Source organism: Agrilus planipennis, unplaced genomic scaffold (genome assembly GCF_000699045.2).
Source record: "Agrilus planipennis isolate EAB-ADULT unplaced genomic scaffold, Apla_2.0 scaffold163, whole genome shotgun sequence".
NCBI classification, from domain to species: domain Eukaryota; kingdom Metazoa; phylum Arthropoda; class Insecta; order Coleoptera; family Buprestidae; genus Agrilus; species Agrilus planipennis.
In genome coordinates, this window is record NW_020438898.1 from 268,356 (window position 1) to 340,444 (window position 72,089).

Here is a 72,089-nt window from a genome sequence, read left to right on the forward strand (position 1 = left end):
ATAATCTCATCTAGGTCTACCCCTCATCCTCTTAGCTCCTGTTTCTGCTTCTCATATGTCACTAACTTTGAACTTTCTTTAAAATCCGATGCTGGTAACATGCTCAAATTCTGCCTGTCTGTATCCCTTTCTGTTCCTTTTCCTTTATTAGTGTCCGCTGCAATTCCTACCTGGCATCTCTTTTCTATGGTTACGCTGTAACGTCTGTAAGCAACCGCTCTAGTATAGCTAGTAAGTTGAAAGAAGAAAATAAATGTGTCAACGTCCCAACCAATTGAACCTATTTCACCTTTTTCTTTACACCTTTAGCAATCTTATTGAAATTTGTAACTTAACAATTAGTTTTCGCAATAACACTAATTTAATTAGCTTTATTGAAAATTAATTTGAAACTCGCTTTCGGTAACTTTGGGCAATTACATTCCTTTTTTCAGTTAGTTCATGGGTGTTCCCTTTTAGTGGGCGTGGGTATTTGCATTTTTTGTGCAACCTGCCGTATTCCGCATGCATGCCGCCTAGTACACGGTTCACTTATTTGTAATGATCCTCGCGTTTCGAGTCTCTGCCATTCCCGCCCCTATCCATTCTTCATCCGTTTCGCCCGTCCGTATCCTGCACATCTATATTTGCATATCTCGGTGCAGTCTCGGATTAAGCCGTTTTTCGTGTTCACTCGCCACGGCATTCAAATTAAAAGTCGACTTATCAAAGCCCGGACGCTGTTCGGTAGTCGCCGCTGTCGACGGCAGGGCGACGTCGTCGACGCCTTTGCCGCCGCCGGCCTTCTCGTAGTGCCTGGCATTATAGTAGTATGCAGTAGTAGTAGTAGGTATACCCACCACCGCCGTGGCTGCATTCCACCCCTTTGATTTTTCCACATAGTAATTAAACGTTGACGGGGCGGCGGCATCGGCGTCGACGTCTGCACCCCTCTCGCTAACTGCCCGGGGATATTAAAAGACCCTTTTCCGTCAACCATCCGAGTGCTGAGTGCATGTAAGCCAGGAATTCGTCGATGTATTATTAAAGTTTTTGCGCAAAAAGAACACATTTCGTATTGCAAAAGTTCCCTGGTTTGTTGGATATTAAGCACTAGTTCAACTCGCCCAAATTTGGACAAATAATTGTCACGCTGTCGGTGATGTATTTGGCACCTTTCAATCATGGCGATTCTCTATTCCTTGCCTAATTCCAAAAAGTCGTATCATCAGAGGAGATAGCCGCCCAAATTTCTATCACAGCACTGTGGTTGAGGTTGGAGAGCAGCAAACGTTTAATAAAGATTCTACTGCGTAATCCTAGTCTCCGAAAATCCCATATTACCTAATTAATTCCAAAAAGTTGTATCATCAGAGGAGATAGCCGCCCAAATTTCTATCACAGCACTGTGGTTCAGGTTGGAGAGCAGCAAACGTTTAATAGAGATTCTACTGCCTAATCCTAGTCCCAGAAAGTTCGAAGAGTGAATCTCATTTGAAATAGTTTTCAAGAACTTGTTCCCGTTGTCGAAGGAGGAAACGGGTCGTTCTTTGATCCCTGCCAGGATTATTGAAGTGGTCAGATGTTGGGAATGGAGGTTTCGTTACCGCAAATAAACGCCTCGTTCGTTTGGCAACCGTTCGACCGATAGATGTGGAGACCATACTCGAACTGGTCGACTATCGTCACGTCTTCTCAATCGACAACTTGAGCTCCAATCCCACGGGAATCGACATGTGAAACAGAATTATTTAACGTATGGCTTTATGAGCTTTCTAGCCGTTTAATGTCCTGGCCAATTCGAAATAACATTTACGTTATCTCTGAAGTGTATTTTGTACGAACAAAAGTCAACCGAATTCATTTTTAAAAATTTAATAATACTTAATAGAGAATACGGTTATGAGTAAACAAAGATAAACAGTTTATTATATGGTTTGTAACCTACCCATACGTACTTCTATTACGTTTGCTTTATCACATTAGCCTTTTCCAAGGACAAGAATCATCAAGATCGAATCACGGAGGTACCTAGTTAATGAATCTCAGGAAATTGAAGAATTTATAAATTTTATGGAATAATATGACCTAAGACTGGATGTGTGTCATATTAATGTATAAATATCGTCACATTCCACTGGTTGTGGGGTCGTTCAGCCCTTTACTTTTTGTTGTGCAACAACTCAAAGACTTTCGTTCTAAAGTTTCACTTCGGTCATGCATTCCATAGAAAGTTTTGAACGTGTGTGTATTTGTGTGTGTGTGTGTATATACACATACAGCATGCAACAATGTTCCAGCCGCAGAACCATGCAGTTAGTTCGCCGACTGCCCCAAAACCGAAAACTGCGGTCCCAATGTAAACTGGTGTATCAGTGTGGTTTTGTTGCGGTCTCGGGGTAGAAATACAATACACTCCCTGTATTCCGACCGGACTAATTTACTTGCGGTGAAACGATGCACTCCACCATATATATATATATATGTGTACATAATATATACGTATATACATTTTATACATACGGACAACAAAAGTCTCTCACTATACAAACATACCATTAAATGTAATTACGTACGCAGTACTTACACGTGCAATAAGTATAGACAGTGTCAAGTTAGATTTCGAAATACTGGAACCTGAACAACAGCTGTGTCCTTTAAAATCGTTTTATGTTACATTTGCTCAGTCTTCATCAATGTATACAATGTTTTTGTCGGAGTACAACGCTGCTTTAACTATAATGATATTGCAAATTGATTTGAGACGTTCAAAATTGGTATAGTCCGCAATGAAACTGTCGCATTTACTATCTCCTTTCAACTTACTTACGACAGGCGTTATAACGTAAATGGAGAAAAGAGATGTTAGGTAGGAATTGCAGCGGACGTTGCACAGTGTAATAGAAAGAGATGCAGACAAACAGAATTTGAGCATGTTGCAAGCATCGGACTTTAAAGAAGTTAAACATTCTCAGGAATTTACGAATTTATGCTTATTTAAGTTATAATTTCAAGCAGGTAGTTATAAAGTCAACACGTATATAAGGAACCTCTAATCGCTACATCGCTGCACCGCTTACTATTATTCTGTTATCTCTTTTTAATTTGTCTATACCAGAGCCGGGCAAACTTTAACTTCGTAGGGGCCGCTACCTGAGGTTAGTTTGAGTCCCTCCATACCCTTCAATGAGTACGAGAGAGTAAGCAGTAATGACCCATATTGCTTTCTCTTTTTCTTCCCCTTCCACTCCCATATCAAGCCCCTTCATTACGTAGACGAGTGAAGCCTCTCTCGCAACTTAAATAATAATATATATTGGGTTTGGCTGTGGAAGAGGGGACTCATCTACGAAATGGAAGAGATAAGAAAAGGAAAGAATCATCTCACTCGAACTCGCAGGATCAATGAGGAGCTCCTTGGCTGTACCTAAGGAGCACTCGGGAGACAAAAGAGCCGAGTTTGCCCGGCTCTGGTCTATACTACTCATGAAGCATTTCCTAACTTAACAAGGAGTTGTTCAAAACGCATCAAAAGACTACAGTTCCAAATGGAAACAAGAAAGAGGATACGTCAATTCTCACACTATGTAGATTTAAATATTACCCTCCATACAGTCCTGTGTACTTTCTGAAGTCGTATTGGAAAGTTAAGAAGATTTGCGCTGACGCCCTGCGAATTCTAACAACTTTTGCCAAACAGGAAATTAAAGAAACCAGCATTTCGAAGAAGTTCAGCAGGCCTTGTTGTATACATACATTCAAAGAAATGCAAAAATGTTTACTTCGACAACGTGTAAGTCTTTCGGCGAAACAGTGGAATACGAAACAGGCTCAAGAGACATTTCACTGAAACCAGTGGCGTAGTTAACGTTATGGGTTAGTAGATCTTTACAGTAACATATCGTGTCGATTAAGCAAAGGATTTAATCGGGGATTATTATCGGTTTATAAAGAAATATTATTTCGGAACAGCAGTAAATAAAAGGTAGTGTTCTTGCCAGTGTGCACTTGAAGTAACATAACAGTAATTGTATTTTTGTGCAAACAACGAAAGCGTAGACGGCGGATGACGACGGTGGCGGACGGTCACGTCTGAAAAGGAAAAGGAACGAACATCTTTTTAATATGCAAATAGGGAAGGAAAATGGGGACGGAACCGAGTAATTTTGTATTCGTATCCAGCGGTCCCCTACTGTTTTTCCTTCTCCTTTAATGCCGACCAAGCTATTGCAGTTGTTCGTGTTCAGCATAACCGACGAGTTCTCGACAGCGACGTCGGAATCAAGGCGGCAAGGCGCGGCGAGGAGGACGACGGTGGCGTCCTCGTAGTATATTCCAACCACGTGCTAATCCTATTATTAACAGGGCCACCACAAATTGTAGCACTAGAGCGAATGGTCGCCTCAGTGGGCACAGCTAAAGACATTCACTGATTTCCACGGACAAATAAATGATACAGGACATGGAATGAGAGACAATCAGAAATGGTCACATCCAGCAAAATAGCTCCTGCTTTAGGTTATCTCATAATGAGAAAAGAGTTCGATGTAGCATTTAAAAAGGCCAGGTATTAATGGGACACAGGCGGAAATTCTAAAACATGCAGGACAAGAGGTTAGAGTTAGAGATCGTATGTTTAAGCTGGTGAGTCATATTTACGAGATGGGGAAAGTCCTAGAGGATTATAAACGGAACATGGTAGTAACTATACCTAAAAAGAAAGGGGCGGATAGGTTCGAGACATTTAGAATAATTAGCTTAACTTCCCGTGCGTCAAAAATCTTAACTACAACTGTACAGAGGAGGATGGAAGAAAAGGGCGGAAGAACAATTAGGGGATCAATTTGCGTTTAGAAGAAATAGAGGTACGTGGGAGGCCATCCTAGCTTTATGGGTAACAATAGAGAAAAAGGAAAGAGTGAGTACATAGGATTCCTAGATTTAGAAAAGGCCTTTGACAATGCTAAAGGAAAAGAAAAGATTTGAAGCGTTCGAAATGTGGTGTTACAGGCGAATGATGAGGATACCGTGGATAGAGAATGTTAGAAATGAAGAGAGAGAAAAAATAGGAAAACAGAGGACTCTGTGGAAGTCAATATAAGAAAGGGCAGATGTAGGTTGGTAGGACACCTTCTCAGGCATGATGGTCTAGTGGGACACATATTAGAGGCAGAAACAGGAATTAGGAGGAGTAGACGTAGACCTGGATTAGATTACTGTTCACAACTAGTTAAGGATGTGGGTTGTTTTAGTTTTGAGGAAATGCAAAGATTAGCTCAGGATAGTAAAGATCGCCGGAGGACCACTCTTAGGATTGACAATCTTATGATGATGATGACGAATTACAACTTTCTTAATAGTCGGTTTCTCGTTAAAATAAGTTTAAAATACATTATACTGTACATTATTTGTTATAGATAAAATTATTGACATATTCTGATAAAAATATATTTGTAGGTAGATAATATTAATAGATTTTAAAAAAATCCCACGTATCTTGCTGTTGCGTTCTGATTCGAGAGAGAGCATATTATTTTGCTTTAGGAAGTGGTAAGAATTTCTTTCTGGTTCCGGTCCTGCAAAGGAAGTGGCAATAATAAAATAAATAAATCAAATTAAGCGAGCCATGGTAAGTGGTAGTAGGTAGCGGTGGCGGGCGCTTGGCTGGGCGACTGGGTCGTCGAGCGTTCCAATTTGATCTAATTAAGGCAACTCAGAGCTCCACTAGTAAGTACTACGATAGAGAGATGAACTTGTTTAAGCTGAAAGCAATAAGAATTTCTTAACTCAATTCCGTCGAACGGAGGAGAGTTCTCTTCGCTGCGCTGCGAGAAATCTTGGCACATTTCAGTGTTAATTATATTTAAGAACGAGCCCGTAATTTCATTCCCGGGGTAGCAATTAGCGCAAAAAGATAAAAAACAAAGGAAAGGCGAAAACCGGAACTGTGTCATCTTCGTGTCTATCCTCTTCTCATTTTCTTCTTCCTCTTAGTCTTCTTATTTTAACGTAAAGTAATCGGGAGATATTAGTCGATTTAAAGGGACTTCATTGCAAATTTAACATTAAGTGGGGAGAACGATCTCTTTTTCTCGTATAATAAATTCATGATCGTTTATTTTTCCAATTTTCTGGCGTACTTTACTTAGAATAAACTGATTTATTTATACAAAAGCTTCTCAGATTTAAAACTGATCGGGAATTATCTGAGAATTATGTACAATAAATCAACCAAGTTGTGTTCATATACTGTAGCAATCATAGTTAGTTTATTGGGATCCGTCAAATGGGCATACACCATCTGGTGGCAAAATTTATAACTCGAATGAGGGAAAAATTTACATAGGAACCGTGCACGCAAATTGTAAAATTGTTAATTAAAATAATAAAACACGTTAAAAAAGTAAAAATTTTTTTGATGATGGAGTCGACGAAGTATTCTTCTAAAGTTAAATCAAATAAAAAGTTAATATGTTCAGTGAAAAGCTGCAATAGCACTTCAGACATAGATCTTCACTCTTCACCTACATTAACTACTTTCCAATAAAAACTAACCGTTTTATATATGTAAAAAATATATTCGGAAAATTAGAGAAAAAAGTAAACTAATAGAAGCGTGGATGAAAGCAGTAGGTATCAAAGAAGTGAATTCCGGAATAAAAATTTGTTCACGTCATTTTAATGCACATGATTATATTTCAGCAAGTATTTACCATCAGCCATAACCTTAATATTTAAAACTAGAATCATACTAAAATTATAAAGTGAGAAATTATTTATTCCTGTGTAATTGATTTAACACAATTCTAATGATACGATATAAGTATTTTGAGGTTAAGAACCTACCTGCTGCAATACAACAAAGTTGCAATAATGTGTTTGCAACGTTCTCTTAAATCGGCTTTGCACGTGCAAGTCATTGATATGATATTGCTTAAATCACCCAGAATCACCTCACCAATTATATAACGTGAATCACTTTTTAAATCCGAAGTTTGTAAAAAGTAGGCAGTAAACTTGACGGAATTTGAAGGCTAGCTTCCGGATTTGTTATTTCCGAATTTTATAATGTGATTGGCATTAAAAACACGCTCACCTTCAACGAAATTTCCTTTCCGAGGCTTTGTGTCAGCCCAATCACATATTGTGTCAATACTTATCATTTTATCGTAATTTAAAAACTTGGAAATTGCACGGTACACTATAGGAACTACGATAAATTTTCCCTAATCGGCGCCATGTTTTTAGGCTCCTCCCATTTGACGGATCCCAATATGCCACAAAAAATATATCTATAATTAAAACTAGTTGAAGAATTTGTTGCGGAGATTGATTTTTCGTAAAAAAGTAAGTTGCAATGTTATTTACCACAAAACAATAAGAACAGAAAGATCGATTTTGGCATCTCATTTATAAGGTTGATCATTTTATCCTATCATGAACACATACCTTCATAGTAGACGATTAATAAAAAGTAATGCAAAGAAGATGGCATTTTCAGCGTCGCGACGCGGCGCGTTAGAATCGATGCCGACGTCGTTTTTTAATCAGCCAATTAAGCGACGTGTAGGAGTTAGTTAACGAACGAGATACCTAAATAGTGAGAGATGGAAGAAAATTCTTAATTAATGAAATGACTCACTTTGAGAGATAAATATCTACGCACAAATAAAATGGCTCCTTGACAGAACAGTGTAATTAGGAGATTGCTTAGTCTTTCTCACTTAACAATAACAAGCCATCTCGGACGGGCGGTTAATTCGACGAACTTTTAGTTTAATTAATTTCAAAAACGTTTTGCAACCTCGAAAATGCCAAGTCGCTGCTTGCGCTCCGGAACGCCTAATATAATTAAATTTCCCGGAGAAGATCGTTGTCCCAAAGGCAACGTTATACGTACAATGTTGCATTTTAAATCAGGGGAAAATGAAATAGGATCTATTAACTGTATCGATTTAGGCAGTAAGATAAAGAGAAGTCGATATTGTGCTGCATTTCCTTGATGCAATTAACAGGACACAAATGTGTTGCTGAATAATTAACATTCCATTTCAGTTTTTAATAAATAAAATCTCAAACTTACTTAAGCACAAATATATTCTAAGTGTGCTGCAGAAAGTGTACGCAACCAATCAACAAACCACTATCCTTAATTAGATTCATTTCAATTTCAAATGCCCATAACGGTTTCCATTCTGGAACAGAGTAGTGAACGAAGGGATAGGAGAAAGACGGAGGACGGGACTATGCCGTGCATTTCGCACTTCTTTCTCGAAAACAACAAACGGCATTTGCATGATGATGGATTGGGGGCAAAGTCTCCCTGGGGAAGCACAAACCTCGTGCTTGTTTGAATCAGCCGATGCGAATGACACAGGTCAACTGCAGCCGAAGAACTGTTCCTTGATAGAATAAAATAATTCGAAGTGGTCTGTGTTCTGTCGAAACTGCCAGACGCGGATCGCGATTTTGATCTTTTTGGATCTCATCAGCGCGTCGCAGACAGCTCCGACAGAACACAGACCAACTTTTACCTGCTGTCTTAACAGCGCGTTTGAGAAAATACCACAAATGGCGCGGTAAACGCCATCTGTAGTACGATGCNTAAAGATACATCCGTCAATTCCAAAATGTGGATTGATCAAGTTGATATTGATTCGTAATGGATTATTTTCACATTCTCCGGTGAGATGGATCTTCCCTTTGGATGATTAGGTGGTTGCTTACTATGTTCTTGTTGTCTTCTTCCTAACGTAACTTCAGCATAGTAACCAAAAGAGAAATTTGCCAGTACTGGGAAACTTCGTCATTTTGTGGAGGCAATCTTAAAGATACATCCGTCAATTCCAAAATGTGGATTGATCAAGTTGATATTGATTCGTAATGGATTATTTTCACATTCTCCGGTGAGATGGATCTTCCCTTTGGATGATTAGGTGGTTGCTTACTATGTTCTTGTTGTCTTCTTCCTAACGTAACTTCAGCATAGTAACCAAAAGAGAAATTTGCCAGTACTGGGAAACTTCGTCATTTTGTGGAGGCAATCTTAAAGATACATCCGTCAATTCCAAAATGTGGATTGATCAAGTTGATATTGATTCGTAATGGATTATTTTCACATTCTCCGGTGAGATGGATCTTCCCTTTGGATGATTAGGTGGTTGCTTACTATGTTCTTGTTGTCTTCTTCCTAACGTAACTTCAGCATAGTAACCAAAAGAGAAATTTGCCAGTACTGGGAAACTTCGTCATTTTGTGGAGGCAATCTTAAAGATACATCCGTCAATTCCAAAATGTGGATTGATCAAGTTGATATTGATTCGTAATGGATTATTTTCACATTCTCCGGTGAGATGGATCTTCCCTTTGGATGATTAGGTGGTTGCTTACTATGTTCTTGTTGTCTTCTTCCTAACGTAACTTCAGCATAGTAACCAAAAGAGAAATTTGCCAGTACTGGGAAACTTCGTCATTTTGTGGAGGCAATCTTAAAGATACATCCGTCAATTCCAAAATGTGGATTGATCAAGTTGATATTGATTCGTAATGGATTATTTTCACATTCTCCGGTGAGATGGATCTTCCCTTTGGATGATTAGGTGGTTGCTTACTATGTTCTTGTTGTCTTCTTCCTAACGTAACTTCAGCATAGTAACCAAAAGAGAAATTTGCCAGTACTGGGAAACTTCGTCATTTTGTGGAGGCAATCTTAAAGATACATCCGTCAATTCCAAAATGTGGATTGATCAAGTTGATATTGATTCGTAATGGATTATTTTCACATTCTCCGGTGAGATGGATCTTCCCTTTGGATGATTAGGTGGTTGCTTACTATGTTCTTGTTGTCTTCTTCCTAACGTAACTTCAGCATAGTAACCAAAAGAGAAATTTGCCAGTACTGGGAAACTTCGTCATTTTGTGGAGGCAATCTTAAAGATACATCCGTCAATTCCAAAATGTGGATTGATCAAGTTGATATTGATTCGTAATGGATTATTTTCACATTCTCCGGTGAGATGGATCTTCCCTTTGGATGATTAGGTGGTTGCTTACTATGTTCTTGTTGTCTTCTTCCTAACGTAACTTCAGCATAGTAACCAAAAGAGAAATTTGCCAGTACTGGGAAACTTCGTCATTTTGTGGAGGCAATCTTAAAGATACATCCGTCAATTCCAAAATGTGGATTGATCAAGTTGATATTGATTCGTAATGGATTATTTTCACATTCTCCGGTGAGATGGATCTTCCCTTTGGATGATTAGGTGGTTGCTTACTATGTTCTTGTTGTCTTCTTCCTACCGTAACTTCAGCATAGTAACCAAAAGAGAAATTTGCCAGTACTGGGAAACTTCGTCATTTTGTGGAGGCAATCTTAAAGATACATCCGTCAATTCCAAAATGTGGATTGATCAAGTTGATATTGATTCGTAATGGATTATTTTCACATTCTCCGGTGAGATGGATCTTCCCTTTGGATGATTAGGTGGTTGCTTACTATGTTCTTGTTGTCTTCTTCCTACCGTAACTTCAGCATAGTAACCAAAAGAGAAATTTGCCAGTACTGGGAAACTTCGTCGTTTTGTGGAGGCAATGTTCAAGACAAATCCGCCGATTCCGATATATGGATTGACCAAATCGATACATTATTTTTACATTCTTAAAAAAGAATTGAAAAAGCCCAGTCACATTTTTAAAAATAAAGCATACGAAGGACCGTACCATATAAAAAAGGCTTTTTGTTTTATTACAAAAGACACCTGTCAATTTATACGTTGACGAAATAAAATATAACTGGTTTGAAATTTGTTGATTGTGAAGAGTGACTTTATCTTGTGCAAAGACGTGGCAGCCTGTATCGCCATGTATAGTATTGCGAAATGCTTCGTTTTTATGTTCCACAGCGACAATATAAAGTTTTACTCCGGCTTTACGGCGACAGCCTTTTAGGTTGCGCGTTCCTTTCTACGCAATAAAATTCGCATTTATCGCCAACTTGGAGAAACACCAGAACACCCTGACTTATAAATCGGCAATTTACTCCTTAAATGTATAACATTGAATTTACAAAACTTGTAAACGAGCCTCACACAGAAAAGCACCTTATATCGGCATCATACAAAGTCACTCCTTTGCTGCATAAACTATTTCCAGTATCCAGCCCGTATAATACGCTCAAGTCCTGCTCAACAGCAATTATTGACTCCCGCACCCGCACCACATTGACATTCAATGAGTAAAAAAACTGTACAGGAAGAGAGATGTATCGAGGTGATTCATTTTCATCGAACCACAAACAAAACGACATGATCTATCTCCGTGATTGTTTGCTATAAAGTCGCGTTTGTCGGGCTGATTTTCTATTGTTTTTTTTTGCTGTTGTTGTTGTTCGTTCTTTGAGTCCCACGTTCGTGTGGCGTAGCTGTCTTGCTGGGTCGTTTCGATCACAGGTTGCTGGACCATGGATTCATGTTGACACTGTACCTTTACACATGCCGTAGCGTGTAAGTAGTGAGGTAGGGTCGGATTGCGGCCATGTATACCTGAGTAAATACGCATTAAGAGCCGGTGCCATTACAGAAGCTTCGCAAGCAATAGAGACAGCAATATCTTACCACGGGACCATGTCAATTCCACAACCAGATCGCCCGAGATTCTTTGGTCTAAGTCGGAATTGTAAACCACGAAAGAATTGTCGAATGGTTGAAAGATTTTCGGCAGCACAGATTCCAGAAAATAGGGTAAAGAACGAAGCCAAACGTTGTAAACTGCTCGAATTTCAGTCTTGGAAGAGACTGATGCACGTCGAAAACTCAGTTGCACCTATACGATGAGATGTAGATCTTTTAGAAGGAATTTGAATAGTAATAGCAGTACCTAATTTCTTCTGGATCGTTCAGATTGAGTTTTACGAGTTCCTCTATTTTTTGAAGAGACTGAGAAAGAAGTTTACAGAAATCGGATTCTTCCAATGCAATTGGTTGAGTTTTGAAAAGAACTAAATACTTGATTCTTGTATTTTATTTGGAACTGCCGGTCAGAAAAATGCATTCATATTAAAAATACAAATACTCCCGAGTTTGTACTTAGGAGAGAGAAGACCGGAATGCTTTTGTGAATCATGTCTGTAATTGGAATTTCAGTTTGGAGCGGTTAAATAGAAGGCCTGCAATTTTTCGTCGAATTTACGTATGCACAGGTTCACTTTCGGAGAACAGAAAGAGAAAAAGAAATCGCCCAGTTCTGGTCTACGTCGTGGCGGAGCGGTCGTTTCACATTGGTCGAGATGGTTTCGATGACACTGAAATTTCAAATCCACGTGGATCTGTACAGCGTCTCGTCCTTTTTCCTCGCGTCGACGACACATAAACGGATCTCTATCGGACAGAGCGTCACGACGCCCGCCGACAGCTTTAGCCGATCAATAATTTTTCAGCGGATGCGGGAGACAAAGATAGATAGTTAATCTTCCTTTAAGAAACTGGAATTCGTGAACGATTCTCTTTTCAAGAGTTCGCAGACGTGTGGATGTTCCTGGATGTGTGTGTGTGTATGTATGGTTGGAGGGTTTGAAGACCCTTATTTATTTTCCTGCGAACGTATTTCAACCCGCAAACATCTGCCCTGACACGAAGCGATAGCAACAGCAGCAGTAGACGAAATAACCCCATTATGTCCCGCATATACAATAATTATTCATTTATTCTTTTGACTCGCACACCGTGGCGTGGCGGTGACGAAGATTACGCTCCAACAACGCGGAGAGGAGAGGGTCGTTAAGAGTATGATTTTTATGAGGTGCGGAAATTTGAAGATCATGAACGGAGTCTTTCGTCGTGTGGCGTCGCTTTCGTCTCTTTGCGTCGTTGTTATTATTATTAGGCGTTATTACGACCAAACTTGGTCGAATCGAGTCGTTAAATGCTCGTGAAAATTTTCTCGTAAATAACCCGACCAGGAAATCTAAAACATAATTAAACCAATCGCTGAAAGCGGGAGTAAAGTGGTTTTATGGTAGGAAATCGGAAATGGATATTTAAAATGCACCTCATTTATTAGGTTAATGTAGCAGGTCGAAGAGTAATCGTGACTTGTTCGGTGGAAGGTCTTTAAAACAGTGAGGAATCTCATACCCTTGAATTTTTAAAAGAATCAAAGATATTAGATTTTTGATCCACGCAGCCCTTAATATATTGGAAGTGGGGAAAGCGATATTTTGAGAGTTTTCAATGCCACAAGACCTAGTGGTATGACTTAGAAGTTTAGACTACTGCTTAGCATTTAGAAGGACACCGGTTCGATTCTGGGTCCATCTACCCTGGTCAAAGTTCTTCTTTAGTTTCCTTGGACCACTACTCTTTCACTCTCATCCAACTAACTATTTGCGAAAAGAACATCTTCTGTACCCCTTTGTTCTTGTTTCTGTTTCTAATACGTCTCTAACTCTAGCCCTTCATGTCTCATTCGGGTGGATACCTGTTCGATTCCGAGTCCTTCTGCCCTGGTCTTGGGAATCCCCTCTACTCTGACGACCGGAGTTTTGGAGGGTTATGGTTATTTGGTCATAATCTCTGCCATGGCACCAGCCTTCCTTCTGCCTTTAGCCTATCAGGAGGGTGTAGTTTTATCGCTTTGGATGTTTTCGTCCCTTCAGTAACCTGACCCGTTTTACCGTCTCCCTTGGCCTTCGCCTTGGGTTTACCATCGGCACGGGTTCATGGGTTGATCTCCCCCTCAAAGAAGTCCGACTCCTGGATCTTTCTCTCTACCTCTTTAGCCAGATTCATGGTATTCCTTCCCGGTCTAAAACCTGCCCAGATGACCAATATCTCGTAGTTGTCATATAACTTCTGTGGCTTCTTTGAACCATTTAACCAAATGGGACAGTAACATTCCATAGATAATTCATTTCATCCGTCTCATCTTTCTTACCCCAACCAATACTCTTGCATTCTCATGGGCATATAATTGCACTGACTTATCAGGACCAGCCAAGGGTCTGGGCCTGTCTATAAGGTTCATCAATAAAATTGTGGTTAATAGTAAGTCGTAAAATAGAATCCGATACGTGGACGAATAAGAGTAATCGATGTGTGGAGTTAAAAGATTCTATTTATGTGAATTTGAACGAGTTGTATGCTCCTTCTCGGAGCGGTTAAATTTTTTTTTATGGACACGAACGGTAATGGTGCATTGGGCGTTTCGTAATATATTTTACGTGAATTAAATTGAGCAAATTCAACGTAGTCGACGGTCGGGAGGGCTGAATAAACGTTCCTAGGGCAATATCTGCCGAGTTATAAATCCGCTCGTAAAAATGAGATACATTTTAAGCCTCTGCCGCGGTTAACTTAATAACGTCGCTCTAACTCGAAAGATATTTAATCTGCAATGGCAATATTATTCCGCAAACTGCCGCGACTGTAATTAGCTAACAAAAAAAAAAAACACACACGTTGACTAAAATATACATAATATACTTATAAAATGACATAAAAATGTTATTACTTGTTTTACTAATTGCGATACACTGGTTTACATCCAAAGTAAGCAGCAATTAATTTTTACGTTTAAGAGTACAGTAAGTTCACTAGTATAAGCAAAATTACTCAAATCAATCTGTCTATTAACTTTGTTATTTAAACAAGCAGCTAACGAAAGATGTGCAACATCCCTAGCCAAAAATGTTCAGTCTCTCTCCAGTCTCTCAGAGTCTTTCAGCGTCTCTGAGAGCGTCTCTCACAGTCTTTCACAGTCTCAGTTATTGCCTAGGTGGTTTTATGGATCTCTCACAGTCTCTGTATGAGAGACTCGAACGATAAAATTGTTAATTCAGAGATTCGAATCTCTTACAGAGAGACTGAATGAATAAAACTGAAAAATTGAGAGACTCGAGTCTCTCGTAGAATGACTGGGATCTCTGAAACATGTTGAACTTGGAAAATTTTAACCATGTCTATCGAGACGCCACTTATTGAGAGATTCGAGTCTCTCGTTCAGACAGTTTTGACAGTCTCTCTCAGCGACACCAGTGAGACGGACACTCTAGTCTCGCTTTTAGAGACTCTGAGAGACTGAACATTTTTATCTCTGTATAAATAATAATAAAAGAAGTGTTTTTTGAAGACAAACTGCAACTTATAATTACCACCAATGAAAAACATGATAAATATTGAATATTGACAGTTATTAGTAACTTGTATGTCTTTGATAGAAGATGATAGGTATATTCAACTTAAACATCTTTAGAAACTATTTGCATATACTAATTTTTGTTTCAAATGAGAGAATGTTTATTTGAATGGTATATTGAAGTACATTTGTTTGTTTTTCTCTACAATATTTTTAGGAATATGGAAAGGTTTCATGAAGTTAAAACCTGATTATTCTTTAACCATAATATCTATTTGAAATTATATCAATACTTGTTAATTAATTGGTTCTCTTAGAACTGATAATAACTGTGACAAACGTTAATTTATTGTTTTCCTTTAATGCTTCATTTTTACTTTATCATGTGATTGCTGTGATATGTCGGTTGTAAAAGTGCACGTAGATAACAGTAAAAGTGTCTTTTTTTGTACGAGACTGCCAGTAAAGGTAAGCCCGGTACTTCAGCGTGATTGGAACGTGATTAGTTATTGATAAGTGATAAGAATGGGTTCTTATCTATTAGGTGTTCTTAACGATTTTCACTACTGAATTCTAAAATTGTCGCTTTCTCCGAGTACATTTCACATTGGTTTTATTTATTCTTCCTATTAAATACATATAAATACAACTGCCTACCACATATGGGTCGCCGCCCGTTCAAAGTAAAGTAAATTAACATCGTTCTTGTAATATTTGATTATGGATGATTCAAAGCTGGATAATCACCTAGCAAATGCGGATTACTACAGATGAAAGGCAAACAAGATGTTTTGAGTATTATTTTAGCACTTCATCGGAAGATGTTTGTTTATAACGGCATTTATAAATTAGATAAAGAAAACTTTATAAACATAACCGTCACCGAACCGCTAGACAAACACTTTGGCCAATGGCGGTACGTACGTCTATCATAATAACTTATTAGTAAAAATAAAGTTTAGGAAACTTCTTGTTTGAAACATGAAATAGCTAAAAATCATTTTTTTATAAGTCTACCATTGGAGATTTGATTGATAATTCGCTTTGATAAGAGATACTTTTAATACACTCCAATAATATCGATCTCAATCAAAATACTTGTTTGCGTTTATTAAAACACTAATAAAACGAAAACAGTAATGTAATTAATCGTCATTTTTTCGGAGAAAATTGTAATGCCTAACCGCACTGTTACAATGCCGCAGGATTAAGAGAATGTCTTGACGCTTAAACTGTCTCTACTGTTGATTTTGTGATGTTTACCCTAATTGCCGCAGAATTCTTACTCGTCTATAAGAATCTCCTTATTTCTGAACTACCTTTTTTCATAATATTTTAATGTTAATTCCAAATGTTGCAGCAGTATGAACTGTCATTTCTGATAATATTGCAATGTTTACCCCAAATGCCGCCGATCTATTACTCGTAAGAATGTTCTAACTATTCATTTCTGACAATGTTGTAGTGTTTACCTCAACTGCCGCAGAATTCTCATTCATCATTAAGAATATCGTGACTTCTATACTGCCTTTTCTCATAATAGTGTAGTGTTTACTGTAAATGATAGAAAATTCTGATATATCTATAAAAATGTCCTGATCTTTTCTTATAATATATCAATATTTATTCCAAAATCTTGCAATAGTCTCATTCATCTATCATAAAAATGCGTCAACTTCTGAACTGTCATTTCTGATAATATTGCAATGTTTACCCCATGTGCCGCAGAAATTTCACTTATACGTAAAAATATCCCACCTCCTAAGCTATCATGTCTGACAATATTATAGTGCTTATCTCAAATGCCGCAGAATTCCCACATATCTATAAGAACATTCCATATTATTCTCTCACTTACATCGTTGTTTTTGAGCTCTGTTTTTTGAAGGAATATTGAATTGCCTTCTTTAAAATAAATATCCGTTTACAAGAACATCGTCAGAGTTGAATAAGAACGTCGGGGTCCTGGTGCGGCAACATTTCTGAGAATGCCAGGGTATTTGCGGCTTATTATTATTATTGTTCTTGCTTCTGAGGGTTGGCGCCACAACTTTTCTGAGAACGTGTAAGCTTTTAATTTCGTAAGTACTGAAAACAACAAAAAATCGATCGAATTCAGTAACTGTGACCCTTGAATAATGTTAAACGGTTTTAGGAGCGGGTTTGTCTTGACAAGTTAAACGTTGCAAAAAAATAAAATAAACCTTGTACACGGTTTCGTACATACAAAGGTAGGTTAGTACATAAGTTAACATGTACACAGGACCGACTACCTAACGCATACGCGTGTGTATGAACTGTTCGGTTACCAATTATGTGCAAGTGTTATAGACGTACGTGTATGTAACGTACTCGTACACAAGTAGTGTGTTTTCTTGTCAAAGTGTATGTGTGTATGCGAGTGTGGACGTATGTATATGGATGTCAGAGTAATTGCTTTACGAGTCATTAAAAATAAACAAGCTACATCCCACAGCCGACAAGTGCGCCAGTATGTTAATTTCGTCGTTGGTTCTAAGGTGCCGAAACCTCTGTGTAGGTACATGGGCATAATAGACAAGTTTTCCAGGTACCCATTCAAGTGATGGATTTCAAAAATTGGATCTATTGTGACTAGGAAGTTTGACCTCCTGTTAGACGGCCCTAATAGCTCCGAGTGAACGGTTTTTGTTCTGCAAGAATGGAGCTTTATTTTGAACCCACCAGATTTTATCTCTCCTTCTTTGAATTTTTCTCTTCTGTTCCGTGGCTCAGTTCCCCATGCATGTATGTGTATATTCAGCAGGCCATGTCACGGCACCTCGGCTATAGAACGACGATTCCGATTCCACGTTGAGTTGACGAGCTCTGTCAGAGCGTCGCCTAGGCGGAGCTCGACGCTATTCGTCGCGACTCGATTTTCATTAGTTCGTAACAGTGAAAACGCTGAAAACGTTTAAAGAAGGAGTGATTTGAAAAAATACGAGTCGGCATTGGAAGTCGCCGACAAAACCCGCGGAATCATTGGCTAAGTGGCTTTCGCGTTTTGCGATCCACGTGGATTGCGACTAGTTTGTTATACTGGCAATCAGGACGCCATATTTATAAGGACGAAAGGGGATGAAGTAGAATTATGCGGGTGGAAAAAGGACGGATTCGATCCCGTTCTGCTAAAATGAGATGCTTTCTGTCAGGTAGCCATTTTGAGGGTTAGTTTTTATTTTTTTTTTTTTTTTTTTTCGTTGCGCATCTTTACCCTACATGCTGGCATCGTTTTAAGGGTGTGAGTACAAGCAGAATGTGAGTTGCTAAGGGACGCGAATTTAAATTCGTAGCGTATTACAAATAAAGACATAAAGCGCAAGAAAAAAGGAAAACAATGTCGAGCTTCGCGTTATTTCTCCTCTTTCATGTATTATTTAGAAATAAATACGGGCATTACTTTGGTACATACACACACGGATCTATTAACACGTACGTTGAAGTACTTACAACATTAAATGTTGCCTGTACAAAACAAATGAAAAATATTTATTTAGAGATTTTATTAGCGATTAAATTTATTTACATTATGATACCGGAAAAGGGCAAATATCTTAAAAGTATAATTTACGGTATCGCAAAAACGACGCAGATATTAATGCACTTAATCCAATTTTATAGAGAATTTTATTGAATTATATTCAATGCGGAAAAGAATAAAAATGATAACTGTAAATTATCACAAAAATGTTGGTTTTGCAAACTTCGTGAATGAATGTTTCGGTTTTCGTATTAATTACGCGTTCTGTTCAGAATTATCGCACTAGGGATTTGTCTATAAATGATATGCATATTGACGATGAATTACATTGTGAATAACATAATCAATTTTACACTTGTTCGAAAGCATAGAGACACAAAGCGTTTGATATTTTTCTTGGACGGTTGCTTATGTTATCAATTTAAGTGTAAGTGCTATCTATCTATCTATTCCGTAATCGAAAATTATTCTGAATTTTCCACTTGTTAGTAGATATTTTTTCCAATTTCTTGGAATAAATAAAATTTGCTGATAATTATCTATACACCCCTTTATCTCTATATCATTAATTAATTATGATTTTCATGGTAAACAATCAATGAAATTTTCTAATTACTGCGCTAATCAAAACATTTTTTTTTAGTTTAGTAATAATGTACGTGAACCCCACTTGCATCAGCAAGGGACTGTTATGGGCACCTACATTATAAATCTAGACGCCGTTGTTTTCTCATCTTAACCATTTAATGAAGCTTTTTATAAAGTAAGGGGGTTGTTGGTTGACTTATTATGTCTTGATGATGTGAGCCACGTGTTGCTTTTCGACATTTTTAATGGGGGAAACACTAGAGGGTAGATACCGTACAACTAATGGAAAGAACATACGGTGAAGGAGCATCATTGCTAAAACACTTACATTCCCGGTACAACTCATGGACCAAAACCTGACAATATTTGAAAGACATAGATAGATATGTATGTCTGTCATTTGGATGGACGTATGGGTTTGATAGTGAAAACAGCGTGGATAGAAAACGGTAGGAACTAGGACATCTTCTGAAATGTGAAGGGTTAGAGTTAGAGACGTATTAGAAGCAGACACTAGAACAAATAGACACAGGAGAAGTTCTGTTCGCAAATAGTTAGTTGGGGATGCGGGATGGTTTACTTTTCAAGGAATGGGGATATTGGATTACAACCTGGATTGGAAGAAGTGGATGTTCGTGTCTAAGCAGTCGTGTTGGAACACATTTTGTTGGTAATTCAAATAGGACTATATCACCAGTAGGGTAAGATTTGCCTAAATGGGGCAAACCATTATACATATAAATGGTTGAAATAGGACAGCCACATCAAGCCCATAATGGTGAAAAAAGGTTTAGATAGGGTATCACTATTAGGGTTAGATCAAGCTAAACAGGACATATGTCAAAGGACTCAAGTGGGGTATCTACATTACATTAGTCTTGACAGTACATGCTGCAAAAGGGTTCAGGTAAGATATCGGCATCAGGGTCAAAGCAGTCTACGTAGGGTGCTGTAAAAGGATTGTTCCCGGTTAGTTCCCGGATTGTAGATGTCGTAGTAAGTCACGGGCCGGCTGGGATATAATCCGATTGGTTCCCCAAAAGTTTTTTAGAATGAGTAGAACTCATTTTTCTTCAGATATGATGCGCCAATAAAGCAAGGCGTTATATGTCCTTTATGCGCCTTATAGGACAGTCCCATGGAAGCAGGGTAGCTAACATCGCTTCTTAGAAAGGACTCTAGCTGCCCCCTCTATCTTAATTCTGGTAGGGGTCTTCTGCAGCTCTGCAACTCTTACGAAGAAATCTCAGAAATACAGGGAAGTTGCAAAATTTGAATAATCAATATTTTGCAATCTATGTGGTTATCCTATAAACATGAGCTGCCCTTATGACTTGTAGGGGTAATTTATCTCTTGTGAAGACTGTTGTTGTTAATTAAATATCATCTCCTTGTTGCATTGTTTTAGCTTCCTTAATCCCTATAAATTCTGTTTTCTTTTTATTCCAGATACCTATTGGACTAGTTCTACGGTACGAACAAAAAGGGTGACTGACAGAGAAGGAGAAGTGCAAAAACATTTATCTGCTGGCCGTTTAAGTTCTTTTTCTCGCCAGACAGGAGCTGTGTTTCGAAGTAAATTAGATAAAAAACACTGTCGCCCGTCGTAGTCGCGTTGCTTAACGGCATGCGAAATCTACAAATTCAAGCAGACAAGTTGGTAAGTCTTTTTCTCTTTTTTTTTTCGTCATCGAGTCTGCCCCGTTCGCTGGCTGTTGTCTCTCATTCGTACCCTCCGGCCTCGGCCTCTATACGCCTCCGTGTCTTACTTCACTTACGCGCTCGTTCGCTCGCTCGCTTCTCTTCGCTCTCGTCGCGTCACATTTTTAGGGGGCTGAAGAAGTCTTTTTGTTTGCCTCTTCGAGGGTTCCTGTTAGTGGCCCTCCGACTGACTGCGATTCAAACGCAAGGAAAAAGTGAAGCGTTTGCGCGGGGGGAAAACAGCCTTCGCCACGTTCTACAACTACACTCGTTCCAAATCAGTCTCCTGCGGATCGCCGTGGTTACCGCGGTACTGTTCCGTGCGTCCTCGTCCTGCGGCAAAACGCGCTTTCATTGTTTACATTACGGTTTTTGACAAACTTTTTAACAACCAACCAGCAATCTAAAAGTGAACTAATCGCAACAACTGACAAGCATCGGGTGTTACAAGGATCATTTTATTATCCTTTTCGTATGTTTTTGTGTTCGTTACATTATCAGGACCTGTGTGTCGATCGGTTGGCGTGTTTTTTTTGTGAATTTCTTTCGGTCGCTGACGGACGCATTTCCGTAGGATTAAGTGCTACTACCAACGTGGCCGCTTTGTTCGGATGTAAGTGAGAGAGTGCCCCCGGGGATTTAAAAATCATGTTCTCGTAACATACCATGTACCCTAGTGCAGGTATGAACGCCGCGGCAGCAGCAGCAGCGGTGGCAGCAGCTCGTCACCCTGTAAGTCCGACGTTTTGTTTGCCTTTTTTATTACTGCACGACTTTAATAATGCATAATATACTGGGTATATCTGTGGTAAACACAAAACCACTGAAATTGAGTCTTAACGGCGGAAGTTCGTAGGTTTTAAGTACTGAACTGATACTCGAGGGACTAAAAATGGTAACGGTCTCTTCTATTCTGTAGCGCGCCATTTTATTTACCGACTTTCTACTTGTCCTCTGTTTTTAGAAATTAATTTTAGTTTAGTATTGAACTATTGGATAATCGTTAATCTTGTATTTAATAAGAAAAAAGGATAATACTTCTTCCTTTTCAAATGTTAGAATAAATATGCCAAGTTTTTATAGCAAAGATATCATTGTTGATTTAAAAAAAAAACGTAAAACAATCTGCGTTTCTTATTATCGTTTAAATTTGATGAGATTGTTAAAAAAATTTTGAAGCCCTTTTTTAGAGAGCTTTTATTATTGGAAGTCCCATTTCATAAAAAGTTGGGGAAAACATGTGATACTAGATTCCATCCTTTATTGACCTTATCTTTGAAAAGGTACCTACGTTAAGAACATGCGATAAGAGTATTAAAGATAAAAACTTGGTACCAGAAAAGGCTGTTCTAGCTTAAGGGTTTCAGCCAGCAGAATCGTTTCGATAATAATGGATATTCTAGATAGATTCTAGAAAGTCTTGTTATAAAAACATTCTTCTTTTGTGGTTTTTCCACTGCGATGTCCCAGGAAGTCGGATTACGAAAACAAATGGTTTTTTACTTTTTTTCTTTTTTGGGAACTGTCTCGTAGTACATATTACAACTACTTACTCTAAAGTTCATTTCTTATTTAGATAAAATCAACATTATTTTTTCTTGAAAGTTTTACCTTTCACTTCTCGATAGATTTGTTTCTTTCGATTGCACTCTATTTATGAAAGTAAATTTAATATACTAATTATCATTTGTGAGATGGTTATCTATCATTCTGTTCGATCAATTCGGGTCTAGCTTTCAAATTTTTCACTTTCAATAATAATCAGTTAATCTAACTAAGTTTCGGTTTTTATATGACTGCAACCAGCGTTCTATCATGTGCTGTCAATGAGGAACTGGAAGCCCTCTCTCAAGAGGAGGAGTAAAGAATATCTATCTCCAATGATCGTCGGCCTAACTACGGGCCTCATATACGTAAACTGCGATCGCTTTTTAGCTGTTGCAAATGTTTTTTTGCTGTAATTGCCGATTGATTGTGTGCAAAAATTCCGTTAGCAACTGTACATTTCTATGAGTGCTAGGCTATTACATGATCTTGATTCACAAAGACAGCATCAGCGGAGAGCGAAGCCACGAATCATCACCATCAGTTCGTTTATTTTACATCGACGTGGGTTGCAAACCGACTGTAAAACAGCATCGATTTCCCGGATACTATTACTTGGAAGATCGTCGTTTTGACGGTGACGACGACGTTGGCAACACGACGATAATATTCCCTTCTATATCATCTCGTTTTAATCGAACCGCTGTCAATTAGATGTAACTTTATTAATGAGGCTTCTTCGGTCCTTTTCTCTTCGTCTTCTTCGTCTCAGAAGAAGTGGACGATTCTCTGAGATCGCGCTACCGATTGCTCTTCTTCGTTCTTGGTTGTTAGACCTTTATTGGTCTCTGCCTTTATGTCATCTTTTTTCCCTATCTATAGCACTTACGATTACGACTCCTTTCTTTGCGAGATAGCAACAAAATGGTAATTAATTGAGGTCCCGGTGCTCATCTTATAAAACGGATAATTATATAGTGTCTTCCAGTTTAATTTAAGTGAACTGGTTATCGACGTGTTATCGTCCGTACAGTTAATATCCCTAGTAGATAGTTCTCACCAATGGTGCGAAGATCATTTTGTTTATTTAGAAATAATGTACATATGTATTTAGTTTTCAAATCTTTGGTGACACTTTAAAAATCCTTGACATCCTTTTTTATTTCTTGCGTGTGTCTTGTCAAATATTAATTTTGTGTTCAACAGTTCCGTGGGGCCTTTTCCGTTGTCGCATTTGAAATAATGTTTTGTCGTGTCACTATCATCACTCATTTGTTAGATTTGCTCACTTGGCTTGTCGTCCGTGTCAGGCGTCGTAATTAGGATGCTACATTTGTTCAGGAACATGACAACTGCTGAGACCTGCGGTTTGATACGATGGCATAATCGGTATTACGTATAAATGTATGCAGGCTGGCACCGAGAGGTCTTCTGCCAAGCTAGAGGCTAAAGCAACTTTGAACGATTCCCGACAATGGATGCTATGCCGATGGTTATTCGCCGATGTTCTTGCGGTGTAAATTTCTACCGCCGCAGCTGTTCTCATCGTTCGACATGCTCGGGTAATTTACGACAAACCTTCAAACGAACAGCGGAACATAATGCGTTTTTTTAATGATCGACAACTGAATCATCTAAACGAAATATAAACAGGGGACATCATTGTTTTTACGACAACTATGAACAGCGGCGAGCTTTTTATGAGAAGTAGGAAAATTACTGTTAGACATGCATCATACTGGTAGGTACTCAACAGAAGTCAAACATGTCTAGAATAAACCGTCAGGCATATATCATCGTTTTTACAAGTTTTGTTTTTATGGTGAAGTGTAAAACTCACCGTCGACTATGAGCAGCGGCGAGCTTTTTATGAGAAATACGAAAATGTGAGTAGCGGCGAGCTTTTTATGAGAAGTTGAAAAAGAAACTGAGCATTGTTGCCTTTACCACCTGGTAGACACTCAAAAGTAATCGAACATGTATAGAATGAACCGTTAGACATATATCATTGTTTTTACAAATTTGGTTTTAATGGTGAAGCGCAAAACTCACGGTCGACTATGAGCAGCGGCGAGCTTTTTATGAGAAGTGGAAAAAATACTGAGTATTGTTACTCTCACCACCTAATACATACTCAAAAGTAATCGAACATGCATAGAATGAACCGTCAGGCATATATCATTGCTTTTACAAGTTTTGCGTAAAACTTATCGTCAACTGTGAGTAGCGGCGAGCTTTTTATGAGAAGTGGAAATAAATACTGAGCATTAGTACTGCCGCTACATGGCAGGTACTCTTGTTACAATGGTAGACCGTTAAGTAAATTAAAAATAATGATGCTTTTTGCATTATTTACTGTACCAACGGTTCATTTATTTGCCTAATTAGTTAACGTAAAATTTTTCCAGTCATTATTTATTATTATTGTTGGCGATGTAGAAAGTTGACTGAAAAAGTCCGATAAGTTTGATTTTCAGCATGACTGGTACTGTCCTTTTTTGATTTCCGCAGTGACCGCAAACATCTGTATAAAACAAAACTGAAAATACCCACGAAATCAGATATTTTTGCAATACGACACGGTTTGGTATTGCATAATTAACTAATAGGTTTTGGTCAGGTGAGAGTGCGGGTGCACACTTATACTGAATTTAGTACTAAACAGATAAAGTCATTCTACAGGAAAGGATAACAATGTACATAATAATATTGTGCACAAGGGTTTATTTTGAGGGGCGCATGGGAGCAGTCATTTCGTAGAAGCACATAAGGACGTGGCAAGTTTGTAATTGTAAAGGGCGAGGGTAGTAAGCGCTGGCAGTGGCGGATATAATATGTAGTAGTGGAGTAGTGTATGGTGTAGTAGGTTTGTTACCCCAAAATGCTGAAGTTGGTTCTGCAAAAGGCGATAGCGGATTAGGGTGCGGACCCTAATAATAAATGGCAGCTGATATGAATACATACTTAAATACAATGAGACAGACGCCCCTCTGAGCAGGTATACGATTTGTAATAAGGGTCCGACCGGGGGGGGTGAAACGGTTGTTATTATTGTTCTGTTGCCTGTCGAACATTTCTGCTGCTTCTCTTTCAGGTTACTTTCAGAGATTCATGTCTATGGCTGACTGACGATATTTGGTCAAAGTAAGTAATTTAACTGCATGTACGAGTGGAATTGTAAGGTTTTACATTGGGAGTTTCAACATAGTAGATATTCCTTCGCTGTGTTGTGTTACATTTTTTTCTTCTTTTCCTTCTTACTCTTGCACAGCATGTATAATTGTTGGTTTTTAAAATTGAATAATTAACACCCTTTGGTGAGATGTTTTACGATTGGGCAGTAATTCAAAAAATTGCAAGGGACTGTGGATGATGCTGGCATCTATTTAAAATCATAATGCCAAGAATTCGGATGATATATTGCTAGAAGAGCGATATGGATGTATAAGAGGGGTTCTCGTGTTTGATGATTTGTTGCATCATTCCGAGAATTAGGGGATTTTCCAGATCGTAACTCATAACTGGGTCTGTCCGTACCACTGTGTAGATGTTTCACGGGTTTTTCGCCTTTCTTTTTTTGCTGACTGAATTTTGTTCTCATTGCGATCGATTAGCTACTTTATTGTCTCTGATAGATAACAAATGAGCATCAACGTCGGGGATTTAAAAGTAGTCACATAAAGGTGGTAATCTTCGGCGTATTTCGAGATGTTCTTACCTGAAAGCCTAAAAAATGTAATTTATGACCTTCTTGAAGTCTAGAAATCTTTTGTCTACGAGGTCAGACATTTTTATAATGTTAATTTGGTTTTAAGATTAGGATACGTCAAAACATCAATGACTTGGGGCAGGGGCCACCAAAATTGCGGCTCTTGAGTCACATGGTTAAGGATGGAGGATGCTGCATCTTTCAGACTTCTGGACAGGAATTGATTTATGTCCTTGACCTTGATACTTTAGCATTCCTTTGCAACTTGGCTTTCCCATATCAAAAGCCCGTTGACGTCTGTCTTAAGGGCAAATTAAGTTGCCAATGACAATTGCTGTCTCAGATTCCTATTGCATTTGGACCAACGTTTTTGGCACATGGGATGTATAGTGTTTGTGCGTGTGCAGATAAACTACTTCTTTGGGTATATAGGCATATAGAAATTGTCGACAAGAGGGCCTGAGCCGACAGCGACGAATGTAGCATGACAGTGAGCAGTTCGGTGGTACATTGGGGTCATTCCACAACAAAACATAATCGTTTTTTACGAAAATAATACAGCCATCATAGAAAAACTATTAGAGGAAGTTGTCGAGGTTCGACATGTAGGATAACAGACGGAAGAGAGATATAAAACAAAGAATAGCACAGTTCTAGTTATCAGAAAATACGAAGATTGGCTCTTAATCTGACTAGTCTTCCTCTTCAGACAACTCACGACCTTGTGGATGATGATGAGTATTGTTTTCTTTAAAATTTTCGAATAAATTTAAATAATATTTTGTGGTATAATAGCGTCAGAATCGTTTTTTAAAAAACATTCGGAAATGTCGTCTGAGAGACAACTCGGTCCAAATTGGATCAGATCAAAGGGTGCTTCAACTTTCAAAATTCACTCGACATTTCAGCATCCTCTCGCGGATCGTTTATATATTTATCTCGAAAAAAGGTAAACAAACATCTATTCATCTTTTCAGCGTTGAAGGAACGATGTTTGTTTTTTCACTGGCGCGCTGCATTTGTTTGATTATCGTATTTCAAATATTGCTCGTAAAAAAAGGCGAAAAGTAGGCTGTAAATATTGGGATGGTTCAACACGACGCGACGTGGCGTTTTATTTCCCGTAAACAAACACGCACTTGTACGATTGAGAAGCGAGCAGTACGGTGACGTTAAACTAACAATATTTTGGGACGAATCTGCATCATGGACCATTAAAAGCTCCTTATTATATAGATCGCGGCAGGCGACGACGGAAATGTTCTACTACTACGCGCTGATTTTCATTTGTTCTGTAAACTTCAAAAAGATTCGAGTTAACGAAAACAAACTGGACGAGTAATGCGGTCGAACAGATTTATTTTAGATTAGGATGACTAACGATAAGTGATACAGGGTTTGTCCGGAAAGTAATAGGACTGAGTCGATTTAAAAAACTTATTGAGCCAATCGTTACAATTCTTTAAAGACTTTCAAAATATGCCCTTCTGCGTCGATGCAGCGCTGCCAGCGCGAATTCCAAGCATTGAAGGCGTCACGGAAGGCATTCTCCGGAATAGCCGCAAGAGCCGCCGTGCATGCTGCTTGGATCCCCTCTGTCGTCTCAAAATGCTTCCCTTTCATCGGCCTTTTCAGGCGAGCAAACAAAATAAAGTCCGGGGGGGCCACATCTGTGCTGTAGGGCGGCTGCGGAAGCGTTGGGATGCCGGCCTTGGTCAGGTAGCTGTCCACAAGAAAGGCTGTGTGACACTCGGAAGATTGCCTCTTTGTCTCGGGATCATACTCAAAGATCCATGACTCGTCACCTGTATCTCTGCTCTAACGAACGCTGCATTTTCGGCTTGCACCACTCACAGAAACACGTCGCGCGAAAAAGCCTGTTCTGACTCTCCAGGTGCTCGGATACAACTCACCAGCCGCTCGTTCGTTAGCTAGGAATGCCCTCTACCGAATCCAGTCGGTGCGCACACGCTCCGAAGTACAGTCGCGACGGAAGGAAATCAGTCCTATTACTTTCCGGACAAACCCTGTATATGCGGACTGAATTTTCTCATTTGTTACTCGATACAGACTATGTCAAGTTACCTTGATAATAGGGAATCGAGGTTGTAATGACTTAGAAATAGACGATCATCACCACTACTCCTCCCGTCCCGACTTATCCGACTTCCTAGATACATAAAATCAGCCACTTCCTCTAATCTTTCGTCTCCTATCTATCTTCACATTCGCTCACTCTTAAAGCTTTGAAAACTCAGACTTCTGCTAAACCCATAGCCGTTTTCCACACCGAGTTTGCCCACGTATACTCGTTGTCAAGGATACCCGTTTCATTGGAACATCCAATTTAACAAGTTATCTGTACTTTCCCGAGTTGACATCTGTAATGTATTGCCCACTGTCGGGTTATGGTTGGCGTGCACGTTCTATTACACGTAAGTGTGTAAATCTTGAAGGTGTTTATGTTATAGTTACCATGAGACTGTGACTGTACGTTATAAGCTCGCATGTGTAATGTATTTATGTATACAGAGATGGTGGTTGTACATTGTACAAGCATCAGATCCGTCAAGCACATGTAAACTAACGTATGTAGGTGAACGTTGAAGACGATCGGATCTAACGAAACAACTAATTAGAGCGCGGGGCACTAATTAAACACGACAGCTTTGTTATTGCTTACCAATTACCCGGAGGGCAACCGTGTGTTTATGAATTATTCATTATTTTGCTTTTTGTTCGTCGGGCAGGCCGCTCTCCGCTGCATTCCTCCGCATCTTCAAAGTGGATGGATAATTGAAAAAGTTCCGGTTCGAAATCATCAACCGAAGTTTTAAAAAAGAGCTGAGAGAACGCGAAACGTGCTTTACCTTTTAACGATACCTATTATATTCACTTTCGGATTTTGTATTACCTATATGTTTGAAATAAACTGACTGAAAGAATAAAATTATTGGTCATCATCCGACACGCACAACCAAATCCTTTATATCCTAATTCCGACTAGAAATTAGAAGCAGGTTAGCCCGATATACGTGAGGACCTAATAAGGTTGTCCAGTTTAAGGAATTCCCAGTGAGGATTGAATAAAGATATCCGAAATAAGAATATAATAGTCAGGTCCAAATCAGGATGTCCACAGTTTATCCTATCAAAGGAAAAAACTGATGAAATCAAGTATTCCACGCTAGGATTTTATCAGGATTAGATCATTTCATCCTTTACAGGGTAAATATAATTAAATTCTGATCAGAATTGAGTATGGATAGACTTGATTGGCCAGGGTAAATATAATTAAATTCTGATCAGGATTGAGTATGGATAGACTTGATTGGAGAGAATTTAAATATCATCCAAGAGAAAATGGATTTTCATTCTTGTTAAATGTCAATTACAATTTACTAGTTTTTTTATAAGATGTCAAAAGAGTTTTATCAATAAATCTATGGTTATCTTATAGCTGGCCTATTTTAATAATAAATTTGCAATCAGGTTTTGATAGAGTTCTTTAAATTTCCCTATTAGGTCCTAATTTTTATTTCCTTATCAGGTCCTTTTTAAAAGCGCAACTGTCCTACTCATATCCGCATAGGGTGGTCCTTGTCACAGGACCATGTATGAATCGAGGTTATACCCTGTGAGGTCCACGATCATATTTTCTAGTCGGGATCGTACCCAATCGTTGTATTTCTCCTAAAACTACTTGTTATTTTGAGAATAATAATCTAATCTAAGTCTTCTTCTTAACCTCATGATTCCTGGTTCTAATACGAGAAAGAGGAACCTCCCGGAGCGACTTTTTCGTCTTCTGCCCTTACTTATCATGTCTCCTACCATTACCCTACCTCTTATTTTCCTTACCGACTCAGCAATGCTATTGTTTTATAATTTCAAAAAATTTTGTTGTACCTAGGTGAGCTAGCGTCAAGGAAATATCTGACCATTTGATGTTGCCATCTTTGATCTTTGCTGCTCTACTTTTAATTTTTTTCCCTGTCACTTCCATTTGGTAGTTTTATCTCCCATCCCTCGCCTCGCTGTTCGTTACTCCATTTGTGTTTTTTCTACCTCCCTCGAGAATTAAAACAAAAAATATTTGAAAGCGGTTTTGAGTTGGGTAAATTTGCAAAAGTGACGACCAACGCGGTCGTGTTATTACGGAAGCATTTGACGACACAAAAGGCCGATTTCACATCGTAACGTAGTATTATCTAGCGTGCCTCGGTCAATTAAGGCCTTTATGTATTCGTTAATAACAGGTCGCCAAGCGGAATGCCTCGTGCATGTCCATGCACCGTCGCGTCGTCACGCCAGAAATAATACGTTGTGTATTTCCATCTATTCCAACAACCATTACCACCATGTGTATGTATATAGATGTATAAATGTTGAAAAGAAACGCGACCGGGTAATTCATATTAGTGCCGTTTAAAAATTTAATTAAGCCATGCACCTACTTATCATTCTCTTTATTTCACAACGCACTCCACATTAAAGTGTTCGTCCGATTCATGGATGGAATTGGTCCGCCATTAAACATTCAGTTGTTTCGTTTGTTATTGTTTATTTGTCTAAGTAGTGGCCCATGAAGAAAATTCTATACACAGATAGGTAAACATACGTGACAGATGAATATTGAAAATGTATGTAAAAAAATCGGTTGTCTGTAAAGTCGGTTTACTGACGATAGTTGAACGTGACAACGTCATAAGAAAATACTGATGGAATGGTTTCATTTTTCAAAAGAAAATTTTAATTTTATTTGTTTGATAGATATTTTGTATGGATATAGAGAAGGAGGTAAATGGAAATGTATTATTGTATAGCAGCTGTCCACGCGGACGCATCGCTCACTCAAGTAGGAGAGAGACAGATGTCGAACGCTGCCGAACGCGGAGGCCGATTGTGCCTCTTTGTCGCTCGTTCCGCGCTCTCGCTTGCACTTCAAGCCTTAAATGGAACGCCTCAGAGCGAGATAACGCCGCATGAGTCATGTTTTTTCGTGCGTGCAGCCGTTGTCACGTCAAAAAAAAGAGTATTGAAGGGCTATTGTGGAGGTCAATAACGAATGGGCCAGATAGGATGGTAGGAGACATGAAGGGCTAGTTACAGGCACATGTAGAAGCAGAAACAGGAGTCAAGAGAGACTGAGGAAGGCTTAGATTAGTTACTGTTTGCAGTAGTACTGAAGGATGTTGCATGCATCTTTCGGGAACTGCGAAGATTGGCTAAAGTGTGTTAAAGAATGGGCCAGTTCTATCTCTAACTTCATTACAACATTTCTCAATTAATTTTCTATTATTATTATTATGGTCTTTTTTAATTATATTTATCTATGGCGTGTTGTCTGTCGGTTTGTACATGACAAAAGCCTCTCGTTACTTAGTGGTTCATTGTTTGACATTAATTAACGAGAAGATGTTAAAAGCAATTAATGTTCTCGTACACTTCGCAACGGTATTTGTCGTAGAAGTGTTTTGGGTTTTAATAGGCAACATCAGGTATTTGTTGAGATACTAAAAAATGTATAGCTGCGTGTAATGGATGCGAAACATGGACGCTGGGCAAAGAAAAGGTTAGAAGCGTTCGAAATGTGGTGTTACAGGCGGATGATGAGGATACCGTGGATAAAGAAGGTTAGAAATGAGGATCTCTCTATGAGCGACTCGAGTCTCTCGTTCAGAGACGCTAAATGAGGATCTCTGTATGAGCGACTCGAGTCTCTCGTTCAGAGACGCTAAACAGTTTTTTTGACAGTCTTTCGACAGTCTCTCAGCGGCACCAGGGAGACTCGATGAGAGACGGAGACTCGAGTCTCGCTTTCAGAGATTCTGAGAGACTAAACGTTTTTATCTCGGGATAGGTTGGTAGGACACTTTCTCAGGCATGAAGATCTAGTCAGAGACATATTAAAGGTAGGAACAGGAGTTGGAGGAGTAGAGGTGGACCTAGATTAGATTACTGTTGGAAATTAGTTAAGGATGTGGGATGTTGTAGTTTAGATAGAAAGGAGTGGAGGTACGTGTCCAACCAGTCTTAGGACTGACGACTTGATGATGAACGCGCACAATGTCCATCTCCGTCAAATCAGAGCACTCATATTACCGTTCGAAATCTTCGTGCAGATGGCCCTGTAAAAATGACTTAAGCAACGCAAACAGGGGTGAATAAAACGTAATTTCAAACATACGAAAATCCTGTACATATATATGTGAATATGAATAATTTGTTTGTTACAAGTACTTAAGGGTTTGATTTACTGTGTGTTAAGTACCTATTACAAGTTGACGTCTCATGTTTTCTTCTATTTCAAAAATTTTTTATTCGCATTGATTTTGTAGATGCTTATGAACAAGTTGGGTCATTGTTACGTTTGTTTGTACGATTTTCTACAAATATAAGTGTACCTTTTTGTGTAGGTCTTTTAACAAACAGCTATTATGTTCCCATGTATCCTATCAGATACTTCAATGTATTCTACTGAAGTATCTGTACAGATGTAAGTTTGTGTATTTGGATTTTAACGGGTCTCTACCGGCACGAAATTGATTTTTCATTATGCTATTTAGCGACAACGAAGGTTATGTCAATACGTATAATACATAGTTTGCGTTTGCGACTTTCTAATTGCACCTTTACATGTCGAATAAACAACACTTTAAGTTAAAATGTCGGTAAATAGCATTCTAAGAATAATTTTCCATTCATGCTTTGCCTTGTTTGCCGTAAGGATTAAGAACAAATTGTTAGAAATCGCTAGAAATGTTCAATTTACTAAGAAAACTTCGAAACAGCAAGGGAACCGAATTGAAGTGTGAAGCCGTTTCCAAAAAAAAAAATGTTCTTGGACTAAATAAAACTTAAAAACTGTTGTTTAAGGTTTACACAAATGTGGAGGAATTGAATTGAATATATTAATTAACATATATGGGGTGAGTTTACTGCGAGAATTATGTGAGCCGTATTCAGAAAAAGCTCTCGCCGAAAGAAACTGTTTCAATCAAAGATGTATTGTGCCTACCCTCAATAAAATAAAACAATTGTGAATGCATTGAAAGTTACGTTTTGGTTTCAAAAATTGAATTTAAAGTTTGAGGCGAGCTTATTTTGAGTATGCTAGGAGAATAATTGAGCTTTGTGAGAAAATCACCAGGAATACTAGTCAGTTTTCAGAAAAGCTTTTTATATACTATAATAGAATCAAAATAAAACAGAAATAGATAAAAAATTTCATGTTTGCTGTGAAAATTGTTTGAGTTGCTTTGAAGACATTAAGGAAAAACCTAAAAATGGTTTTGGACACATACGATATCAAAAATAAGAGAGGAAAATGTTGCATAAATGCCAGTGTTAAAGCTTATACGAGCTGAGAGCTTTTTGAGTTTTCCTCTAGAATAATTAAGACTTTCGATTAAGAATAAATAAATCGCTGGTTAGTTTTTAGGTATTTTATGTAAAATACACTAAAAAATGTATAGTGTATTGGAAAATTGCTTCAAGCGATCAGTTTTATCCCAAATTAAGCGCATTCAATTTCTAATCGTCATGTATCTAAGTGGGAATCATTACTAGGGAGTAAAATGTTGATGTTGGGCGAACAGGAAAACTGCAAATTACATGTAAATATATGTAAAGTCGACAACTTATTGCGTCGTGGTTCAAAAATTTATGTTTTCGGTTAACCTTTCTGTCATTTTCTTGGTTTTCGCTGCGAACCTGAGTGTCTGACAATTCATTTTGTATTCTTTACGCGCTTGTGAGCGTGCTTCACACTGGAATATGTGTATATATATATTATATTGTTGTGGGAAGTGTTGTCGACAGCTGTTTTATTTATTACCCCTTTCTCATTCGCAATACAGTCTAGCAATTAACTNGGTAGGACACCTTCTCAGGCATGAAGGTCTAGACAGAGGTATATAAGAAACATAAACGGAAGTAATGAAGGGTAGAAAACTAGATTAGATTGCTGTTTGCAAATAGTTAAGGATATGGAGGACTGGAGTCCAACCAGTCTTAGGACTGACGACCTTATGATAATGATGGAGAACAGAGGACTCTATGGAAGTCAATAAGAAATAGACGGGATAGGTTGGTAGGACACCTTCTCAGGCATGAAGGTCTAGACAGAGGTATATAAGAAACATAAACGGAAGTAATGAAGGGTAGAAAACTAGATTAGATTGCTGTTTGCAAATAGTTAAGGATATGGAGGACTGGAGTCCAACCAGTCTTAGGACTGACGACCTTATGATAATGATGGAGAACAGAGGACTCTATGGAAGTCAATAAGAAATAGACGGGATAGGTTGGTAGGACACCTTCTCAGGCATGAAGGTCTAGACAGAGGTATATAAGAAACATAAACGGAAGTAATGAAGGGTAGAAAACTAGATTAGATTGCTGTTTGCAAATAGTTAAGGATATGGAGGACTGGAGTCCAACCAGTCTTAGGACTGACGACCTTATGATAATGATGGAGAACAGAGGACTCTATGGAAGTCAATAAGAAATAGACGGGATAGGTTGGTAGGACACCTTCTCAGGCATGAAGGTCTAGACAGAGGTATATAAGAAACATAAACGGAAGTAATGAAGGGCAGAAAACTAGATTAGATTGCTGTTTGCAAATAGTTAAGGATATGGAGAACAGAGGACTCTATAGAAGTCAATAAGAAATAGACGGGATAGGTTAGTAGGACACCTTCTCAAGCATGAAGGTCTAGTCAGAGACATATTAGGGGCAGAAACGGGAGTTAGAAGTAGTAGAGGCAGATCTAGATTAGATTACTGTTCGCAAATAGTTAAGGATGTGGATTGTTCTAGTTCTGAAGAAATGCGAAGATTATCTCTGGATAGGAAGGAGTTTCCAAACAGTCTAAGGGACTGACGACCTTATGATGATGATGATTAGCAATACATGTGGTTCTAAAATTTTCATGTGCTACGCATGTATTTTGTCTGTAATGTTTAATATATTTAATATTCGATATGTATACATGTGACAGAGGGCTGTTTGAACATTTCGTTATCTTGTTGACTATTCTAGAATGTTGTTAAAAAATCAATATTAACATTTTATGTATGTATTATGTGTACGGGATAGGATATGCAGTTTGTGCATATTACAATATTAAGTGTTTAGATATGCATACATGCCATGAGATGACTTGAAAGTCAATATTTGTCCCGGAAAAGAAACGTTCAGTACAGGAANTTCGACATTCTATTTATTTTTATCAGTTTTTCTTATGAACGGTGCCTGTTTTTCATTCTTCAGCCTTGCTGTAGACAAAACCGAATTGACCTCTTTAATATATTTAATATTCGATATGTATACATGTGACAGAGGGCTGTTTGAACATTTCGTTATCTTGTTGACTGTTCTAGAATGTTTTTAAAAAATCAATATTAACATTTTATGTATGTATTATGTGTACGGGATAGGATATGCAGTTTGTGCATATTACAATATTAAGTGTTTAGATATGCATACATGCCATGAGATGACTTGAAAGTCAATATTTGTCCCGGAAAAGAAACGTTCAGTACAGGAATTCGGTCAACAAATATGAGCACGCATGCGTTACAAAAGTGTGTAAACAAAGAAAATCGTATGAGAAAAGTGCCCAATTACTTACGTAGATATGTCTTTTAAGAAATGAAAAAGAGTTTTGTTTCCTATTGAGTTAGTACCATAATCGCGCGAATTTTTTGAAAAAAAGGAAATTACAAGTTTGTGTTTATCATTAGATAAAACTATGACATAAGGTTGTTCCAACAAGGCCGAATAAATTTTCATTTATTTACATCGATTTGCCGTCCATTTAAAATGTATTTACTTTCAAATCGAAACCAGCAGGTATGTGTACAAATAACGAACTGTATAAATACAATTTATAAGATTTCCGAATCTTTATTTGAATAGTAAATATCAGACAAAGTTGTTGAACAATTACTTAAGTCAATAAATCTTATCGTCGAGGCCTTAGTTGGGCAAAAGAGACACTAATGAATAATTTCTCCTGCGTATTTTTTTTTGTTCACGTTGCAAATAGTTTATGCAAACTAAAAAATTCAAATAAGCGTTGAATTGTTTACATTTTTAATTACTTCGATACTGAATTAACTCTACGTGCAAGTTTCAGTTTCTATAGTGATCGATTTCGAAGTTAATCATCTGTGTATGTATTAGTTTTGCTAATGTAAAGATAGGCAGTAAATTATGAAGACATTTAAAACTTTTTCTATTAACTAACGAGTTGTTGATGACTTGGTTCTTATCAGGAAGCTTTCAAGAATGACGATAAATTGAGAAATGCAGTTAACAAGCTTGTGAAATGAGAACTGCTGCTTTATCAAGGCTGATTGTTTTATAAATAAAACACTTCATGTGATTCTCTTATGAAGTCAGTAAAGTGTACCGAAACGATCGATAGCATCAACGTAAATTAAAAATGAACAACAATTTCATCGTCCACTTAAAAAAGTTTTAAAACGGTGGAAATTATCTTACTTATTACTTGTTACTGATAAACTGTTTTACACGTGGAGTGTTTACGTTTCCTCTTTTAGAATTATCAAAAATATTATTGAAGTGGTCGAAAATTAATAAACACGCTTTTGAGAAAACTGGGAGAACACACCAAAAAGCTCAAATTCAAACGTCAAATCATCATCATCAGAAGGTCGTCAGTCCTAAGACTGGTTGGACACGTACCTCCACTCTTTCCTATCTTGAGCTAAACTTCGCATTTCCCTAAAACTAGAACAACCCACATCCTTAACTATTTGCGAATAGGGTAAAGGTCTAGATGATGGCCGTCACCCCCTTCGGAGGTAGGGATGGGGGGGTCGAAAGAGGAGGTCTCCCCCACCATCATCATCATCATCATCATCATAAGGTCATCAGTCCTAAGACTGGTTGGACACGTACCTCCACCCCTTCCTATCCGGAGCTAAACTTCGCATTTCCCTAAAACTAGAACAACCCACATCCTTAACTATTTGCGAATAGGGTAAAGGTCTAGATGATGGCCCCCACCCCTTTCGGGGGTGGGGATGGGGGGGATCGAAAGAGGAGGTCTCCCCCACCACTGTACCATAAAAAAACGGGATAAATATTATCCTATGTCCGTCTCTTGATTCCAAGCTACCTCCCCACCAATTTTCAGCCTAATCGGTTCAGCCGTGTTTGAGTTATAAATAGTGTAACTAAAACGTCTTTCTTTTATATACATAGATAAACAATAAATTGTGAAAATTGTGGTACGTATGACTCCCTGACAGTGTTCTGCATTTGATTGTATGTATTGATGGTTGAAAGAATATTTGAGTTTGGTTGGTTAAGGAAATTGTGAAAAGATAATGCATGATGACCATAAAAGTGGAAAACCTGACTAGAATAAAAGTATTGGAGTTGCTAAGAATATTGTTGTAGACCACCCGTTGTAATGCATTATCAATCAATGAATCAGACATAGGAATGTTATAATCTTTTCTAAACACGTTAAANCCTTTTTTTCGTTAAGGTGTGGTCCTTCCTTCACGTAGTACATACCATAAGTGCTTACATGGCAGCGGCATGAGCTGTTTATCCACTAAATTTAGAGAACAAACATTGTTCACATATTTAGTAATAAAGTTTATTACGTACATATTGACTTGCTTATTTCAGATGCTTAAATTGTTGTGTGACTTGGAATACCTACCTACATCAACGGCGGTTTGTCCAGGTGGGATCTTTAGGCGCAAGGGATTGTCTAAAATAAAATGTTGTTACATATTTGTTATCGTTTTTACAATAAGTGTTTTTGAACGGGTGCGAAACATGGACGGTGGGCGCGATGGACAATAAAAGGTTAGAAACTTTCGAAATGTGGTGTTATAGGCGAATGATGAGGATACCATAGATAGAGAAGGTTAGAAATGAGAAGGTATTAGAAAGAATAGGAGCACAGAAGACTCTAGGGAAGTCAATAAAAATAGGTTGGTAAGATACCTTCTCAGGCATGAAGGTTAGAGACATATTAGAGGCAGAAACGATAGTGAACAGGAGTAGATGTAGGATGTGTTCTAGTTCTAGTTTTAGGGAAATCCGAAGATTAGCTCAGGGTAGAAAGAGTGAAGGTGCGTGTCGAACCTGTTTTAGGACTAACGATCTTATTATGATGATTTTTGTTGTGGAATTGTTAAAAGAAAAGCGTTAAATTTTGCGAAATCATGCTAGGGAACTTAAGGTGAATGTAGTATGAATGTATTTTATAGTGCTACTTAAACTTATAAAACTGAAGCACTCGGAGGCCGAAATTTTTGAAAAGGTTACCATACTTATAGCAACGACCTTTGTCAAAAGAATTCCCTTGCATTTTTCGACATTCTATTTATTTTTATCAGTTTTTCTTATGAACGGTGCCTGTTTTTCATTCTTCAGCCTTGCTGTAGACAAAACCGAATTGACCTCTTAGTCCCACCTCGGCTAGACTTCACTGGCGACTTAATTAAGTAAAATAACCCATGTCAATTTCATACTTAGCACTCCCCTCTCTCTCTCTCTCTCTCTCTCTTTCCCTCTTACGGTCTTTGCCTTCCTCTGTGACGTTTATTTGTTGAGGTAATTTTTTTCGCGCGGTTCATGTTTCTGCCGCTTGTACGCACTACTACTTGTAGAGTCACGGTTACGAGCATCTTGGCCTCGCGTAAACGATGCCTCCAAAATAAAAATAAGCGAATTAAATTAGTCGCGGACCAGCGGAGCGCGAACTCAACATCCAACACTTCTTAGCCACGGTAGAGTTGTTTAAGGACGCGTCTAGACTAAACACGACCAGCCGACCGTCATCAATTTGTAATGTATTCATCAACCGAACCATCGTATCGTGCAAATGTTTTAAAAACAACCCTAAGGTTGCGGTCACATCGGTAAAGTTGAACGGAACCTAGAAATGATGAAACAAGTTCGTATCCAGTACAGGTTATCCGGGTCCCGGATCAGTATCCGGTCGGCCAGGTAGTAGCGCAGCTTCCCTAAAGAGGGCATAACTTCTCCCCACCAGTTTCAATTTAATTTTCATAGAAATAGTGGTGAGAAAACATGGATTACGTAAATAATGCTTGATCCCTTCATGCACTAAGACGAAGTCTAACTGCATCCATTTGTCGTTTGAAACAATGCTTTATTTCGATGGATTTGGCTTCTCAATTGTTTTCGTTTGTTAAAGTCCATTCTTGCAATTGTTCCGAACTGCTTATGATGTCAACGTTCACTGGTTACGTCGATTACGATTTCATTATACGCATATACCTCCTAACGTATATTACAATTGCACGTATAGGTACGTTCCCGTTCCCGTTCCCTCTTTCTCCGTTTCTTTTATGCGGTATCCGTTCCGGATGAAATGGCTGAAATAAAAGTGTGGCTGTTGCCCGAATGGGGCAATAATACTTATGAGATTTAAGATCGTCAACGTCGAAACGTTCAAGAGAGAGGAAAAAGGGATTTTTATTGTAGCTTTACGACATGACGGTCTTTATATTCGAAGGGTTGTCGTCAAGTAATTTGAAGTTTATTGTGTGAGGAAAAGTTCAACAACTACATAATAATCTCGATGCTTTTATAAGTTTCGGACTTGCAGGAATTTGCTTTCAAGTTCGATTTATTGTTGTTAGGGGCGGTTGGAGTGTTGGTGTCACAAATCTGCAAAACTACCGAAAACGTAGATATGCAGTTAGATTTTCTGCGATCCAATTCATCATTCTTCGCATTCCTACCAGCCATTAATGCTGGTAGGCGGGCAGTCCCTCCGGACTACGCCGAAAGGTAGGGCGGAAGGCCCTCTTCAGCCTGCTTTCAGGAATCGTGGGAATGGGTGGGTGGTGGTTCGGATGAGAAAGATGAGACAGACGAAATGAAGACAGAAGATTATCTGTGGAATATTACTGCCCCAGCTATTGCCTAAGTGATCCAAGGAAACCACAGAAAAACTTGGTTCAAGGCAGACGGACCCGGAATCGAACCGGCGTCCTCCCGAATGCTAAGCAATGGTCTAAACCTCTAGGCCATGCCGCTCGGTCTTGAAACTAGAGCACCCCAGACCCTTAACTAGATATTTGTGAACAATAATATAATTTAGATCGTCGTCTACTCTTCTTAACTCCTATTTCTGATTCTAACATATCTCTAACTAGTACCCCTTCACCCTTGAGAAGATGTCTCACTAACATATCTCAACTATTTCATATTGCCCTCTATTCTTCTCTACTCTTGCTAATAAACCTTCTCATTTTTGAACTAGGATTAATTGTTCCCTTATGCTCATCATAATGTCTAACACCGTTGTTATAAACATGTCACATTATAGCCAGGCGAAAGTAAAAGCTTTTGAGATGAATGTTTGTTGTTAGCTCTGCGTGTTGGTTTTGTTTACGCCGTTGGACGTCTGCCATAAAATTGTGATGTACGCCAGAGATAAATAAATATTAAGTCCGTTTGGCAACGTGCAGTTTGTTTCATACACGATTTTAGTTGTGTTTGTAAGCCCCTAAATCACACACTTCGTTAATCGCACGTTACATCAAGAAGGGAAAAATTATTGCATCAGCAACTATCCTTCGGTGTCCTTAATCATTTAGACGCTCGACTTGACTTGCCAGACCTATTTTTCGTGAGTAGCGTTTGCAGTATAATGAGGGAATTTTAAAGCGTTTGCCAATTTGGCAGAAGGCCAAAATGTTTCTTTTTTAATACGTAGACTATAAGAAGTGCAAGTAGTTCAGTAGACGTGGTTATTTACTAATTGGTTATGATAATTTTAAGCGCTAGGAGAAAGGGTTACAGACTTCATTAATAGGGAAAAAATGTACACATTTGGCATCTTTTACATATAGGTGGTGAACTACAAAGTTGTGATGTTTTTAGCGTAGGTTATAGGCTTAGACATCACCACAGCGATTAATTCTCAAGGAACTTCTCAATTCGACTGTATGCATACGTACATACTGACGTCCTTACTAATATAAGGAGTAAAAAAATTTCTTTTTTCTTGCGTGTCCATGTCCTTGTGACTACCACACTGGTAGGTTCATCGTCTGCCTCTAGGAATTTCTGTTTCGATGAGGTCTCCTCCGACAGTCCGATGGGGCAGTCGTCTTGATGCGACCCGACGTTGCGGTTTATTTACGACTACACTGTGACATCTGTCGCGAGGGGAATTCGTCTACCGAACGTCGTCCATGGAACGCGTTCTCCCTCAGGTACCATCGTCGTCATGGAGGTAGACGTCGCTCCATTATTATGGTCCAAAAGGATTCGGACACACCGAGAATGACAGGCGACACGGTCGTCCGTGTAACAGGACTTCGAACAACCAATAATTCAGAGTGAATTGGCATCGACACCAATAGCCTAAGTGAATTATTTTAGTAATTCCATTCGAGAACACAACCAAATTACGGGAAACCCATGAGTGATAATGGCATTCGTGATACAATATTCAGTTAACTTTTAGAAAATTATAAATAATTTCAAGATGCGCAAGGTGAATTTCAGGAGACGAAAAATTAGAAGTGGCTGATTTTAGATACCTAGGAAGTCAGATAAGTGAGGATGGAAGGAGTAGTAGGGGTATAAAGCAGAGGATAGCGCAGGGTCGAGTCGCCTTTAATAAAAAGAAGTCACTTCTATGCTCGCGAACGGTTAATTTAGAAATTCGAAAAAGGTCGTTAAAGGTGTATGTTTGGAGCACGACGTTGTACCGGTGCGAAACATGGACAGTGGGCGCGGCGGAAAAAAAGGTTAGAAGCGTTCAAAATGTGATGTTATAGGAGGATGATGAGGATATCGTGGGTAGAAAAGGTTAGAAATGAAGAGGTATTGGAAAGAATAGGAGAACAGAGGACTCTATGGAAGTCAATAAAAAATAGGCGAGATAGGTTAGTAGGACACCTTCTCAGGCATGAAGGTCTAGTCAGAGACATATTAGAGGCAGAAACAGGAGTTAGGAGGGGTAGAGGTAGACCTAGATTACTCTTCGCAAATAGCTAAGGATGTGGGCTGTTCTAGTTTTAGAGAAATGCGAAGTTTAGCTCAGGATAGGAAAGAGTGGAGGTACGTGTCCAACCAGTTTTAGGACTGATGACCTTATGATGATGAAGGTGAATTTCGGTTGAGTTGGCTGAGAATGCAATTAGGCCTAGTTGTGTTGAATTACCGCCGTGGCTAAAACTCTACCTATTATTCGTAGGTGTTGTCTTTTCCTGTATAAAATAAATATTAAAAAAGAAACTAGAAAATGGTTGGTAAACATGAACAAAAAAAAAAGTTGTAGCATCGGTTGAGCACAGAAACCGAGTCCGCTTGCATGCCAGTCCACCATTGATACCGCTGGACCATTGCCGTTAATTGTTAAAGTTGTGTCTATAGTGTCCATCCGCCATTTTTCAGCTGAAGAAAGACGGAATGTTTTCTTATAACAGACGTTTAGCTTGAATTATACTGTTTAGTTTATTCGGTTATTAGAGTAATGTAAACGCTTCTTTTTTCATAGAAAAAACTGTGTTGCAAAAGAACCAGGTAGAATAACATTCGCGTCAGCAATGAAATGAATGTTTGTAGGTAAAGTTGTCGTGTCGTGCAATCGGTCCATTAATACGCCGACGCTATTATTTTACATTCGTTCTGAATAGAAAGCCGATGAAATGTTTAAGCGCACTAAACAATTGCAAGTCACGCTTTGGCAGCGGCGGAACGAATCGAGAAAAGCCTCGGAAGAAATGAGCCGTACAGAATTGAATTTTAACGAACACGTTTACGTCGTCGCTTACTCAGGACGCCTTAAATTCGTCGATTTTATTATTCCATCGCCTCGCAGAAACCTAGACTAAACACACCTTAATATCGACGACCTTGTTTTTAACTAAACATCTTCTATTGAGCATTTTTTCTATAGTCCCTTTGTAATTCTTAAAACAAATTTAACATCTTCATGAGTTGTGGGTTCCTAGAAATTATGATGAGCTACAGTGTACACTTCGTTTCGTCTCGATATCTCAGTGGGTTCCCGAGAAAAATGGGAAAAACTGTAGTACAGACATAACTGCTCTATTAGCGCGAGCTAACGCATTTCCAGAAGGATGAGAAGAGTGTTAAGCCGTCAGTTATTTAACATATAGGTCTCTCATTCCTAAAATAAAATATAACATCCTCACTGGGTCCAAAGAAATTACCATGAGCTACAGTGTACACTTTGTTTCGTCTCAATATCTCAGTGGGTTCTCGAGAAAAACAGGAAAAACATTATCGGAGGAGGAAAGAGACCAGCGTAAGCATAAACGGCGCCGATTGTTTGGTACGACATTGATTGTTCATTGTGTAAAGTTACGTGTTATTTTCTTCCGTGGAAAAGTGTTTTTCCGGCTGACCCACTTCTATATTTTAAAGCGTTGCAAATAATCTCGCAGTAGCTCTTAACTCACAGTTAATTAGCACACAGAATGTAAGTGGGAGATACTTAATTGGATTTACATAAAACGTTTCATAGGTTTCGTAAGCGCGTCTTAGCAAGGAAGATTACACGTTGTTGACTCGTTTGGCTAATGCAGGGGGAAAGTAAATTTAATTAAACCCCTCGTGTATATATCTATATATTCCATTATATGTACATTCTACGGCGCCGCAAATACGTAAATATATGCATAGTACATAGACTCAATTGAATCGCCCACTACGTACAAATGTGCAATAAAATAAAACAAGGAATAAGGAACTGGTTGAATGAGTACTTAAGTTAAACGTCGGACCTACCGCATTAGGGTTTTAAATGTTAAATTTTAATAAAGACCTTTCAGCTTCAACGTAAATTGGCGCTAAACAATTTTCGAGTTTATTTTAGTGGTCTTATCATGAGGCTCCATTTTTACCTTTTTCTTTAATATAGCATGCATCCATGATGGTCCTTCACTTCGTCTTTCAGTTGTTGAACCATCATGAAATTAGAAAATGGATTTAAATAAGATAATAATATACATTGCTATCGCTATACAATGTCGCCAAGTTAATTACTTACATGTAGTTCAAAATTCTTTCGAAACTACAGACAGAAATCCATCCGTGGCTGAATTTCAAGCAAGGCTTGCGCTCGCTGCAAATGATGAGGATGCAGTAACTTCCTTTAAAATTTGCCGCACCGTCACACTGTGTCAGGGATTCTCTTCTATCCCTACAGCAGCAATATGTATCAAACTCGTAATGAAGTATCACGTCACATTATTGTAAAACAACAGCGGTTCTACAGCGACATACTGACCTATACTAATGATTGATGTTGTGTTGCTGAATTAGATTGTTGTTGAATTGCATATCGACTGCTTCATACTACGTTTTTCTCGGACATACAAATATTTACTTTATTTTCTTGTTTTATAGTGTTCTATCTTCTCGTTTAAGCTCCGCACTTGTTTCTGTTACACCCTGTATAGTGTTTTCTTTTGCAGACGTTTGGCTCAGGTCTTTAATTTTCCATTCGATCGGCACATGAAGTGAGTTTAGTATTGTTCAATAGCAAGTGAACCGATCGGTGTGTAAAATCGTCACTGAACCGTTGGCATTGTGTTTTGTATTATTGAAATTGATTGAATGTTATTTTAGTTTAACGAGAGCGCCTTTGAATTGGGCCTTTGAAAATTTTGCAGTTTATATATTTTAAACGACTCCATTTCACACTTGGGTTAAACTAAGCGGAAACGGTAAATAGAACAATGAACGTGACACAATTAATTTGCGCGGCAATAGAAAAATCAAGGCCGCCAATAAAGATATCGGCCCCGTGTAATTAAGTCGAGCATTCAAAGAAATGATTAACAATCAACCGTGAAATTACACGTAAGACTCATTGTTTTCCGCCGATGTTGTTACTGCTTAAAAATCTCTTGTGACTCCATTTTTCTTCTGTTTTCTCTTTGTCACTAATGAAAGCACCACGTCCAAGCAAAATAAATGAATTCTACTCTTATGAACGATAAAATAGGTTCAGCAAATTTGTGTTTACATTGAAATTAAAGATCAGCAATCGAAATAGATAACATCTAGATTTATTTATTAAGGTATCTGATGACACTATTACGCACCAAGGGAAAAAAGTATGGCAATATGTCACAAAATTTTAGGAACTGCGAAATTGCAGTACACAGAAAAGAATAGACAAAAGCAAAAGAAACGTCTATGTACATTGATGTAATTTGGTCAGTGCCAGGAGGAGATTCATGCTCCACGTCCATTACGTAATCTCTTGTGTTCAATCCTAACGTGGAAATAAATAAGAAATAAGCGAGATATAGTTGAGACATTCAAAATTGTCATAGTCCCCAATAAACCTGTCTCATTTATTTTCTTCTTTCAACTTACTAACTAGTCTAGAGCGGTTGCTGTCAGAACGCCTACTTTTACCCACGACAGAGTTTGTAGGGAATACATACTGTAGGCACAGAAATTGAAACGGGCACTAATAATAAAAAAGGAATAACATTTTAGTAATTAATGTTTAACAGAAAAAGATGTGGAAAAGCAGAATTTTAACATGTTGCCGGCGTCGGACTTTAAGAAAGTTCAACATTCTCAGGAATTTAGGAAAGCAAAAACGCCTATTTAAGGCATAATTCCAACTAGACAGTAATAGAGTCGATCCTGATCTCTTGGCGTACCTAACCAACCTCTAACCGCTGCACCGCTTACATTATTTGGTTACGTGTTGTTTTACTCATGAAACATTTCCTAACTTAACAAGGACGTGTTCAAAACGCAGCAAATGACTTCAGTCCCAAGTGGAAACAAGAAAGAAAAAAATAATTTATTGTGGACTTTGTCAATGTTGATGGTCCCAACTGTAGGTCGGCAGGACACCTTGTCAGACCTAAAGGGATAGTTACAGACACTTTAGAAACAGGAACAGGAGTTAGGAGGAGTGGAGATAGACCTACATTGGATTATTGTTCACAAATCGTTAAGGATGCGGGATGTTCCAGTTTTAAGAACAAGTGGAAGTATATGTCGAGCTAGTCTTNCCACTGGGTCCAAAGAAATTACCATGAGCTACAGTGTACACTTTGTTTCGTCTCAATATCTCAGTGGGTTCTCGAGAAAAACAGGAAAAACATTATCGGAGGAGGAAAGAGACCAGCGTAAGCATAAACGGCGCCGATTGTTTGGTACGACATTGATTGTTCATTGTGTAAAGTTACGTGTTATTTTCTTCCGTGGAAAAGTGTTTTTCCGGCTGACCCACTTCTATATTTTAAAGCGTTGCAAATAATCTCGCAGTAGCTCTTAACTCACAGTTAATTAGCACACAGAATGTAAGTGGGAGATACTTAATTGGATTTACATAAAACGTTTCATAGGTTTCGTAAGCGCGTCTTAGCAAGGAAGATTACACGTTGTTGACTCGTTTGGCTAATGCAGGGGGAAAGTAAATTTAATTAAACCCCTCGTGTATATATCTATATATTCCATTATATGTACATTCTACGGCGCCGCAAATACGTAAATATATGCATAGTACATAGACTCAATTGAATCGCCCACTACGTACAAATGTGCAATAAAATAAAACAAGGAATAAGGAACTGGTTGAATGAGTACTTAAGTTAAACGTCGGACCTACCGCATTAGGGTTTTAAATGTTAAATTTTAATAAAGACCTTTCAGCTTCAACGTAAATTGGCGCTAAACAATTTTCGAGTTTATTTTAGTGGTCTTATCATGAGGCTCCATTTTTACCTTTTTCTTTAATATAGCATGCATCCATGATGGTCCTTCACTTCGTCTTTCAGTTGTTGAACCATCATGAAATTAGAAAATGGATTTAAATAAGATAATAATATACATTGCTATCGCTATACAATGTCGCCAAGTTAATTACTTACATGTAGTTCAAAATTCTTTCGAAACTACAGACAGAAATCCATCCGTGGCTGAATTTCAAGCAAGGCTTGCGCTCGCTGCAAATGATGAGGATGCAGTAACTTCCTTTAAAATTTGCCGCACCGTCACACTGTGTCAGGGATTCTCTTCTATCCCTACAGCAGCAATATGGATCAAACTCGTAATGAAGTATCACGTCACATTATTGTAAAACAACAGCGGTTCTACAGCGACATACTGACCTATACTAATGATTGATGTTGTGTTGCTGAATTAGATTGTTGTTGAATTGCATATCGACTGCTTCATACTACGTTTTTCTCGGACATACAAATATTTACTTTATTTTCTTGTTTTATAGTGTTCTATCTTCTCGTTTAAGCTCCGCACTTGTTTCTGTTACACCCTGTATAGTGTTTTCTTTTGCAGACGTTTGGCTCAGGTCTTTAATTTTCCATTCGATCGGCACATGAAGTGAGTTTAGTATTGTTCAATAGCAAGTGAACCGATCGGTGTGTAAAATCGTCACTGAACCGTTGGCATTGTGTTTTGTATTATTGAAATTGATTGAATGTTATTTTAGTTTAACGAGAGCGCCTTTGAATTGGGCCTTTGAAAATTTTGCAGTTTATATATTTTAAACGACTCCATTTCACACTTGGGTTAAACTAAGCGGAAACGGTAAATAGAACAATGAACGTGACACAATTAATTTGCGCGGCAATAGAAAAATCAAGGCCGCCAATAAAGATATCGGCCCCGTGTAATTAAGTCGAGCATTCAAAGAAATGATTAACAATCAACCGTGAAATTACACGTAAGACTCATTGTTTTCCGCCGATGTATCTCTTGTGACTCCATTTTTCTTCTGTTTTCTCTTTGTCACTAATGAAAGCACCACGTCCAAGCAAAATAAATGAATTCTACTCTTATGAACGATAAAATAGGTTCAGCAAATTTGTGTTTACATTGAAATTAAAGATCAGCAATCGAAATAGATAACATCTAGATTTATTTATTAAGGTATCTGATGACACTATTACGCACCAAGGGAAAAAAGTATGGCAATATGTCACAAAATTTTAGGAACTGCGAAATTGCAGTACACAGAAAAGAATAGACAAAAGCAAAAGAAACGTCTATGTACATTGATGTAATTTGGTCAGTGCCAGGAGGAGATTCATGCTCCACGTCCATTACGTAATCTCTTGTGTTCAATCCTAACGTGGAAATAAATAAGAAATAAGCGAGATATAGTTGAGACATTCAAAATTGTCATAGTCCCCAATAAACCTGTCTCATTTATTTTCTTCTTTCAACTTACTAACTAGTCTAGAGCGGTTGCTGTCAGAACGCCTACTTTTACCCACGACAGAGTTTGTAGGGAATACATACTGTAGGCACAGAAATTGAAACGGGCACTAATAATAAAAAAGGAATAACATTTTAGTAATTAATGTTTAACAGAAAAAGATGTGGAAAAGCAGAATTTTAACATGTTGCCGGCGTCGGACTTTAAGAAAGTTCAACATTCTCAGGAATTTAGGAAAGCAAAAACGCCTATTTAAGGCATAATTCCAACTAGACAGTAATAGAGTCGATCCTGATCTCTTGGCGTACCTAACCAACCTCTAACCGCTGCACCGCTTACATTATTTGGTTACGTGTTGTTTTACTCATGAAACATTTCCTAACTTAACAAGGACGTGTTCAAAACGCAGCAAATGACTTCAGTCCCAAGTGGAAACAAGAAAGAAAAAAATAATTTATTGTGGACTTTGTCAATGTTGATGGTCCCAACTGTAGGTCGGCAGGACACCTTGTCAGACCTAAAGGGATAGTTACAGACACTTTAGAAACAGGAACAGGAGTTAGGAGGAGTGGAGATAGACCTACATTGGATTATTGTTCACAAATCGTTAAGGATGCGGGATGTTCCAGTTTTAAGAACAAGTGGAAGTATATGTCGAGCTAGTCTTAGGACTGACGACCTTATGACGATGAATCCTAACGTAAGGTATTTGTGGTTATTTTTCTGCAAAATGAACCATGAATTTGTTTTTGAATATCTTCATTTGGTTCGTTCTCACACCCATAAAAAAAATTAACGCTTAAGCGTATTAATCAAACAAGGCAACGGTTATCAACCTTTGAAGCTGTTGTAAAGGTATTAGATGGACGTGCGATAAAATCTGTTCGATTGTTCCATTCTTTTTGTGCGCTGAATGGTAATGAATGTATCTATGGTAGAGGTACGAGCAATGGTGGGTTGGGTACGGTTGTTGTTGTTGTTTACCGACAGATCGGTAAGTTGTCAGCTAAGGCCTTATTACAATGCACGCAAGTTTAACTTGTCGAACTACAGTGTCGTCGTCTTGGTGGGCGTACCAACAAAGCTGTTTCTTCTGTATTACCACACAATAGCGGTAGTAGGCTGAGAGGTTGGTTAGTTGTAGTTCGAAAAAACGCGGCTACAAACAATGCCTAGCCGTGCTCGCGATATGTAATACTTGTACGTGTTTTCAAATCGGCAGCGGTGTGCACTTTTCTACATTCGAGCACATAGCACTTCCACATCCTTCTTTAACACCATCTATCTTACTTACACACGTGTCAGGACGAATTATGATTAGAATTAACCGTAGGATTTGTCAGTATCGATAAAAATTAAGCCAATGATCTTCATCACTTGTTAATTTTATTTTGGATTTAACCCAGCTAGTGATGAACAAAGCAAAACCAAGACTGCCCAAGTCTTGGTATTGATCTTGATCTTCTAGTCTTGGTCTTCCTGATATAGTCTTCGTCTTGCTCTTGCTCTTTCAATCTGATACTTACGTACATTACCGATATTTACGTCATGTAGATAATTTTCACAAAATAATCTTTTCTTTTACAATAAAAAAGAAGGTTTGGTGTTGACGCGACAACCAAAACCGTAACAGAGAGTTTTAGGAGAATTCTCAATCTCTCATCGTCGTAGACAACAGAGGCAGTTTCATTGCCAGTTTCCTTTATTGTTCCCAAAAGGCGGGAAACGAGCAGTAATTGTTCTGGAAACCGCAGGCGCCTGGCTTCGCACTTTATAAGCGTTTCAAATTACGCAACCGGGTGATCTCTCCCCGTTCCTTTTCCGCAAAGCTAACACAACCCTCACAAACTGGTTTAATCGCTTCTTGAAATTATTAGCTCGGGTCAGACGAGGAAGTTGATTTTTTGCTTATTTATTTAGCATATTAACAACAACACAGTGCTGAACTCATCAAAATTCACACTTTATACTGCTTGGCACATTTATATTTGTAGTTGATAGAATTGTTTCCACACTTTCAAATCTGGTACGAATTCTATCAAGACAAAGTTCCCAGAAGGGAGAAGGCCAGTTCTCGGAGTGAAGTTGTCTTGTCGGGGCTGCAAATATTCGCAAGTAGTGGAGTTTTTCTAGACTAATCATCATCATCATAAGGTCGTCAGTCCTAAGACTGGTTGGACACGTACCTCCACTCTTTAATATCCTTAGCTAATCTTCGTATTACCCTCAAACTAGAACAGCCCACATCCTTAGCTATTTGTGAACAGTAATCTAATTTAGGTCTACCTCTACCCCTCCGAACTCCTGTATCTGCCTCTAATATGTCTCTGACTAGATCTTCATGTCTAAGAAGGTGTCCTACCAACCTATCTCGCCTATTTTTTATTGACTTCCATAGAGTCCTCTGTTCTCCTATTCTTTCCAATACCTCTTCATTTCCAACCTTTTCTACCCACAATATCCTCATCATCCGCCTATAACACCACATTTCGAACGCTTCTAACTTTTTCTTTTCCGCCGCGCCCACTGTCCTTGTTTCACACCCGTACAATGCCGTGCTTAATTGAGAAATATTTGTAGGAAAATATGTATTTTAAATATTATTTAGATGTGAGTTAGTTACTTGTTAGGAAATTTGTTTCCATCTATTTAAAGATTGCGGATCAGAATTAGGTTGCGGTTTGTGGCGGCATGGGATGTAGTAGCGATGCTGACGAGGACGCCGGGCGTCGGGATCGGTGGTGGCGGCGGCGGCGGCGTCCGTTCTCCCGGCAAGTTAGGAGCTTGCGGTGACCAGTAGTGGCGTTATTGTAGCGGTAACGGTTTGACCACAACCCGCTTTCTCCCTTTCGTATTCCTTCATCCTATTCGTTGACCAGTGGCTATGAGTGGATCCAGAAGGTCGAGCAAAGAGCCACCGGACGTCGCCACTGCCACCGCCGCCAACCCCTGAGCTTGCGGATTTCTATCGTCGCCGTCACAGTTTATTCAACGTTTCATTAAAGGATTCATTAAGTCTTGGTTAGAGTTGGCCGGCTTTGGAATAAGTTAATTAGTAACGAACAAGAACGCTCATTATCGGCAAACGAATGTGGTTTCCTGTTATTTTTTTAATCGAAAGAAGAGAATGAGGCAGCAGTGTAACAAGTCAGTAAACCCCTCGAATTTTCTCCCACATTTGTACCTATTAGTTTATATGAACTCTTCGTGTAATACCAGGTTTACAAACGTAGAATTACTTTGCCGATTGGTTCGTTAAATTGAGAATGACATGGAACTTATAACCATAAAAGGAGTTTTTCGTGTATGCAGTGGAATTGTTATTGCATTAATTTATCGTGTACAGTATTTGCAACGTGTCTCTTTTTTTATCTTCCATTTTCTTATACGCGTTAAGAGCGCACACTTTGTAATCGTGTTGGTAATAATCAGGAAACCGACCGGTAAATAATTTTTTTTATAAGAAGAAAAAGGAAAATAAGAAAAAGAAAAGCCGTCATTCCAGTAATGAGTAGAAGAAACGTGAGGCTGCAGTAGGCCAACAAGCAATTTCGTGATTTCCTTCAAAGAACTATATATTTCAGGGAATGCTGAACGGTAATGTTCCGCAGCAAAGAAATATTTATGGGCCTCAGACATGCAACCATATCTCGACATTTAATTGAAGATACTTACTTTATTCTTTCGCAAGGACGACCTCATACATCACGGAAAAGAACAACGAAAAGTTGCCCAACATTCTGATTTATATTATCTTGCTGGTTATCATCATACTTAAAATTCAGTTTTGATACATTTCTACATATACTATTTAAGAGATAATAAGGTGCACATGCTTCATTAGTTTTTTTTCTAATTTTATTGTAAACTATTTTTCTATTGTTTCAGGGTCCTCAACCAGGACAGCCTTTCAAATTTACTGTAGGAGAATCATGTGATAGAATAAAAGAAGAATTTAATTTTTTACAAGCCCAGTATCACAAGTAAGTACATACTTATTATTGTTTCCTTTATTATGCAACACATAATGGAATGTTTGGATTAAGCGAACGAATGCTTTTTGGCCTTTTTGAACATTCGCGTTCCTGTTCGCCTTTGTTCGCTCAGTCTGAACGTACCTTTAAAGTACTAAATCCTAAACAAAAATAGTTGTATGTTTTTTGAACGATTCGATATTGTTTGCGGTCTGCCATTATATCTCATCATTATTGTTATTACTCATGTAAAGAAGTGACGATCCTTCTGAGATAATAGTAAATGTTAGTGTATAAAGTCAATTTGTTCGTCGTTCAAGAGATAAGTAGGTAAACACACTCGGGCTTTCTTCTTTTGTTGTTGGACGTTCTAATAACGACGATTAAACTTATCGAAGATTATAATGAACGCTAGCGTGCACTTAAAAGGAAATTAATGACTCCAATGATTGCTGTTCCTCGCTTTATTGGCCATCATTTTTTTTATCTTCATTTCATCTCTGTTCTAATGCAATTATCGTCAAAGAATATTATTATCTAACGTGAAAGTCCTTGTTGTTTGGCTTTATGTTTATTAATAACACTTGTGACCCTGGATACAGGGATATCTAGCTAACTACTAAAGAATAAATAAATTCTTTATAATTTATTTAAACTACCATTCGTCGATCGCGATTTCAGCCACATTTGATCACATTAGCACGCCAAAATTGATTGTTTTCGATATCCTCTTTTGTTTCGAAAGAAAATGCTTTAACAATTAAACCTTTGAAGATGTCAAAAAACAAGGAGGTTCAATTAGTAAAAGCGTCATGAAGAGACAAAAGATTCGCTTTTTTCTTTTGTTATTTTCATGCCTGATACTGTCGCTCCGCGCGCGGTATGTCACGATTTCACGGGCCAAATCAGCGAAAGGCCAACAGGCAGGCAATTTATTTTTGTGCGGCACTCAAAACCATTCATTATTTGATGATTAATTCAAAACGAATACGCTGAGCGGTAAAGACGTTACGATGGCATATTATTATTTTATAATGACTTAGACATGGAAAAGTATACGCGATAATCAAAGACTTACACGTTGTCCCAAAAGAACAACAGCATTTTACTTAATGTCTAGGGTGTCCTAGAAATTATTATATTATTAGAAATCTGTCTTATAGTGATTTGGACATAATAGGCATGCTATCAAGAATAATATTCCAAAGTATCGTAAAAGAACTANAACGCTATAGCTGCGGAAAATTTCGTAATCATTAGGTTTTAAGACTTGTTTCTTCACTAACCGATTATGCTTGTTTCTCACCTGATTTGTACGTTTTGTTCCAGCTTGAAACTGGAATGCGAAAAACTGGCAAGTGAAAAAATCGAAATCCAGCGGCACTATGTTATGGTAAGTTTACAAATTTACTGAAAGAAACCTCTTCCTATTAGTGATGAACAAAATTGGTCTTGCAGTCTTGGTCTTGGACTTATCTTTATACTAGTAAGACCAAGGTCAAGACCGAACGGACAAGACCAAGGCTAATACCAAGACCTAGACTGGGACAGCCTTGGTCTTAGTCTTACTTTGTTCAGCACTAATTTTTACTTTTAAGTTCTTTAGTATAATTATAACAGTGCTACTCAACTGTGTCCTGATGACTGGCTGTTGTAATGAAGGCGCGTCATTTTTAAAAGTGCTGGGTACATTTAAACAAAAGAATGATATTCTATTTTTTTTTGTATGATTATGCCATGGGTTAGAATATATTTGACGTTAAACTGTTGCACAGTAATTGAGTCATTACTTCGTGATGTGTTCAAGTTTAACTGCCAGCAAAACGACGCATTTGACAAAGTTCTTGGCGTTGAACCAAAAATATCGACATAAACCATGGAAATATTACGAATGATACAAAGAGGTTTGTTTACGACTATAATAAAAACAAAATGTGCGAATTTTAATCATTGTTAAAGTTTATTTTATTCCTATAGTAAGACGGGATGGTTACTGAGTGAGAATAAACAATAAAATTTAGTCTAAATTGTTTCTTTTGATTTTGTGAAGGTCATTTAATCAGTTAGACCAAGAGCAAGACAGGGACCTTGCTTATTACTAGTTTGAGGTTCAATCATCTCAATCACTTCGCTTTTTATTCGCGTGCCGTCTGATTGATTTGATTAAAAGTTCCCTTTAAAATCCCCGTGTTCCATTTCATTACGAAATGGTGCTTCGAAGAAACGAGGATCTGACATTACGTGATAAAATTCCGAACAGTTATTATAAAAAGGCCATTAAACGACCGCTTCGTCCGAGTCGGAGAAAACGATTACAAACATGGCTATTAGGAGCTAATAAACGGTCACATAATTGATCAGATTTGCCGATAATCTTCAATGCTGACCGAAAAAAATTGTTTATGGACCAAACACGTCTCCATCGGTGGTCTGTTTCATTTCAAAAGTATTTTCGTTGTCCATTTATATACCTAACGCATAGTTAGTGCAAGTGTTCTGTAAGTTGTTAAATTGATGATTAAAAGGGTGAAATTTATTGATATTCTATCACACAGTAGCTTGAACAAATTTTCTTGAAAGTTTTTGTATTTTACTTCGTTACACTACGGATTAGTTTCAACAAGTGGGTACTTATCTTGAGTAGATAAACGTCGATTTTCAACAATATATTGTAAAGGTATTGAATATCTAAATAGATCCTTGTTTTGGAGGTCGCTTATAATTGTTTTTTTCTTTTGTTTCAGTATTATGAAATGTCGTATGGACTCAACGTCGAAATGCACAAACAGGTAATGAATTTTCACCTATTTTTATGAAACTTTTATTAACGATAATTAGCTCCTACATATACACATTTATAATTTTAAAACATCTTTAGTTTTCCTATTATCTATTGATTCTTCAGTGTCGCACACATGTGCATGGTAGTGCATTTTTATGTATTTTTTCATCATCTTCTGTTTGTTCATATGCTTAGGCACTTATGCAAATAGCTCGGGTAAAGCGCATGCAGCTGTTACTGGATTTATTATTTAAACTTTGCGGTCGACTTATCTTTATCCTATAAAATTACTTATACTCAATGAGTTTATGTTTGTAGAACGTGCGGATTTTAAATTATTTGTGCTTAAACGACGTTGCAGCGTGTAACAAAAAGCACTTGTACAAATAGGGCCACGAACACGACCGGTACCTACAGGAAATATTCCCACCCCTTTTTTGAGGGATGAAATTAATGCTATAAATATATTTCACCACTTTATTGTATAGAACTACATAATTACTTCGGTCTTGAGTCATTTTCACCACTGAGAAAATTCGACATTAATTATGGTTTTAGATTATGTATATTGAAAAGCTCATTGAATTACTGAGGATTTCACCATATTATTTCACCAATTTCTGTAGTAGAAGTTGACAAAAGTATCGCTGGTAAATTATCTCCAAAAATGCAAAATACTGCTGGATATTTGGGAATTACTTCACTAATTTATCAAGTAAAAGTCGGCAGATGTTTCTGTCTCAGTTTATCTCGAAGGGTCCATTGGATTACTGGATTTTTGAGAATATTATTTCACAAATTTATTGGATATTATTTCACAAATTTATCGGATAAAAGTCGGCAGATGTTTCTGTCTCAGTTTATCTTGAAGGGTCCATTGGATTATTGGGTTTTTGAGAATATTATTTCACCAATTTATCCGATATTATTTCACCAATTTATCGGATATTATTTCACCAATTTATCGGATATTATTTCACCAATATTTCGGATAAAAGTCGGCAGATGTTTCTGCCACAGGTTATGTTGAAGGGTCCATTGGATTATTGAGTTTTTGAGAATATTATTTCACCAATTTATCGGATATTATTTCACAAATTTATCGGATAAAAGTCGGCAGATGTTTCTGTCTCAGGTTATCTCGATGGGTCCATTGGATTACTGGGTTTTTGAGAATATTATTTCACCGATTTATCCGATATTATTTGACCAATTTATCGGATATTATTTCACAAATTTATCGGATAAAAGTCGGCAGATGTTTCTGTCTTAGATTATCTTGAAGGGTCCATTGGATTACTGGGTTTTTGAGAATATTATTTCACAATTTATCGGATATTATTTCACCAATTTATCGGATAAAAGTCAGCAGATGTTTCTGTCACAGGTTATCTTGAAGGGTCCATTGGATTATTGGGTTTTTGAGAATATTATTTCACCAATTTATCGGATAGATATTATTTCACCAATTTATCGGATAAAAGTCGGCAGATGTTTCTGTTTTAGGTTCATTGGATTTTTAAAAATCCCGAGTAATTTACATGAAAGGTTTCCAACATTTTAACGCGATTTCTTGTCCCAAAATCTTTTTCGATCACGGGATACGTGTTAGTTCGTAAATCAGACAATACGAGTAAATTAAGGGAAGTTGGTCATTGGCAAAAGCGTCGTCACCCTATATAGGGTGAAATCGGGGGCCCCGGAACGTGTAGTAGTTGATTCACATAAGCTGAAGTATTTGATTAGGGCGAATCGTACGAAGGGTAATGTTAATTGGTGCCATCATATGGGCCCAGAGCTTTCGTGTTTACGATAACAAACATTTTAACGATGGGGTGCGTTCGTTCGCTGCCAGTTGCACGACGTTGACGGTCGTGATGATGATGACGGCGAGGGGATGAAAAAAAAGGAGGGTGCGCGGAGATTAAATGCGACAGTAGGGCGCTTGCAACCAATTCAATTTAAAAATCGTTTGGGGCGATATATTGTCGCCTTTTAGTATTACAGACGTTAGTGTTCATGATGAAAGCGACACGCCACAACAGGGGTGTTGAATTTTTGTTTAACAAGCGTGCAGGGATCGAAATTAAATTTTCTATCATTAACTAATGTCGTCTTTTGTATTTTTAATACACAAAACAGGTAATGAAAGCGAATTTCGATCGCACTGTCGACGAAACTACAAAGGAGAATAGTGTTTAATAATATATTTCATTTACTTTCTCTAGCGATGTCCCCGTTCCAATGTCTTGGATGCGCGCTGGCAAAATCGTAGATAGGGAGTAAAAAGCTCATTATACTCTCGACTCTTGTTCATTAAATATACTTTTTCATACAGTACCTGCCAAAAGTTCTGTCAAATCATGAATAGTAGTGCGAGTCGAAAACAAGCGTTAAAGCCTTTAATATGTCTTCAAATATAAATAAACATCTCGTTGATATTTTCAGTAGTAAATGGTGCCAATAACAGCACATTTGAGCAATGCAATTGTAGTGGATAAAATGGNTCATGCCTGAGAAGGTGTCCTACCAACCTATCTCGCCTATTTTTTATTGACTTCCATAGAGTCCTCTGTTCTCCTATTCTTTCCAATACCTCTTCATTTCCAACCTTTTCTACCCACAATATCCTCATCATCCGCCTATAACACCACATTTCGAACGCTTCTAACTTTTTCTTTTCCGCCGCGCCCACTGTCCTTGTTTCACACCCGTACAATGCCGTGCTTAATTGAGAAATATTTGTAGGAAAATATGTATTTTAAATATTATTTAGATGTGAGTTAGTTACTTGTTAGGAAATTTGTTTCCATCTATTTAAAGATTGCGGATCAGAATTAGGTTGCGGTTTGTGGCGGCATGGGATGTAGTAGCGATGCTGACGAGGACGCCGGGCGTCGGGATCGGTGGTGGCGGCGGCGGCGGCGTCCGTTCTCCCGGCAAGTTAGGAGCTTGCGGTGACCAGTAGTGGCGTTATTGTAGCGGTAACGGTTTGACCACAACCCGCTTTCTCCCTTTCGTATTCCTTCATCCTATTCGTTGACCAGTGGCTATGAGTGGATCCAGAAGGTCGAGCAAAGAGCCACCGGACGTCGCCACTGCCACCGCCGCCAACCCCTGAGCTTGCGGATTTCTATCGTCGCCGTCACAGTTTATTCAACGTTTCATTAAAGGATTCATTAAGTCTTGGTTAGAGTTGGCCGGCTTTGGAATAAGTTAATTAGTAACGAACAAGAACGCTCATTATCGGCAAACGAATGTGGTTTCCTGTTATTTTTTTAATCGAAAGAAGAGAATGAGGCAGCAGTGTAACAAGTCAGTAAACCCCTCGAATTTTCTCCCACATTTGTACCTATTAGTTTATATGAACTCTTCGTGTAATACCAGGTTTACAAACGTAGAATTACTTTGCCGATTGGTTCGTTAAATTGAGAATGACATGGAACTTATAACCATAAAAGGAGTTTTTCGTGTATGCAGTGGAATTGTTATTGCATTAATTTATCGTGTACAGTATTTGCAACGTGTCTCTTTTTTTATCTTCCATTTTCTTATACGCGTTAAGAGCGCACACTTTGTAATCGTGTTGGTAATAATCAGGAAACCGACCGGTAAATAATTTTTTTTATAAGAAGAAAAAGGAAAATAAGAAAAAGAAAAGCCGTCATTCCAGTAATGAGTAGAAGAAACGTGAGGCTGCAGTAGGCCAACAAGCAATTTCGTGATTTCCTTCAAAGAACTATATATTTCAGGGAATGCTGAACGGTAATGTTCCGCAGCAAAGAAATATTTATGGGCCTCAGACATGCAACCATATCTCGACATTTAATTGAAGATACTTACTTTATTCTTTCGCAAGGACGACCTCATACATCACGGAAAAGAACAACGAAAAGTTGCCCAACATTCTGATTTATATTATCTTGCTGGTTATCATCATACTTAAAATTCAGTTTTGATACATTTCTACATATACTATTTAAGAGATAATAAGGTGCACATGCTTCATTAGTTTTTTTTCTAATTTTATTGTAAACTATTTTTCTATTGTTTCAGGGTCCTCAACCAGGACAGCCTTTCAAATTTACTGTAGGAGAATCATGTGATAGAATAAAAGAAGAATTTAATTTTTTACAAGCCCAGTATCACAAGTAAGTACATACTTATTATTGTTTCCTTTATTATGCAACACATAATGGAATGTTTGGATTAAGCGAACGAATGCTTTTTGGCCTTTTTGAACATTCGCGTTCCTGTTCGCCTTTGTTCGCTCAGTCTGAACGTACCTTTAAAGTACTAAATCCTAAACAAAAATAGTTGTATGTTTTTTGAACGATTCGATATTGTTTGCGGTCTGCCATTATATCTCATCATTATTGTTATTACTCATGTAAAGAAGTGACGATCCTTCTGAGATAATAGTAAATGTTAGTGTATAAAGTCAATTTGTTCGTCGTTCAAGAGATAAGTAGGTAAACACACTCGGGCTTTCTTCTTTTGTTGTTGGACGTTCTAATAACGACGATTAAACTTATCGAAGATTATAATGAACGCTAGCGTGCACTTAAAAGGAAATTAATGACTCCAATGATTGCTGTTCCTCGCTTTATTGGCCATCATTTTTTTTATCTTCATTTCATCTCTGTTCTAATGCAATTATCGTCAAAGAATATTATTATCTAACGTGAAAGTCCTTGTTGTTTGGCTTTATGTTTATTAATAACACTTGTGACCCTGGATACAGGGATATCTAGCTAACTACTAAAGAATAAATAAATTCTTTATAATTTATTTAAACTACCATTCGTCGATCGCGATTTCAGCCACATTTGATCACATTAGCACGCCAAAATTGATTGTTTTCGATATCCTCTTTTGTTTCGAAAGAAAATGCTTTAACAATTAAACCTTTGAAGATGTCAAAAAACAAGGAGGTTCAATTAGTAAAAGCGTCATGAAGAGACAAAAGATTCGCTTTTTTCTTTTGTTATTTTCATGCCTGATACTGTCGCTCCGCGCGCGGTATGTCACGATTTCACGGGCCAAATCAGCGAAAGGCCAACAGGCAGGCAATTTATTTTTGTGCGGCACTCAAAACCATTCATTATTTGATGATTAATTCAAAACGAATACGCTGAGCGGTAAAGACGTTACGATGGCATATTATTATTTTATAATGACTTAGACATGGAAAAGTATACGCGATAATCAAAGACTTACACGTTGTCCCAAAAGAACAACAGCATTTTACTTAATGTCTAGGGTGTCCTAGAAATTATTATATTATTAGAAATCTGTCTTATAGTGATTTGGACATAATAGGCATGCTATCAAGAATAATATTCCAAAGTATCGTAAAAGAACTATAGTAATATACATGATGTCCCACATCCTACTGGGCAACTAACGACCTAGTATTCTGTCAGATTTGTTCCGCTTTAGTGCCTAAATGTCATTATTACCTACACGTTACAAATCATACATTTCGTGGTTGCTTTGTTTTATGTGGAATTCTATTTATCAAGTTACGGTGTGGGACATACTGTAGACAATGTATAAATGCCTGCCTTGATGAACACAAATTGCTGAGTTTACGATGTTTCTGGCCTAGCAAGAAAAGTAATCATTTTTATCCATCGAGGAGACTATTATCTGTAATGTTACGGTAATTGTGATTGCCAACTGAGTCGTTTCTTTGAAATGATGTACTAATAGGATAATGTATCGTAAGAGGGACATAAAGATGCAAATTGTTTATGAATTAAACAGTCAAATGATATTATTAATTTTTTAATTTTAAATACCGTAACTGCCTGCGGATAGTTCAAAGTGCTTTAAAACGGTTATTGTTTTTGCCAATTGGTTAGTAGATATTAAAAATGTCCTTCTTTTTTGTCTTTTTATGTAGGATTTCGTAGGTTCAGTTTTTCTTATTTATCTTTTAATGAAAACTCTTGAACTATTTCGACGATTGCAAATATGACGCGAATGTATGACCTTTTTTTTTTTGAATAGTTTCCACGGTAATTAAATCTAGGTAACTTTTGTTGACTAATAAGGCCATAGTGTTTCCATACAACGGGTAACGTTTATTTTAATGACAACATTTGTATGTAGATGGGAACAGCTGCGAACAGCGGTTAGCCTTAAACAGGAAAAAAGTCGCATTGCAAACTCTTGATGTGTTTAAAGTATCATGAATTTTTATCACGTCCATCTTGTGCCTGGGATGATGCAGCCTTGAAGAATGCCTATGTGTTTTTAACGTATTTTTGCGGACTTTAGAATTCTAAACATTACAGAAAAACATTCAGCAATCAAGCGGGATTCCTCAAAGTAAGTTCAATTCAGACCATTATCATCACAAATTTTTCAGTCAGAAAATTGGTTGAACCTCCTTCATATCTGACTTATAACTACTTATTTGCGAACATTAATCCGAAATAGATCAGTAATTTTCTTATGAAAGCTCATTTTCGTTCAGTTTTATGTCCTCCAAGCTAACCTACTCCGACGTCACGGCTATCAGCTGTTGTTAGCCATCTTTGACAGCTGTCATCGTCAGCCATCTTTTAGGGCTTCGCCATTTGTAATTCATATTAGTGCTCTCTGTTCTCTTTTTTGCAATATCACTTCAACTCTAACCTTTTCTTTTTCTACCGGACCTACTATTCATACAGAGCCGTACTTTAAACATACACCTTTAATAATATAAAAATAAATACTGTTGTTCGATTATGATTAGTTTCGATGCATACATACGAGAATTTGTGAATTTTTCAGACAATTGACTGCATCTATCAGTTGTTAAGAACTAACGCTTTAGGTTTGTAACAAGTTGTTACGCTCGCTCATTATTTTGGATTTCATGCTTGAATATAAAAACGTGAGCTATGAATACGTGTAGGCAGGTATATTAATTAAAATACTTAATACATTCGCTTGGTTTTGGTTTGAGTTGCATCATCCCATAGCAGATAGCATACCTACCGCAAGGATTTTTTTTGTTATTGGCTAGCTAACTGCCTCGTAAAATATTATCTACTAAATGTATTGCGGTTTCACGCAACTTTTCCTATATTAATTATTTCTTTTAATTACTCATTTTAATGATGATCGTATCTGTGGTATGTTGGCCTTTTATTTATTTCATTTACGAAGTAACAATCCGAGAAAGATCGAGAGTGAGTTAACCGATCTTGGGTTTTAGTTAATAAGCATATTATACGATGCTGTTAAAACCTATGTATAAAACCGCAGTTTTGTGTTCGACCGACCGCAAGACGGTTCCGCTCGTTCGAAATGTCGATTTGAAATTGTAATTAGACTGTTTTGTAAACGCTATAGCTGCGGAAAATTTCGTAATCATTAGGTTTTAAGACTTGTTTCTTCACTAACCGATTATGCTTGTTTCTCACCTGATTTGTACGTTTTGTTCCAGCTTGAAACTGGAATGCGAAAAACTGGCAAGTGAAAAAATCGAAATCCAGCGGCACTATGTTATGGTAAGTTTACAAATTTACTGAAAGAAACCTCTTCCTATTAGTGATGAACAAAATTGGTCTTGCAGTCTTGGTCTTGGACTTATCTTTATACTAGTAAGACCAAGGTCAAGACCGAACGGACAAGACCAAGGCTAATACCAAGACCTAGACTGGGACAGCCTTGGTCTTAGTCTTACTTTGTTCAGCACTAATTTTTACTTTTAAGTTCTTTAGTATAATTATAACAGTGCTACTCAACTGTGTCCTGATGACTGGCTGTTGTAATGAAGGCGCGTCATTTTTAAAAGTGCTGGGTACATTTAAACAAAAGAATGCGTTTTTCTCGGACATACAAATATTTACTTTATTTTCTTGTTTTATAGTGTTCTATCTTCTCGTTTAAGCTCCGCACTTGTTTCTGTTACACCCTGTATAGTGTTTTCTTTTGCAGACGTTTGGCTCAGGTCTTTAATTTTCCATTCGATCGGCACATGAAGTGAGTTTAGTATTGTTCAATAGCAAGTGAACCGATCGGTGTGTAAAATCGTCACTGAACCGTTGGCATTGTGTTTTGTATTATTGAAATTGATTGAATGTTATTTTAGTTTAACGAGAGCGCCTTTGAATTGGGCCTTTGAAAATTTTGCAGTTTATATATTTTAAACGACTCCATTTCACACTTGGGTTAAACTAAGCGGAAACGGTAAATAGAACAATGAACGTGACACAATTAATTTGCGCGGCAATAGAAAAATCAAGGCCGCCAATAAAGATATCGGCCCCGTGTAATTAAGTCGAGCATTCAAAGAAATGATTAACAATCAACCGTGAAATTACACGTAAGACTCATTGTTTTCCGCCGATGTTGTTACTGCTTAAAAATCTCTTGTGACTCCATTTTTCTTCTGTTTTCTCTTTGTCACTAATGAAAGCACCACGTCCAAGCAAAATAAATGAATTCTACTCTTATGAACGATAAAATAGGTTCAGCAAATTTGTGTTTACATTGAAATTAAAGATCAGCAATCGAAATAGATAACATCTAGATTTATTTATTAAGGTATCTGATGACACTATTACGCACCAAGGGAAAAAAGTATGGCAATATGTCACAAAATTTTAGGAACTGCGAAATTGCAGTACACAGAAAAGAATAGACAAAAGCAAAAGAAACGTCTATGTACATTGATGTAATTTGGTCAGTGCCAGGAGGAGATTCATGCTCCACGTCCATTACGTAATCTCTTGTGTTCAATCCTAACGTGGAAATAAATAAGAAATAAGCGAGATATAGTTGAGACATTCAAAATTGTCATAGTCCCCAATAAACCTGTCTCATTTATTTTCTTCTTTCAACTTACTAACTAGTCTAGAGCGGTTGCTGTCAGAACGCCTACTTTTACCCACGACAGAGTTTGTAGGGAATACATACTGTAGGCACAGAAATTGAAACGGGCACTAATAATAAAAAAGGAATAACATTTTAGTAATTAATGTTTAACAGAAAAAGATGTGGAAAAGCAGAATTTTAACATGTTGCCGGCGTCGGACTTTAAGAAAGTTCAACATTCTCAGGAATTTAGGAAAGCAAAAACGCCTATTTAAGGCATAATTCCAACTAGACAGTAATAGAGTCGATCCTGATCTTTTGGCGTACCTAACCAACCTCTAACCGCTGCACCGCTTACATTATTTTGTTACGTGTTGTTTTACTCATGAAACATTTCCTAACTTAACAAGGACGTGTTCAAAACGCAGCAAATGACTTCAGTCCCAAGTGGAAACAAGAAAGAAAAAAATAATTTATTGTGGACTTTGTCAATGTTGATGGTCCCAACTGTAGGTCGGCAGGACACCTTGTCAGACCTAAAGGGATAGTTACAGACACTTTAGAAACAGGAACAGGAGTTAGGAGGAGTGGAGATAGACCTAGATTGGATTATTGTTCACAAATCGTTAATGATGCGTGATGTTCCAGTTTTAGGAACACGTTAAAGTATATGTCCAGCTAGTCTTAGGACTGACGACCTTATGACGATGAATCCTAACGTAAGGTATTTGTGGTTATTTTTCTGCAAAATGAACCATGAATTTGTTTTTGAATATCTTCATTTGGTTCGTTCTCACACCCATAAAAAAAATTAACGCTTAAGCGTATTAATCAAACAAGGCAACGGTTATCAACCTTTGAAGCTGTTGTAAAGGTATTAGATGGACGTGCGATAAAATCTGTTCGATTGTTCCATTCTTTTTGTGCGCTGAATGGTAATGAATGTATCTATGGTAGAGGTACGAGCAATGGTGGGTTGGGTACGGTTGTTGTTGTTGTTTACCGACAGATCGGTAAGTTGTCAGCTAAGGCCTTATTACAATGCACGCAAGTTTAACTTGTCGAACTACAGTGTCGTCGTCTTGGTGGGCGTACCAACAAAGCTGTTTCTTCTGTATTACCACACAATAGCGGTAGTAGGCTGAGAGGTTGGTTAGTTGTAGTTCGAAAAAACGCGGCTACAAACAATGCCTAGCCGTGCTCGCGATATGTAATACTTGTACGTGTTTTCAAATCGGCAGCGGTGTGCACTTTTCTACATTCGAGCACATAGCACTTCCACATCCTTCTTTAATACCATCTATCTTACTTACACACGTGTCAGGACGAATTATGATTAGAATTAACCGTAGGATTTGTCAGTATCGATAAAAATTAAGCCAATGATCTTCATCACTTGTTAATTTTATTTTGGATTTAACCCAGCTAGTGATGAACAAAGCAAAACCAAGACTGCCCAAGTCTTGGTATTGATCTTGATCTTCTAGTCTTGGTCTTCCTGATATAGTCTTCGTCTTGCTCTTGCTCTTTCAATCTGATACTTACGTACATTACCGATATTTACGTCATGTAGATAATTTTCACAAAATAATCTTTTCTTTTACAATAAAAAAGAAGGTTTGGTGTTGACGCGACAACCAAAACCGTAACAGAGAGTTTTAGGAGAATTCTCAATCTCTCATCGTCGTAGACAACAGAGGCAGTTTCATTGCCAGTTTCCTTTATTGTTCCCAAAAGGCGGGAAACGAGCAGTAATTGTTCTGGAAACCGCAGGCGCCTGGCTTCGCACTTTATAAGCGTTTCAAATTACGCAACCGGGTGATCTCTCCCCGTTCCTTTTCCGCAAAGCTAACACAACCCTCACAAACTGGTTTAATCGCTTCTTGAAATTATTAGCTCGGGTCAGACGAGGAAGTTGATTTTTTGCTTATTTATTTAGCATATTAACAACAACACAGTGCTGAACTCATCAAAATTCACACTTTATACTGCTTGGCACATTTATATTTGTAGTTGATAGAATTGTTTCCACACTTTCAAATCTGGTACGAATTCTATCAAGACAAAGTTCCCAGAAGGGAGAAGGCCAGTTCTCGGAGTGAAGTTGTCTTGTCGGGGCTGCAAATATTCGCAAGTAGTGGAGTTTTTCTAGACTAATCATCATCATCATAAGGTCGTCAGTCCTAAGACTGGTTGGACACGTACCTCCACTCTTTAATATCCTTAGCTAATCTTCGTATTTCNATAAATAAACATCTCGTTGATATTTTCAGTAGTAAATGGTACCAATAACAGCACATTTGAGCAATGCAATTGTAGTGGATAAAATGGTCAATTTTTCCGTGCAGTACTGTACGGATTATACGCTCCTCGTCGGTTAAGAGTTTGGCTGAGAGTTGTCTCCTTCTTTTTCTGGCCTAGTGCTGTTCTTTTCCACTTTGCGCCGGTCAAACTGAAGGTCACATCGCTACAGAAAGTAAACGAAGTATACTTGTAGTATTGCGTAACAGGCACTAGGGTGGTATCTAATTATCTAAGGCTAACCTTTTTGAATTAAAAATTCTTTATTCGCTTCGTGCATGGGTCCCAGGATATACGTTTCGAGTCAAATATGTCATGGACTGTTAGCAGTATTAGTTAATTATTTACGGCATTTTAATAACGAACATGTAGCATTTTTAAAAATCGAAATGGCATTTTCGGGTTATTAAAATTTGCATTATTAGATCGGAAATTGCCATTTGCCACTGACGATGGATCTGCTATAATCAAAAATACATTTTTGACGTGTATAACGGAGTTAATATTAAAACGTTGAGTCAATTACGCGCCGGTTTTTGTGCTATTTTGGCATTTTCCGGGACACACAATGTAGTTCATCAGTGACAAAACGACGATCCCCGGATTTGATATAAATTCATGAGACCAATTTATGCTGTCACGACCATTCGAGAGATAGAGAGGGTCCGCAACCCTTCTGAAAGCTCGCAAGCTTTTTTTATTGTTATCGCGAATGGAATCGCATAGGGTGGTGCCCTTACTCAAGCGCTCATCTGTTTTTATAATTCGCCACCGTAATTCATGTCACGACAATTTTGAACTTTCGAAAGTATCTCCACTCAAGTGAGATGGCACTTGTTTATCTATAAACCGAACCCCTGACTTTAAAAGGCTTCTGTCTACGTATTTAGAAACGTCAAAGTATCAGTGGCGACTCGACGTGGTTCACATACAGGGCTTTTATTTTGTATTAGTCATTTTTAGTTTTTTTTTTTAAACAAAATTGGAATTCATTTTGCTACAGTAAACTATTTGCCACTAAGTCCCTGAAGGTCGTGAGCAAACAAGAATATCTGCTCAATTGTTAGTGTAGCGAGCACGAGTATGATTGTGTGCGATAGGGCACACGTGTGCGTGTGCGTTTATCGATTCGCCAACTAGCCGAGGGCGCCTTTCTTCATATGCGCCGTATTTGTAAATGTGTGTGTCGTACCTGCGTTCTGGGAAAGCAGTTAAACAGTTAAAAGAAAAAATAAACGATCCGGATGTTTCTAGAAGGTTCCAGAAAGTAAACAAAAGAGTATTTCAAGGAAGAGACGATCGCCAAGAGAAAGAGAAATAAATTGACCGTTGCAGAAGTGAATCGAGAAATAAATAGTTTTTGTCGTTATCAGCCTTAGATGTTAATTTTGTTAAACCCACGAACATTACATTAGGTATTCTGTTGCATGGAAGATGCTCCAAATATACCTTCTCCCACCTCCAACGTAATATTAAAGGGTGAAATGATCAATGATATCTCTTTACTCAACCAAACTGCGAATAAAAACGTAATGGTACTTACTTTCGTTTTTATCTTTCACAATCACGTTTGGTTATCCGAGACGCTAAAATTGATCATTGATGAGTGATACGATAATTTCAATTGCACCGTATCAGCTTTAATTTTTAATTCCATTCCTTGCGCTTAATTTAATAAGAGGAAATTGATGTAAGAAGTGTCATTTGTTTCTTTGTCGTTATCGTATCTTTCGAAAAGGAGAAATTGGAGATATTAATTGGAAAATGCCTTCATTCCTCTCAGCTAACTTAATTAAACTCTCGGGGGGACAAAGTAGAAGTGAAGTGCGAAGGCTTCGATTTTTAATTCGTAAAGAGATTCTAAAGTTACTACTCGGTTTTAATCTGTTCGAGAGGAAGAGAAAGATTTTCAACAGTCGGTCAAGCAATTTAGTTGAGTGCTTCGAAAAAATCCCTTGCCATTTTCCCCCGGCAACTTCTCTTCGATCATGCACGAAAGTTAACCGTCGTCAAACTACTGAACCACTCCGTTCCCGTTTTTGTTTTTCTTTTAATCCATTCTTCTTTTTCCACGTCCGTTGCCGCACCGAGCGCAACGAAAGTTCTTGATAAAGTGTTCGGTGACAAATATTTTCTTTAAAACCAATTTAAGTTGCTACTTGCGGCATAAACGATTTCATGAGTTTAACAAACTGCACGGCTGGCTGGCTGGCAGCCGAGAAAGGGAGAGAGAGAGAGGGAGAGTAGGTAGTGTGGTGTGGTATTGCGGTGGTGGTTTGGGGGTGGCGAGGGACGCCGCCGACGACTACGATGACGGCGATGGCGGCGGCTGTTGCTGATGCGGTGGCGGTCGAGTTCCGTTACGAGTTCAAAAAGTAGAACTTAAATAGTTTCCGGGAGTTTATGGTTAAGCGAATCGGAAAGATTTACGACTTTAATTCGTTGTTTGTTGAGACGTTAGATCTTCCTGGCGCACTTGTAAACATTCGCGGCTTAACTTACCCCTATCTGTTTCTCTTGCTCAAATTCTCACTCCATCTTTTCATCCCTATCATGTTCACTTACGTGGCTAGTTGGATTGGTATCGTAGAGAAGGAGACTACATTAAAAAGGTGACTTTCAGTCTCTTAGTTTTTAATGGTTTGTCAGTAAGCTACACTGTCGGGCAAAATCGGTTGAAAAGGGCAGAAATACAGCATCAGTCTTCTTTAGGGATTGTGAGAAAGTGTGGATGATGATTACTAGGGGGAGAAAGATAGGACAGAGAGGATGTATACAGTAGAAGCGAAATGTATTTTATCACTGCTTCACTTTTGTCTGCTTGGTTCTTAGAAAACACAGTAACACATAGACCAAAGCATGCGACCCGGAATCGGATTGGATTCCTCTTGAATGTTCATCGACGATTTAAACAAAGAAGCAGTTTTCTGTCAAAATTGTTAGACTTGGACCGCGATTTCGACCTTCTCATCGGCGTGTTGCAGACAGTTTCAACAAAACACATTAATTATACCTGCTGCCCTGAGACATCTGAGCTACGCCGTGGATTCAGTTCAGCAACTGGATATCCATCAACGTAAATGGACCATGTTCGACTTATTAAATTGACTAAAGTTGTAGTAAATGTCCACCTTGACTGGAAGTGTAGTAAATCTTCTATCCTGGCCACACCGTTCGTTAATGGTTTTGTTAGTATTTGACTGTTTTTTGGAACTTGTTTTCAATAGTCCCACTGACGTTATAGTATAAGTGATCCTCGGGCATGGTCTTCCCAAGATGTTGTGACCATTGTTTGGATTCTTCTTCAATTTTTGTGACTTTCGAATCGTGCCCAAAAATACCTAGTTCGAAAAATGTATGTTTTTGAAAACCTTGTTACTGATTGTGAAATATGGGAGCGCGTATATGCAGTATGCACCTAGATACAATAATATTGGTTTCTCGTTGGTGAAAGAGAGCCACTTTCGCATTGAAATGTATTGGGGCAAGGATAGGGAGTTATGAAAACGTTAGTGCTTCAGATTCCGTTCTACAATCGTTTCGATTGCGTAAATATGAAGAGCGCGGCCCCAGTTATCTCTCTCTCTCTGTCTCTCTTTTACCCGTCTCATTCTGTCATTCGGTGGAAATAGCGATTAATGTTTACTTTTCGTTTAGTTCTTTCGGACAAAACGAATGTGGGAAATGTAAAATAATCAACACTGCAAACAGCGAGCGCGTCGATTTTCTGTTCTTCGACGATGTCGAAGCGGCAAACAATTATTTTCCGCAAACATTATTGCAACTCTAATCAGGCTAGCGTTAGCTCTGTATATGGTCGTTACCATAGTTACACAAGCACTGTTTGTCAAACGGGAGCGGTGGCGCGAAATCGGGAATACTGAATGGAGACACGTAGGGCAAGCATGAATGTAAAACATTCATAAAATGTGTCGTCACAAAAAAACATTGGAAATAACTTGTGCATATGTTCACTGGACACCGATGTTCTCATTACAAGTGTATTGCTGTCCCGAGATAAAAATCTTCAGTCTATCAGAGTCTCTGAAAGCGAGATTGGAGTCTCCGTCTCTCATTGAGTCTCTCTGGTGTCACTGAGAGGGACTGTCAAGAGACTGTCAAAAAAACTGTTTAGCGTTTCTGAACGAGAGACTCGAGTCTCTTATAGAGAGATGCTCATTTNTTAGTCTTACTTTGTTCAGCACTAATTTTTACTTTTAAGTTCTTTAGTATAATTATAACAGTGCTACTCAACTGTGTCCTGATGACTGGCTGTTGTAATGAAGGCGCGTCATTTTTAAAAGTGCTGGGTACATTTAAACAAAAGAATGATATTCTATTTTTTTTTGTATGATTATGCCATGGGTTAGAATATATTTGACGTTAAACTGTTGCACAGTAATTGAGTCATTACTTCGTGATGTGTTCAAGTTTAACTGCCAGCAAAACGACGCATTTGACAAAGTTCTTGGCGTTGAACCAAAAATATCGACATAAACCATGGAAATATTACGAATGATACAAAGAGGTTTGTTTACGACTATAATAAAAACAAAATGTGCGAATTTTAATCATTGTTAAAGTTTATTTTATTCCTATAGTAAGACGGGATGGTTACTGAGTGAGAATAAACAATAAAATTTAGTCTAAATTGTTTCTTTTGATTTTGTGAAGGTCATTTAATCAGTTAGACCAAGAGCAAGACAGGGACCTTGCTTATTACTAGTTTGAGGTTCAATCATCTCAATCACTTCGCTTTTTATTCGCGTGCCGTCTGATTGATTTGATTAAAAGTTCCCTTTAAAATCCCCGTGTTCCATTTCATTACGAAATGGTGCTTCGAAGAAACGAGGATCTGACATTACGTGATAAAATTCCGAACAGTTATTATAAAAAGGCCATTAAACGACCGCTTCGTCCGAGTCGGAGAAAACGATTACAAACATGGCTATTAGGAGCTAATAAACGGTCACATAATTGATCAGATTTGCCGATAATCTTCAATGCTGACCGAAAAAAATTGTTTATGGACCAAACACGTCTCCATCGGTGGTCTGTTTCATTTCAAAAGTATTTTCGTTGTCCATTTATATACCTAACGCATAGTTAGTGCAAGTGTTCTGTAAGTTGTTAAATTGATGATTAAAAGGGTGAAATTTATTGATATTCTATCACACAGTAGCTTGAACAAATTTTCTTGAAAGTTTTTGTATTTTACTTCGTTACACTACGGATTAGTTTCAACAAGTGGGTACTTATCTTGAGTAGATAAACGTCGATTTTCAACAATATATTGTAAAGGTATTGAATATCTAAATAGATCCTTGTTTTGGAGGTCGCTTATAATTGTTTTTTTCTTTTGTTTCAGTATTATGAAATGTCGTATGGACTCAACGTCGAAATGCACAAACAGGTAATGAATTTTCACCTATTTTTATGAAACTTTTATTAACGATAATTAGCTCCTACATATACACATTTATAATTTTAAAACATCTTTAGTTTTCCTATTATCTATTGATTCTTCAGTGTCGCACACATGTGCATGGTAGTGCATTTTTATGTATTTTTTCATCATCTTCTGTTTGTTCATATGCTTAGGCACTTATGCAAATAGCTCGGGTAAAGCGCATGCAGCTGTTACTGGATTTATTATTTAAACTTTGCGGTCGACTTATCTTTATCCTATAAAATTACTTATACTCAATGAGTTTATGTTTGTAGAACGTGCGGATTTTAAATTATTTGTGCTTAAACGACGTTGCAGCGTGTAACAAAAAGCACTTGTACAAATAGGGCCACGAACACGACCGGTACCTACAGGAAATATTCCCACCCC

General features: G+C 37.9%; 1 protein-coding gene across 1 annotated transcript; it reads left to right on the forward strand.

Moving 5' to 3' along the window:
• The first annotated feature begins 21,048 nt into the window (after positions 1 to 21,048).
• LOC112904051 (transducin-like enhancer protein 4) lies at positions 21,049 to 55,169 on the forward strand. Its single transcript, XM_025973222.1, has 4 exons — positions 21,049 to 21,631; positions 52,268 to 52,362; positions 53,683 to 53,746; positions 55,098 to 55,169. Exons 1-4 carry the CDS (start codon positions 21,566 to 21,568, stop codon positions 55,167 to 55,169), a joined length of 297 nt encoding a protein of 98 aa, XP_025829007.1. The 5' UTR covers positions 21,049 to 21,565.
• The last annotated feature ends 16,920 nt before the right edge of the window (positions 55,170 to 72,089 follow it).

Coding starts and splice junctions, on each gene's coding strand:
- LOC112904051 (XM_025973222.1), top strand. CDS start 21,566: ATGTACCCTAGTGCAGGTATGAACGCCGCGGCAGCAGCAGCAGCGGTG. Junction 21,632..52,267: donor TGGCAGCAGCTCGTCACCCT/GTAAGTCCGACG, acceptor CTATTGTTTCAG/GGTCCTCAACCAGGACAGCC. Junction 53,747..55,097: donor TCCAGCGGCACTATGTTATG/GTAAGTTTACAA, acceptor CTTTTGTTTCAG/TATTATGAAATGTCGTATGG.